Below are 72,089 nucleotides of genomic sequence, written 5' to 3'. Positions count from 1 at the left end.
TTATAATAATTATAATAACAGGCTGTATCAAAATAGTTGTTACCCATTATTTTGCAGTGCTTAAGGGATCTAGAATGAGCGTTTATGGCGTTTCGACAGTATTTTTTGTGGGACATGAGAGCACCTCAGACGTATCGAATTGCATTCTGAATACGAAGCATGTCTTTCTGATATCAAATAATTTTCATTTTTGAAATTTACGATATAATACAAATTTTATGACATATTATTAAAATTTGATACTTTTCAAATTTTGATATATAACAGTCCTCGAAATAAATTTTATAAATCTAATGATATATTCTTAAAGTGTATGTAGCTGGGAGGAAAAGCCGACGATCAATAGAAAATGTTGACCTTTTATATTGAAGATATGGATTTTTTTCCCAAAAAGACCTATTTTTTTTTGGTGTTTTGGGGGAAAAAATCCATATCTTCAATACGAAAGGTCAAAATTTTCAATTGATCGTCGGCTTTTCATCCCACCTACATACACTTTAAGTATAAATCATCAGATTTATAAAGTTTACTTCAAGTACTGTTAAATATCAAAAATATCAATTTTAATGATTTGCCATAAAATGTGTATTACATTGCGATTTTCAAAAAATCAAAATTATTTGATATCAGAAGACCATTCTTCGTATTCAGAATGCAATTCGATATGTCTGATGTGCCCTAATGTCCCACAATAAATACTGTCCAAACGTTCATATCCCAGCCCTTAAGGGCTGTGCAATAATTATCTGTTCCCCAGGTCAAAATCGTCTGAAGCAGATATCGGACTTGTACTATATTTAAAATGATTTAATCTGGAGTTATAGGTAATCTGAAATTTATCACGAACTTTGTTTATACTTGACCAGGAATTGGACCTTGTCTACACCCAGTATCAAGTCCATAGCAGTATTTATTCCCACTTGACTGACCACGAAAACACTACCAATTTAATATGGCTACGGCTCAGGAGAATTCGGATATTATCCGCGTCATGTTATGGTCCCTGCCACGATCAGTGTCAACGAGTTTTCTGAAATGTTTAACGAATGTTCCTAATTCTCAGGCGTGGTGTGAACCATATATGCAGGCATTTGCATTTTCGAATTATGGAAATCATCGCAGAGACGCAGTTGGTATTTTGCAAGATGCGTGGGGAGTTACAGAGGGTGATACGGCTACATTTGGGTCTGGAATTTCAGGTAAGCAGTGATTTATGGTATACGATCAGTGGCGGTAAATGGATTCCTTTCCGCCCGGTGGGCAAAGTGGGGGTACGAACAGTTGAAGGGGTGCAAGAATAAATGGCGTAAAAACTTTTGCCGATATCTTATTTAAACTAGGGCAAGTGGAGGGAAAGCCAAAGTTTGTATGTCTCCCCTTGGCGATTAATATGCTAGTTTGTGTTTCTCAAAGCAAAACAATTCAAATGGTTCTTTATGACACTGACGCTCAAGTAGAACCCTCAATGGTTCTTGAATATACAAGGTGATCTCAAAACCATGAAATAGTTTTGAGGTCACCGCGGCCATTATAATGTTAACCATGGCCCGAATAAAGCAGTCAATATTTGTTTTATATACCTCATTAATATAGATTTTTGTAATGCGAACACGCCATCGCGCGCGTAGAGTTTATTCGGGATGCACACAGATGATGTGAAATCAACTATGCCCGGGGAATAGTCTTTTTAAAAGACTATTGCCCGGGGAATATAGTTCAGTTTTTAGGTAATTCTTAAAAAGGAGGGCATAGCTAATTCAATGACTGCACTTTTAACCAATCAGATGACAGGAATCTATATATGAGGTACTTAATCTGAATTATGTCATATGATTTGGTGGATTTATATGTTCATAAATCCAATCACTCGCCCAGTCGACCATTCAACGTGTTTATTCGCTACAGTCTTTTGGTAAATATCAAATGATTGAGAATGATAACATGCTCCCTCAAACAATAAAAAAAATATGAGGAGCTAAACAGCGATCTTGCAAAGTATATGTATGTATTGCTATTTGACGTCCAAATGTTTCAAGATTTTCTGTCAGAGCAACCTCGGACTAGTATAAAGAATGACATAAAGTATGTATATCTACGTCATATTGAGGGGGGGGGGGGCTCAACGATAAGACTTAATGGCAAATTACCATCATTTAATGTAATCATTTTGTCCCATTACAGGAGGTTACTGGGCTGCCGAAAAGTCGTATTCTTGGATTAAAAATCAACTAGAAAACATACCATCAGAAAAGAAAAAAATAGTGTTCTGCAAAGATATCAGTTGGGGAATAGACGGGCTTTACGAATACATCCCGGACGGTTTTCGTCATTCGTTTCTGATTCGACATCCTTATAAAGTCTTCGAATCGTGGGACAGAATGATTAATCGTGCAATCGAAGATGAGTCGAAGCGCATGAAAATGTCTGAGCTACCTGAATTTATGCTGCCATCAGGGCTCTTCTACAAGGAACAGTATGATCTTTACCAACATGTAAAAGAGTATTATGAACCAAACCCGGTGATTATTGACACTGATGACTTACTAACTGATCCAGGTCATGTATTGAAGGCGTATTGCCAAACAGTAGGTATACCTTACACCGATGACTTACTTCAGTGGAAATCCGGTACAGAATGCATGGATCAACAGTGGATGGTGGCCAAAGAACAGATCATGACCCAAAATGTCGGCAATCCTCACGCGGAAACTTTTGCCAGTACGTGTTTTGGTAAACCTACTAAAATACCCGACCGAGATGAACTTTCAGATGAAGTTCGTCAATGCTCTGATGTATGCATGGAATATTATAAGGACATGTATGCAAACAGATTGCAGATCTAGAGAGGAATAAGAAAGAGGAGAAGACGACGACGAAGAAGAAGATCATTGGTGAAGCCCATAATCATTTCTTTTTCCTTTTTATAACTTTACAACTTTACAAATTTATAACTCCCAATTCTGCGAGGACTCACTTACATGATTGATTATTAGAACGACATCATATGGAGCATGTTGGTACCTATTTTGGTAACATTGGATAAAAGAGCATATATCAGTGTAGGAGGTTCATTTAGAAATCCAGATGTGTTGAAACACCGAGGGTTCTTCAATATTAAAGGTTTGATTAGCTATTTTAGGGTCCCTTTACAGCATCACTGTCACCCAAAGGCAGCATAGTGTTGCACGTGGTATGCGGCACGAATTGACTCAATTCAAGAACCTTTCTTCTGTCGTGTAATTGAATGGGATTACTGTTTTTAAATGCTTACAATATTACAAACCAAACAAGTATGTAAAAAATAATATTAGGGTTCGATAATGAACCCCACTAACTAAACTAAACCTTCAAATTAATTAACTACGGTACGAATTTAACTACTACTGGGTGAGTGTCGCCGTAACTGTTTTATATCCGCCGTGTTGGTTAGCATGGTTAGACTCCGATCACTCAGTGTGACCAAATGTCAACTTCAACATTGAAGTACTAGAGAATTCCAAAATTACGTAAAATGTCAACCTTTTGCGGCAATTTTTTTTAAATCCCCCTGAAACCCACTTTGCCCCCATCCCCCCGAAATAAATCCCGAAAAAATTGCCGAAAAACAGCTTTTGCCCCCCCCCCCATGGTCGGTGCCTTAGGCTAAAATGAAATATAACTTCTCAAACATGTCAAAGGTTCTTACCTTTTTAAATCACATAAGAATTGAAGGGAAGTAGAGGCGGCAAAAAAGGGAATGCAACTGGGTGAAGAAAAGCGAGTGCGTAAATTTTATCAACCCGCGCCAGTCGGGGGGAGGGGTCTTATGCGATATCGTCTTTTTTGGGGCGAGAAGCGTACGCGCTACTCGCTCTTTCGTCTGAGTCTTGACCTACCTTTACTCACAATGTTGCAGAAAATATTCGTGCTGTATATATACACCATAAACTACAAAGGCGATAGTGTACATTAGAATTTGTAATTATCACCTAATTCTGATATTTAAAGAGTGCAATAAAGCCATCTTCGGCAGCAATGTGTATAATTGTTGCAAAACTACAATGAACTAGAATTCAAAATCCAAAAGATGCAATAGATATGTTCATTTTGTTTACCATGATTGCCAGTTTTTGATTGGTATGATTATGAGCGAAATGTTGAGCTATTGGAAGGCCAGTCATTTTCAATCTAATAGAGCGCAAGTGTTTTGTAAAGCGATCAGCCATTCTCCTCTTAGTACATAAAATAGCATACACAATATTGGTTGAAATACATGTGAATGAATTACGAATCTGAAGGCGATGATTGTTAGGTGAGCACATCTTACAACGTGGTCTTTTGCAAGATGTGGGAATCAAAGTCCTAAAGAGTCGAGTGTACAAGGTGATCACGGATGTTAGTATCACGACGATAAGCGCACAGTGGAGGCTCTGTAAAAATGGCTCTGGTGGACTAATCGGCTTGAAGGATGGTGAAGTTAATCTTGATAACCTTGGTGATCTTGGTACTTGGTGGTAAGTCACCACAAGTGGGACGTGATCACAAGCTGATGGGGTGGAAGGTTGCAGAGCTGAGTCTTGCGACATGTTGGCTGTGCGACGGGTAGCAGCATCAGTAACTATAGGAGGGTATCCACATTGATGAAAAAAGCTTGTCATCTGGGTTGCTGTCTCGTGGAAATCAACGTCATCACTACAGATACGTCGTAATGTCGTAATGAGAGTAAGGAATGTTGTTTTTACACGGGGGATGAGAAGAGTCATAAGTAAGGTAAGTATGGACGTAAGTCGGTTTGAAGAAAACACTTGTCGGGAGGTGATCGTCGGAGATGGATAGCATAATGTACAAGACAGGAAAATGACTAGCATATATTGTTGAGGTGAGTTTAATAGAAGGATGAAAGTCGCCGAAAAAGTCGATAAAGTGTTGCAGTTCTTCTACGGGACATGATGTTGCCCCCAACACAATCATCAAAAATTTTTTTTAAACAACTCGGGTTTCCTGATAGTGTATGAGTTGAAGATCTGCTCCTCCTAGCCCATAAACAGGCACGCGACACTTGAACCAAATTCGGTGCCCAAACCAACACCAGATATCTGACGAAAGAACTGCCCGTGGAATTCAAATGAGGTAGTATTGAGCACCAGTTCAGCACGTCTGACAAGACTGGAAGTGGACAGTTCTTCATTTGCTCGCCCTATTGCTTTTTAAAGAATTTTTTTTTTTATTTACGTCGACATTGGATTCACACGTGCTTATAAAATCTTCATAAACATATCCAAATTTGTATGCGTTGCTAAAGCAAAATTATATAATTCTAAAACAGTCGGGGTGCCACAAAGTACCTCACTGTAAGTATGCTGTTTTTCAATTTGTAAATGCTAACCATCTATTTTGAACGAACTATCAGCCTTGTAGTTTTGTTAGCCTCATACGTCACGTGTTGCGTTTCCTATACCGCCTGCGCCGGTCCGCGATAGTCCTTCAAGGAGGACCACGCTCCATTTAGTACGATAGTCCACGCCGTCAGGCGTGGGTCCTTCTAGATTAGACATATCCTGACCTGGAAAGTCGAGGGAAATGTCAAACTGATTAACCACGCCTACTGACAGCTACTAATGATATTCAGCCAATCCGATTGACTAAATATCATCAATAGCTGTCAGTAGGTGTGGCTTGCCTACCTGCTACCAGAACACTAGCTTCCAGCTTGGAATTGACACCAGTATTGGGTAACAAAATTGATTATTTACCCTCTTCAGTTGCATGTGTTAATCCTGTTATAATACTCGGTTTTCTTCTTACCCTCAGTTCACTGACCTGTAGGTTGCACACAATCAGTTCCTTTTGTCATCACTACATTTAATATTGTCGATCCTGGCTAACCTCGATTCGTTACTATTTTTGTATAGAGGTTGTGCTTGAAATTATTGATTGCAGTGCAGTCCATTCAATCAAATGTTGTCATAAACCTACTTGATCGTAGTGCATTTGTTATGTGTGTGAGACGAACTGTCTCGGCAGATTGCAATCATGCTTTTGTTGAATGGATTTGAGTATACCGCCATATCAATTTACGGTATGATACGTCATAATGCGCAACCTCTATCTACCAAAAAACGTTTCAAAACGTAAAAAGGGGCCACAGTTTAAAAAATCTTTCCTGTGTGGCTTTTCACCCTTTTTAAAACTTGGTCCCATTTATGAAAGTTTCTAAAGACCCATACAAAGTCATCTTTAGGCTACTTGTTTCTTTTCTTAGTTGTCAGTGTTCATTTTGTAGAGTAAATGAATTAATGTTCGTCCGTAAAGACGTTATAATGTATTTTGATTTAAGCAAAAGTAGCAAATACTCACTTTGTTAAATTTTTCATCGTCTTGTGCGATTCTGCGCCTATGTACAGATGTAGGGCCTATATATAGCAGGTTGACAGACAGTCAATTTGCTAAGTATATATAATACTCTACTACTCTTTATGAACACGCAAGATAATAAAATATAAACCTTCAAATGTTTTTGATAATATATAACCTTCGTCATATTGTACCGCTTTCGAACAGTCTTAAACCTAATTGTTGCATGTAGAAATTAGGACTCGTTCTTCATGTTATTACTACTTTACTGAATGGGACCAAGTTTAAAAAGGGTGAAAAGCCACACAGGAAAGATTTTTAAACTGTGGCCCCCTTTTTACGTTTTGAAACGTTTTTGGTAGATATTAATTCTTTTTTGAGGTAAAAAATATTGCGCAGTAAGTGGTTCTTTGTAGCCATGCGAGGCGAACTAGTTGGATATCCATATTTCGCGGTTAATGGTTCTTTGTAGCCCTGCAGGGCAAACTATTTCGCGATGAGTGATTTTTTAAGCTTCGAGGGCAAACTAGTTGGATATCCATATTTCGCGGTTTGTGGTTCTTTAAGCCCTGCAGGGCAAACTAGTTCGATATCCTCATTTCGCGGTTAGTTGTTTTAACGACCCGTAACCACCCCAATCAGCTGCATGGGGTAAAAGAATTATTACAAAAATTAATAGCTGAACCCAATAGTTCAGACAGGGACTGGAAACGAAATATTGATGACTAAATATAGAGTGTATTCAATAAACCCAAGCGGAACGAGATCTGGAAAGTAACCGCTATCCGAACCATAAACACATGCATGATCAGACAACGAGTGTTCAATTTCCTCATAGTTTCCCACGTTGTACACACGTCAGTCGAATTTGGCGGTTTTGGTTTGTTAGCCCTCAAGTTATAACATCGTTCACTTTGTGTTGAACATTGTATGTGGGCCTCACTGTAATAACATAAAGATCAGTCTGATCAGTGTGATATCATTTCAAGAGCTAAGAGGTCACTTCACATGATTAAGCTAAACAGCCTAATTTCGAGAAAAAGAGCTTTAAAGTTTGAACACTTGACGTTTTTCTTTTTAAATTAAATAAATTATTAAACTTAGAAAATATATAAATCTCGTTATTTGGTGCAGAAAAAGTTAAGAGTCCCACGTAACATCGCATGGTAAAAGTGAAAAGTAATTGAACAAAAATGGTGTTGTTCAACGATGTTTTAATATAAAATTATACACTGACGTTTCGTACAAAAATACTTTATCAAAGTGAGCAAAAACAACCATGACAGTCCCATCACGCGCCACTACAACAATATTCCCCATATTCCGTCTGATTACAGTCACTGGCCTTCTCCAAAGCTCAGGTTCAGATCACTAGCGTTGGTTGAAGGAACAACATACTATATACCATTACGGCAACCTTGCTGGCCCTGATAGCATCGGACTTAATGTACAATTTTCTGCATTCAAACTTTAATTTCCTTTTGGTCACGCCCTGCCCATTTGGTAGATCTTCATTCTCTCCATTATAGCAGTTTTTTGTATTAATTTCCTGTGTTTTCTAATTTTCTTTTTTTCCTTTCTTTTTTTCTCTCTTTCTTTCTTTTCTCCTTCTTTCTTTCTTTCTCTCTTTCTTTCCTCCTTTCTTTCGTTTTTCTTTCATAGGCCTACTTTCATTATTCCTTTCCTTTTTAGTTCTTTTTCTTTTCTTTATTTCTTTCTTCTCTTTTCCTTCCTTTCTTTTTCCTTTCTTTCATTCTTTCTTCCTTTATTTCTCTCCTTCTTTCTTTCTTTCTTCCTCTCTTTCTTTCTTTCTTTCTTTCTTTCTTTTTTCTTTCTTTCTTTCTTTCTTATTTTTTTGTTTCTTTCATAGGCCTACTTTCATTCTTTCCTTTCCTTTTCTTTTTCCTTTCTTTGTTTCTTTCTTCTCATTTCTTTTTCCTTCCTTTCTTTCTTTCCTCATTTCTTTCTTTCTTTCTTACTACATCTTCTCTGCTATGGGCCTATGGCCCTAGATTGCCGAGAAGGCATTGATGCAAACACCATGCATGTGAAATGTTCCAAAGGTTAATGAACGAGAATGAAAAGAACAGATTAACTTTATCATGTTTGTCTCCCTATGCATGAGTGCGTATATCTATGGCCTTTACAATATTTCCTTATGTTCTTGTTAGGTATGGGGTATTATTTTAAAAAAAATAGTTATATTAAATGAAATCCTGGCACAAATAAATCGTCTTCATTCAATTGTGCTCTCTATATAAAGCAAGTAGAAATAGCTTGTACACTTTCAACATGGGAACACGTTTTGACGTATCTATAATTAGTAAAAAGATGTAGCTCAGCGGCCAGCCAACAAAAAGTAATTGTCTATAGTAGGCCCTATACGAGAAACAAGATTTTCTCTCTGAATTGGCCGTATTTTTACGTGTAAGAAGATCAATCGCATTATCGTGTTCACTCAAAAATTTAGAAAATAAATGGGCACTTCTGGGTTGGGTATCTATAGATTCTATAGAATTTAAGTATGATATATTTTCGATGGAATATATATTTTCACTTGAAAAGTTAGTAGTTTTCAGAATTGCAATTTCTGAATATTATATAAAAAGCACTAATAAGACTATAAATGTAAGAGTATGGGATCATTTTGCATGTTAATAAATGCGAAACGCCGGCGGTAGACACCTGCAATATCAGGGATTGCCGCGATTCTTGCAGTAGCTTTTATGAATAGAATACAATAGTGGATACAATAGCGGATACAATAGCGGAACAATAGAGCTCTCTTACGGGCAAATAAACCTCGTCGTGTTTTGCTAAATTTCACTTCTTCTTTTTCATGAACTAACCGTTATTTTTTTAAACTTGTGGCAAAACTTTGACCGAAGTTTTTAATTAATTGGGATAGTTGGCCTATTCGTGTTTAAGCATGTTTAATTTATTTACTTTAATTCCTTTTCTTGAAAAAAAAAGAAGTTCAGCAAATTCTTTCTTTCTTTCTTTCTTTCCTTCTTTCTTTCTTTCCTTCTCTCTTTCTTTCTTTCATTATTTAATACGGGCCTATAATTACATTTATTTCATGTATCATCATTTATGTTTTATTATTAATGTGTATTCATTAATTATTCGTTTATATATTTATTTCTATTCATTAGTATTTGTTTTATTATTCATTTATTTATTTTATTTTCGTTGATTGATTTATATATTGCCATTGATCAGGCTTGTGTTTTTTATTCATTTTAGTCGAATTATTTGTTGATTTACTACCATTTATTTATATAAATAAAATATTTATTTATTATTTATTTATATTAAATTTATATTATTTTATTAAATCATCAATTAATTTTTCAATTGATCAATTGATCATCTCCAATCTTATTTTTGTCACGTTTTTGACTTTTTCCTTTTTTTGAAAATAAGTTAAAGCCGTGTTCGAAGGTGCATGCAGCTCTACAACTACAAAAGGTCAAGGGACCCAGGGACCCAAATGTATTTAAGCCTGCGGAATGAAATAGCATAATTCATTCACAAATAGGCCTATACATGTAGGTAATCTACAAGAATAATTGGCATCATATTGGCAAGGCAAAACTACCTAGAGATGAAATCAAAATTCACCTGACGGTTGACCGTATAGAACAATAGAAACCCGCCGGTCGAGTTTTTATTTCGTCCCCTAAAGGATCCAATGACCCATATACTAGTATATGGACTGGTACCAACCTTACCCCCCCCTAGATGTGACGGTTGCCAATTTTGGCCCAGATATACAAAGTCAAGAACTCAAGTGTCAAAACAACGGCCCAGCCTTTCTGTAGGGTCTAACTATATCAGTTTCAGGACTCTACGTAGCTACACTGATATCACCAAGCATTTTCATGGTACTAGCTCCAAAGGTCAAATATTATGGACCAAACAGCTCTTTGGTCCCCAAATGTTAAAATGTATTTGGGGCCAAACTGTTTGCATTGTATTCACAAGTTGATTCTCTGTCTAAAGGAGTTATAGTAGATAAATAAAGGACCAAATCAAAGGTCGACGAGACTGGCCCCTCCGTCCGTAAATGTGAAATGTTGAGAATTCCATACCAAAGATCAACTTTGACCGATATTTGACCCCAAAATATATGGTTTTATAAACGTAGACTTTTGGACCCCCTCCCCTGCTAAACGGAAAAATCGATTATATTACGTCATCGAACTTTTGGTTTGTTCCCTAAATAATATAGCTTATTTCGAGAAATTATGATTTCTTTCATTTTTGGTTGCTTACTTTTTTGTTTAGAGATTTTTAGATCCAAGACTAACCATATCAGAACCAGAGTATTAATGATTATTGATGCTTAATCAGTCACTAATGAATGAATATCATGCATATGAATTATAAACGAATGCAATTTGTAATTGAATTATATAATGAATGATTGGTTGATTGACTGATTAATTTGAGATTGATGAAGTTATGAGCGGTCAATAACTATTTGGCTGACTGATTGAGATTGCCAGATATCTAACACTATGGACCACAATGGCCTCATCCTAATGACATAGTTCAATAACCTCAATTAAATACTCAATAGTGCAAATTTGACCTCAAGTTTCAGAGTATGAGTTTTGTATCCAAATTTTCAAAGGTTATTCAATGACTATACAAATGTATTGGGGTTAAAGAATTGTGCCCTTATTAATTATAGATGAGCATGTTGTGGATACCAGTGTGGTGACATCCCACTATCTCTAAGGTCCGCTATCTCTAAGGTTCGCTATCTCTAAGGTTAGCTATCACTAACGTGTAAAGTCTATGGAGATCAGAATCCCGCTATCTCTAGAGAAAAGGGTTCGCTATACCTAAAAAAAGGTCCGCTACTTCTAAGGTTCGATATCACTAATTTAGAATAAGGTTCGCTAGTTCTAAGGTTCGATATCACTAATTATAAATAAGGTTCGCTATCACTAATTTAAAATAAGGTTCGCTATCACTAATTTTGAATAAGGTCCGCTATCACTAATTTATTGAAGGTTCGCTATCTCTAAGGTTCGTTATCACTAATTCCAATAAGAGTCCGCTATACCTAAGGTTCGCTATCACTAATTTTGTTTCAGGTTCGCTATCCCTAATTAATTAAGGTTCGCTATCTCTAAGGTTCGTTATCACTAAATTCGATTAAGGTTCGCTATACCTAAGGTTCGTTATCACTAATCTTAAATAAGGTCCACTATCTCTAATTTTAAATATGGTCCGCTATCTCTAATTTCAAATAAGGTCCGCTATCTCTAATTTTAAATAAGGACCGCTATAGCGAACCTTATTTGAAATTAGAGATAGCGAACCTTATTTAAAATTAGAGATAGCGAACCTTATTTAAAATTAGAGATAGCGAACCGTATTTGAAATTAGTGATAGCGAACCTTAGAGATAGCGAACCTTAGAGATGGCGAACCTTAGAGATAGCGGACCTTATTTAAAATTAGAGATAGCGAACCTTAGGGATACCGGGATTGTTAAAATTAGAGATAGCGGACCTTACTTTAAATTAGTGATAGAAGCCCTTTGAGATAGCGAACCTTCAATAAATTAGTGATAGCGGACCTTATTTAAAATTAGAGATAGCGAACCTTATTTAAAATTAGTGATATCGAACCTTAGAAATACCGAACCTTTTTCAAAATTAGTGATATCGAACCTTAGGTATAGCGAACCTTTTTCGTAATTAGTGATAACGAACCTTAGAGATAGCGAACCTTAGAGATAGCGAACCTTAGAGATAGCGAACCGTAACCCCTAGTGTAAGACCATGAAGAGACAATTGAGAGACTGATTATTATTTGAGTGGTTGCTTGACTCGATTACTTGATTGATTGATATTTTAACACCAAGATACGGTACATTAATTGCGAGACTACAATGTAATTTGATAATAATTGATCGATTGATCGAACGAATGATTATTGATTGATGCTTGATGAGTAGTTCAATGATTGACTGACTATCAATTCATCGATATATCAATCTAATAAGTTATTGTGATTCTATTATATTATATTATTATATTGATTGATTGGATGACCATATCAATTAATTGATTAAGGGTAGACGAAGTGTTGTTGGTCGAAGCAATAAAAAAAATCGATTTTCATTCTCTAGATCAATAAATTATTGATAAATAACACCTTGATATTTTGGAAAAGTTCATTCTACAAATTATATAATTTGAAAACTTGCTTAATTTATTGTTATTAATGAGTTATGTACATTTTACAAAAGTGTTGTTGTTTCAGCCCTCTTTACAACGTAACTCAAGAACCACAGGACCTACAAAATTATTTCTGTGATATTTGAATTCTTCTACACGCTCGCAAGGAAATGAGCAATGCAATTTTTGCCAAAGCTCATTACCATTCGCAAGATGTTGTGAACTACCAAATCGCAACACTTTAAAATAGTGTATTACCTTAATCAATCAATTCATAATGATTCTGATTGTTTTCTTGATTGTTTGTTGAATACTTATTGGACGGATCGTTGGTTGAATGAATCAAAGAATCCCTTGAACTTGAAGAACAGTTTGCATCCATTTTTCGAAAATCGGAGTAACTTTTAATTTTTCACCCCTAGCGTGCAAATTGACCTTGGACCTGTCGAACCTCAAAACTCAATATGTCCTACGTTCGTAAATAATGTTACACTTTTGTGATCCTTAGATCCAGACAAATAACATGTTTTTAGTGAATTTGGAGCATGTTTAATTTCTACCCCCTATATGACATGAGCATGTAGGGTGTTTGAGGGTCTTTTTTGAGAGTCACGGAGTTCCAATATATATAGCTTGGTAGACAAAAGTTTTGAATTCAGCATACCCGAATTAAACAAAATAATTTGGTTGCCAGCTTTTACGCGAACTTGCCGCTTGATGCTTAAATAAGCACATTTCCAAAATAGAGCCAGACTAATGTAACAACACTGATTTTACAAAATAAATCAATATGATATCACGATTATAGGTCTGTCACACTACGACGGACTGGATCAACGTACATCACCGAATACAAAAATATTTTATTCGGTGGAAAAATCACCAGTTCGGCAGAAGATTCGGTGGGATTTTGGGTCCGATTCCCGTTCGTCTCGCTATGCGTTGTGGCCGCTAATAATCCTGCAGGCGTCTTATATCCGATCGTTCAACGTCCGACAAATGACCGGATTTGGGGGTCCGATTCCCGTTCGTTTCTCTATGCGTTGTGGCCGCTAATAATCCTGCAGGCGTCTTATATTCGATCGTTCAACGTCCGACAAATGACCGGATTTGGGGGTCAACGTCCGACAAATGTGCGGATTTGGGGGTCCGATTCCCGTTCGTCTCTCTATGCGTTGTGGCCGCTAATAATCCTGCAGGCGTTTTATATTCAATCGTTCAACGTCCGACAAATGACCGGCGAATCCGTGGCATGTGGCACCAACAGGGACGTCCACCCTATCAGAAAAGTGGGGAGGAGAGGGTGTTTGAGAGGGTTTTGACCCCTTAGAGGCAGTGACGTAGCAAGCACTTTTTCAGAGGGTGAACAAAGTGGGGAAAGACAACTTTTAAGGGGGAAAACTTTGACGAAAATGGTCAAATATTGGCTAATAAGTACAAAAGGGCTACAAATCTTATATATCAGGGCAACCAGCGTCCGGGGGCAATAGAGATGAGAAACCTTTGGACAATGAAGGCCCAATTGAAGCCACTTGTCATTTTTGGATCAATTTTAGCACTATTATTGGGTACTATATTAGTTTGAAACAGCCGCAAATTGGTGAAACGAAAGCCTAATTGAAGCCATTGAAAAGTTTTCACCATTATTGTATAATATAAACAATTGTTTTAAAAATAACACGTGGATGTCCATAGCAGAAGCAAAAAGGAAGACTTGTTTATTTTTCAAACTGAAGGTCCAATTGAAGCCATTTGCATGGGGACTGTAGGGCCTATTTACATTATTAGGCCTAGGCCTATTGTGTAAAAATTTAGAAAATTGTTTTGGTGCATCATTTTTACACTATTATTGCTTTAAACAAAAACCAAAGAAGGCCCGAACTGAATTTGCAAAATTTAAAATGTTACACTGATCCACTGACACTTAGATATAAGACTTCAGACTCATAATTTCAGGTAAAGCATGCATGGATTGATATGTTAAAGTCAGTAATAGACCTAAGTCCGTCTTAAATACTGACTTTGGTGACAAAATGTCACGGGCCCTACATATCGACGGGCCGGCAGTAATTTTCACAGGCTTTGAGGCCAAGGAACCACATTTAAGCACTGCCTATAATAATCACAGGCCTATACTTAGGCTTACTATATACTATCCTGGGCCTACTCAATAACGTACAATTTACCTTTTCCATGTTTTCTCTTCTTTTTTCTTTCTTGTCAATCACTAAAACTGGTAGGAATTTGATATTGCGTCCTCTACCCTTCAGAAAGTGCCCCCCTCTCAATACTACTTACATGCATAGGCCTACTAAATTACGTGCAATTTAACTTTTCTCTTCTCTTCTCTCTTCAATTTTTCTCACTTTCTTTTCTTTTTCTCTCCTTTCCCCTTTTTCTACTTGCCAGTCACTAAAGTACTGGGGAAATATGATATTGCGTCACACACCCTTCAGAAAGTCCCCCCCATGATCGATGCACATGTTCGCCATAGGCCTACATCCGGCACAAGCGCCTGCGAAACCTTGCAAACACCTGCGGTATATAAACGAAAGAATAACGAACAAACCCAGGGTATATATACAGAACAGTACGAACACACATCGGACAGCTTCCGAACATGTGTATTCGGCACACTCCGTTTCAAGTTTTGTGCATGCACAAAACTTGAAACGTATTAATCGACGGACTAAACAAACATCACCTAACACGAAACGCATTTGGCGGATAATAGCAGGACATATGAAGAACATAAAACGAACATTGACGAACACTAACGGATTTGCTAAAATACCATCCGTTTCTTATACGGAAGACCTATCCGGTGTAGTGTGACACTAACACGGTCTGGGTCAACGTACATCACCGAATGCAAAAATATGCTATCCGGTGGTGAAGGCCTCACAGGAACGTATTTGCAACGAACACGGGCCGAGTGCAACGAACAAAGAACGAACATGAACGAAAGGAGAGCGAACAAACTCCGGCAATGTGCAGCACCATACGAACACATATCGGATAAATACCGAACATGTGTATTCGGTACACTCCGTTTCAAGTTTTGTGCATGCACAAAACTTGCCGACGGACTTAACGAACATCACCTAACACGAAACGCATTTGGCGGATGGTAGCAGGACATAAAAAGAACATAAAACGATCATTGACGAACAACAACGGATTTACTAAAATACCATCCGTTTCTTGTACGGAAGACCTATTCGGTGTAGTGTGACAGAAGCATTAGGCCTACACTGGTCGAAACCCAGCTACTTCAAAAGTGTGAAGTGTTTTGATTCATGCAATCTCATAATCAATCGATTGAGATGACTAGCGTACTCGTCCCAGTTACATAACAGATGCGGTTAAATAATGGGCGGGGTTACCAACCATATTTGGAGTTATTACGTTGTCATTAACTGGGTTGGTTCAGGTCACTGCTTATGGTAATTCGAGTGCGCTGCTGGGGGTAGAGCACGAATCTCTAAGGACCAACGCCTGACGGCGTTGAGTATAGTTCTAAATATTGCGTTGGTCCTGTATGGACTAGTCCGCGATGGAGATGTGCAGCTCCACCAATAAAATACTGTGTATCAGCAATTTTTATCAACCGACGGCGGAATAATCATATTATGTTTGCATCACAGCAATAACTTTATATAACAAAATCAACTGATGGCGCTATGTTGTATTGTAGCAATTAGGTGCACCAGTTTACATTTCTGGAGAATTAACAAAAAGTTCGTTTCTCTCTTGTTTTCCTCTTTTAACAAGTCGGTCCGGGCTTATACAATCAAGACCCAAGCGTGTGTTAGTTCATACCGGGTGAGAAAAACATTTACCATTAACATAAAACATACATTTTTACAACACAAAATTATTGTCTATTTGTTTGCACATTTTTGTTCAGCGTTTTAAGGGCTCGCTAAGGTACCCCTCCACCGTTGGATTCAAGAGGGTGTTTGACCTTTGTAACAGGGATTGTGCTGGTATGTCCTTCTATTATATGTTTTAAAAAGAGAAAAAGTGAAATATTTTGAACGCCTGGTAGCCTGGGAGATTATTGGATGGACTTTGAACATGTAAACCGGAACAGTATGACAGAAAATTGTCGAGCGTAAACAATAATATTTATTTGCAATGCTTTTCTGAACATTGATATACATGCTACAGCTGAATGCTGAGAGTATAATGTAATGTTTAAACCAGTCAGTCCGTGGCGGTCCGATCAGGACCCAAGCTTCTGTTAGTTCATACAGGGTGCAACATGATGCAGTCATGTCTACAGTAGAACTCATCTCGACCTTTGCAGGATTAAACCCCATTAAAAGCTATTAAACCAAGATAACACTCATTGAAGCAGCTCAACTGATTAAATCAGATCTTCTCTGGTTGTGAACAAGTGTCTGTTTTCAATGTGCGACATCGCAATAAAGCTGGTATTTATAGCTTCAGTTGGGTAACCGATTATAAAGGAAACGAAAGGAAACAATGGTATGTGTACTTTTGTTCACGAAATGAGACAAAGACCTGCTTTTTGTTAACCAGCATTCTTCAAAATGAGCAACATAATGATTGTTGACTTAACACGGTTTGGAAATAATTTCTTCATATTTTTGGTGTTATCTGTCGTTTACATATCCTTCCTAAAACACAAAAGTGCGACCCTCTCCAAACATCTAAATTAGCTAAAAATTTAGGACATGTTACAAAACTTTATTTTCTAGAACCTATTTAGAATAATTTAAATGTAGCTTTTACCGGTTTTTTGTGGCATCCTTCAGAAGTGAGCGGTCCGATACCAATATTTTCGGTCAAATCTCCATTCAATTAACACGGGGAGTTGGCTAGCTATGCCTTGCCCTCACTCATATTTTACAAAAGTGCGACCATTTCTGAACATCTAACCTAGCTGTAATTTTAGGTCATGTTAGAGAAATATATTTGCTAGAAGTTTTGGAGAATAAATAAAATATTGGCTGGTTATTTTTCACACAGTGATGTTAACTAGGCAAGTGTCCATTCTCCCAACATACATCATTTGTAGAGGTCACGCGTGAATGGTGAGAGCACTGTGTATTGTGTATAGGAAAACGGACAGTAACTGCAGTATGAAAACCTTTATCTTATTATGCATTTTTAAAAAAAATGTGTCTTTTATGTTAAAACATAAAAGACACATTTTTTTACAACAAAAATGTATTGCAAAGTGTACATGGTAGCTATACATGTGTGGATTTGTTTGCACATGAAAGTTCAGCGTTTTTAGGACTTTTGCTACGGTACCTCTCCGTCGTTTGAATCCAGAGGGTGTATGACCTTGCAAAAATGTTTTGTGAGAAAAACAGGGATTACGCGTGTATGTTCGTCTACGTTTTAACATATAAAAAGTGTTTGGAATGATGGGACACGTGGAGATTATTGATGGACTTTAAATGTGTAAACGGGAACAGTTTCTCAAAAAATAGTCGAACGTAAATAATAATATTTGCATTGACTGATATATACTACCTTTGTTTTATGACTGCAGTGGTTGGCGAGAGTATCATAATGCAGTACTTTATGTACCAGCAATAATCCTTGCTACATTAATATGAACAGTTCCAAAAAAGTAAGCCCCTTAAGATTTAGTTTAGTTTTAATCCAAAAACTGCTAGATCAATTCTCTTGTTTTATTGGAACAGAGACTGTTTAGTTATGCATCAAGCAATGCGTTGTCAAGTGAGCGGGGTTTTGTTGATCATCTGCACTAAGAAATACGGCCATTTATGAAATTTTCGGCCAAAGAAGTTTTGTTTAATTTCATTTTCATTTTTCTACATATGCTTTTTATACTTCACTTTGTGTTTGGCAACTATTTCCCTTCACACACAAACACTTGGTAGGGTTCAGTGAATAAATTGAAATGAATGATGCAGCGGTCCTCCTTCATGTGGCATGGCTTCCAAGCCTCGTATTTCTCTGCCATGTCTGCTGTTGGTCAAATTGGTTTCTCTCATGCTGCAGGACTTGTTGAAAAGTCCTTGAAGGTGGAGTTTTCCATACTTGTCCGTCCGCTTGTAGTAACTTTTGGTCCATCGGTTAAGTTAATTAATGAACACAAGATTTATCATTGCAGTTATTGTTGTTTCTTCCTGTTAAATTAAATTGAATTAAAATGAAAAACGTATGAAATGTACGCGTGTCAATTTACACAATGTTAATTATGCATAAATACAAAAAGCCAATTTTGAAAAGTGTAACTTTTGTTTATGCATGAAATTTCATAAATGGCTACTCACTGAATCATAAGACATGTTTCAAATGTGTGAAAAAATAAATCATGAATATCTTAACTTAAGTTATGTTGATATAAAGCAAAAAATATAGGCCTATAGGAACATTTCTTTTGTGATTAATTTGCTTTAAGTGAAAGAGGTCTGACGCAAAAGTTATGCATAAAAAAACCTAAAATTCTTTGGCTGTATTTCTCAGTGAAGATGATAAAAGGTAACAACAAAAACCGCTCACTTGATGCATAACTAATCATTCTATGTTACAAACTTTAAAACAAGAGAATAATGATCACGTAGTTTTTGAATTATACCAAATTCCTTGCGTGACGTGAAATGACGACATCTCGGGTCTAACCGGAAGGAATTATGGGATTCCGAAAAGGTCAATTGGCAAACCTTATGAGTTGGCTTTGTTTCATGTTTTGTAATGTAAATGTTTAGTACTTAAGTTTGTTCCTATTTTAATGTATATCTTTATGCAGAGTTGATGGGGAAATTTTTAATACTCATCAGTGGGGTGAAATGTTTTTTTCGTCTCCCCACTGTGGGTATTTGTTTCTTCACAAAACTCCCATCCGCCTGGAAATCAAAAGGTACGCCCCTTAGCAGCCATACATTCCAAGCAGATGGATCAATAACAACATCAATCGCTTTGAGAAAGCCGGCAGGTTTCTGGCAAAACTGTCAGCAGAAAAACGCAAGTTTTTCCTTTGGTCTTGACAAAGAATTTCTATTAGGGGTTCGTTTACAGCCTGTATATACAAAATAATTATTTACCTGGTGCGGACAATGTGTCCTTACAATAAATAGCCTACATCCCACAATCAGTGAATCACATGTTTACTTACAACTCTTCATCATATAGTACATGTATCAATTATTGTGTTATCATATTAGTTAGTACTTCAGAAAGTATATAATATAGGGCTATTATTACCTATTAAAAGTTCAATAGTTCAGATAGTAGCTTCTGTATTATCCACCCGGGCAAAGATCGTCACTGTAACAATCCGTACTGGATTCGCCTAGTATACGATTTGCAATGTATGCAAAAGGCTGCTGCTGAACAACGTGACGTTTTGGGTTCTACCCTGGACATAATAACATTACACAAGGGTCATTGAACAGGTTCTGGGAGTAACATTGTAATAAGGTATGTTATATTTGCCGACATTACTGAGTATTTATATTGCTTTTAATGCGACAGTTGCTGTGTTTATCTGAAAGAAAAACCGAACTATTTGATGGTACATATCTCCTTTGCATTCGTCTGCATAAATACCGTCAGGGATTCAAACGTTAAACTATAAATAGAGTTGTGGTACCGTAATTAATTAACGCAAAACTACTACTTTAGTTTTAAGTTTATCTCTAATTTATACCGAATTTTATTTGTGATAACAGAATAATTTCTTATCAATTCAATATTTATCTACTATGGCAATTGAACAAAATGCAAATACTTTTTATATTTGTTTAGTAATGGTCAAGCGGTCAAACGGTCACAGGTACAGTATTGGCGTTGAAATATACTATACACCCAATGACAGACTTTTTCTGTTCTGAACGTTTTTTTCTTCATGTATCGAGCGCTCTAATCTTAACTGAATGTGGTGTCAGTGATCCTGTGTATAAAATGAATAGCCAGTTTTGATTACCGAGTACTCCAACCATTAGGACACTTCTGTACCCTACAAATCCACAGTTATGGATATTCTGACATTCATAATTGTCACATTGACAATTCGCCGTAGATGAAGTGATATATAAGAGCGTAACATAATTAGCCCTAACGTGACTAAACGCGACAAGAGCAAGACATTGCGAGCGCAAGTATTCCACGTGATGCGATTGCGTCATCATTCGAAAGCACATATGATGACGGATGGCTTGGCCGGCCAAGGCAATCCCCCGTGGCAAGGTATGGCCGTGAGCGTGTCTAGCACCCGAGGAGTCGGGGGTTCAAAACCGCACCCGAGAAAATGAAAATTCTCTTCACCGTCTTCTTTCCTTCCCCTACGTCAAAAGGCCTCAGCGGAGTTAGGGTTATTAACCATAATGATATAGGTAAATGTATTGACCTGAACTAGACGAACCAAGATTATCAACAAACACGGATAAACACCTGGATCGCAATAGAAATATCACATTATGCTGGGTCCATGTATGTTTCGAAATGCGGATCAAATCATGTGTGGTAGATGCCGACGAACATCAATATTGAAACAAATTTGATTCGAAGTCGGTTTAGTGTTGACGCAAACTTTCAAATCCAACCATTAGTCCCATCATTGAAATTGCTACGTTGATTCAACGCGGTTCAACGCTGATATATTAACCCCGTGGCCACTGGGTATGATGAAACAAGACCCCGAATGGCGTCTTATATCAACGTTTTATACAAAACTCTACATCTTAATTATTGAAGTATATCATAAAAAAAAGCAAAAATCAGAAACAGAAAAGCGCAGTCATTTATATTGCGCTACACACAGACACAACGCCTACACGTTCGTCCACAAGCCTCAGTACACTTTATAGGTTGTCGCTGACCACTACAGCTCCGTTAAACCAGTAAACAACAACTCGGTGACTTTGTAGTTTAGAGGTGCACACCGTTGACATTCCACAATTTACATTCGCAGCCAGGATCAGCTCCTCGAGTTTCGTACGGGTTACGAGAAAATTAGTAGTAAGTCCCTTGTCCATGAGAATTTCAAGCTTACTCATTTTTCCCCACGAGAGCGTACTAAACCACCGCCAGGGTTCGCACACACAACCTCTCGCATCATAAGTCGGACGCCTTTTCGATTGAGCTAACTTGACTGCTATAGAAATAGAAAACTAGATTATCGAATGTAAGACGATAAGTTTAATTCGTACTTAACTTTAAAATATTTCCAGATTTCATCATGGCCGATCCGGAAGTTCGGAATAGAGGCCAGATGAATAATACAAACGAGCCAAGAGGGGTGGATGAAGCTGGAATTTATGAGGAAGAAGTTCGTCTTAAACGACAGGTTAGGCGTAATAATTTATTATTTATATTCTTGACAAAGTTCAAACAATATGTGAGCGGAAAGAAAAAGTGGAATCGTTTAATAAATTAACTAAAATACGGGACATGGTATTTAGATAACTTAGGCATTCACATTACTCACACACAGGGAGTGGAGTATGGATTTTAAAAAGGGGTCAACTGAATGGGCGATGCGATTTGAAACACCTGTGTGGGAGATTAAGGTCGTGTCTTCTATGGGTGTGTAAGGGCAGACATCATTGGGGCAGATTAGGGTTCTAACCGGCATATCCTAATGTTTGCTTGTTTAACCATGCGATCCGGGCGGACACACTTGGGTCCTGATGGAGCTAGGCTCAAGAAAAATACTGATTACTCGAACCAAGCTAAAAGCTTATTATAAACATGCTGAGCTGTATGAAGAGAAAAGAAAGAAACATAGTTGAAAAAAGACAAGAAAAGAAAGTCCATCCCCGAGAAATCAAGGGTACAATTTTACTTTTCCCTTGCGACGGGAAATAAGGAATTATCAGGCCGAAGCATTACATTTTCTTTTGTTCTTTATTACCCATAGCTTGGTCTGTTTAGTGGCACAGCATTAGTAGTCGGTAGTATGATAGGTTCCGGCATCTTCATATCTCCTGCTGGCATTCTATCACAGACACAAAGTGTTGGCATGAGCTTGGTTATATGGGTCATTTGTGGCCTTGTCGCTACAGCTGGTAAGTGATATCCAAACTTTTGGTTTGTTTTCCCATTAAAGAGGAAGCCCCGCCAGCAGTGCTTCTGGGGTGATCCAAACCTCCCTGGTTATCATATTAATTAGTGACAAGGTTATCTCTGAATTTGACAGGTGCTAATTGGTGTTTTAATGTTATTGCATTAATTAGCACCTGTCAAATTCAGAGATAAACCTTGTCACTGATTAATTTGATAACCAGGCAGGTGGGTTTTTTTACCCCAGAAGAACTGCTCTGGCGGAGCGTCCTCTTTAAATAATATTAAAGTGTGCCAAGGTTTCAATGGGTAGACCGTCGCAATGAAAACCTTACATTAGACGCGTCTCCCACTGTCCTGAACATGGACATTATCTGCTGAGTTAACAAAGGTGAAACGTATGCCATGTTGTAACATTTCCATAATATTAGATATTTGTATTTCTTTTCCAAAAAAATTAGTGTTTACTCTTACATATTTATTTTTGTTAATTTTAACAGATTAAGCAAACCAAAAAAAAAAGCGTTATTTTACACCAGAGCATATGATGCCAATGCGTGCCTCACTGATTGCACATTGTGTATCCTAATTGGCAAAAGTACCTCTCTCATCCATAATTGACCGTACGAAAGTTCATTGTGGTATTGATGCCTGTTATACATTGGTACTTCGCAATGTACATGATGCTGAAGAGGTTCTTTTTATGCGCGATCGGTGACATTATTTCATGCTTCGGGTTTAATTGGGATGAATCGGTTTGAAAAGGTCTATTCAAGGGATGTGTTTCATGAGCGCCCTATACGCACACAGCATCATGCCATGATCGCCCACACGCACACGCACTGTAAACGTATTTACAAGAAACACGATCACAACACGTTTATTTCCCAGATACGGATTCGAGTGCCTTCTCGACACCTTCATGATGCACATCCTATGAGATCGCATTGAAACGTAATACAGTGTACTTCGGTTATATTTATAAATGCGCTTTTATAATTATACACGTGACCACTTCCGCGCTGCCATAACAGCTTGTAGTCAGTAAGTCTCGAAGTGACCTTCTACATAGCGGGTGAATGCAAAGGCGGAACAACATGAGACTACTGTCTATTTCGTCAAATACTTTCAGAATGTTGTTTTTGATAACCTATTACAAATTCGGAATCCTCCCATATGTAATAATTTTGCTATTCAATTAAAACTTAAATTTAATGACATTTATCGACAGAGTTCCTATCATTTTCTGTATAGTGATCAATGCATGAGGATTAGGTCACGCTTGCTGGTCTTGGTATGTCGTGCCCATGAGTCACGTGCGTATGTATAAAAGCGCATTTATAAATATAACCGAAGTACACTGTTTTATTATGTGGATCAGTCCCGCTCTCATGTGGAATCACCTATTAACATTACTTATCGCTCGTATGGCTTTCAGGATGACATTGTTCTGTTAATTTCTAGTATTATTTCGTGTATCATATTTCGCATTATTTTACAAGTATAATAAATAAATAAATATTACTATTATAAAGTGAATCATTTGGACACTACATATTACACATAATTTGCCATTTTGGAAGGACGCCAAATTTGCTTGTTTATATAAGCTACTGATTATGTTGTGTATATAAGCTCGGCAAATAAATTCATTGCATGTCGTTCAATAGTATTGTTATTACTGATAGTTATGATATATTAATGTCATGACAACGTTTTACTAAATAACATTATACTATTTATATAGGTGAGAAATATATAATTCCCCTACACGTCTCATTGTGACACTAACATATTTTTGGTGTGTGTGTGTTGGGGGGGGGGGGGGTATTAGTGTCAAGCAATGCAATTTAAGTAAGATTTTTCCTGGCCAGGTGATACTTCTCACAATTGTTAAATTGACCCTTATTCATATTTTCACAACTATGGTTAACAAACGAGATATCTTTTTTTCTCAATAGGAGCACTGTGTTACGCAGAACTTGGTACCATGATACCCAAATCAGGAGCCGAGTACTGGTACTTCAAGGATACAATTGGCGGCTGGGCTGCTTTCATATATTCTTGGGCAGCCAATCTTGTGTTGAAGCCCTCTATCGTTGCCATTATCATCTTGGCATGCGCAGACTATGCTGTGGCGCCGTTGTATGAAGGAACGGAATGTGGTGCTCCTACTATAGTAGTCAAGTTAATAGCAGCATTGTTTATGTGTAAGTATACGTCATCACTCATACCTTTATAGTTACAGGTTTACGCTTGGTTTGCACAATATAAACCCACTGACTCTGTGTTGTGATCATTTTGGTTCCGAACACAGATAGCGTGCACCAGTTGACTTGGCAATGATCCATTTTGACGTCACATTGCGACGGCGAATAATAAATATCAAGAATAGTATACAGCAACAAAATTCTGATTAAATCACCATGCATTTACTGCCTCATTTCAAATATATAGTTTTAGTTTTGGTTTTGGTTTTGGTCACGTGGTTTCCTATTGTCCTGCCTAACCACTTGAATCATAAGATATCGAACTCATTGTTTCTACCTTTTGTTTAAAACCGAACATTTGTGTCAGTCAGTTTCGGTTTTGGTTTCAGTTTCTTATAAGTGGTGTGGATCGTAAAATTATTTGATTTGGAGTTACCTACTCTAAGTATACAAAAGAAATTGCAGTGCAATATTCACGAGCAGAGAAGTCGAACAAAGCAGTCTCCATTTGAAAGCATTGATTTAGTTTGAAAGCATTGACTTGAGACTACGAATTAGCCTAAGCTGATTTCACTGTGAAAATATATAGACCATCAAAATATTTCCACATACATTACAATAGGCACTTGACAGATTATGACTTCAGTGATATAAACACTATTATTCACAACCCTATTTATGTGCATGTCGCATGACGGAAGATCAATATCACAGAAAGCTGGTTTAAACTAACTTTTATTCAATTTATTTATTGGAGAATAGAGAGAGAGAGATAGAAGAGATCGCCAGGGAAAGAGGGTAGGGGGGTGTGTGTGGGAGGGGGGAGGGGGTAAGGGTAAGGGAGAAAGAGAAACAGAGGGGAGGGAGCATTGGAAGTGGGAAGGGAAGGAGGGGGAGAGGGGGGCTCAAGAGTGGAGTGGAATAATAGGGAAGAGTCGATATCGAGTGTGGGGAGGGGAGGAGGAGGATATAGTGGCGGAGGGAACATAGGTAAGAGGTATGGGTTGTGCTTTCCGGGGAATAATCTAATTCATAATCAAATCATCTACATCATCATGCATCGTTTATATTTCAGACAAATAAACAAAACACCCCCACCCCTCAATATATGTACATGATTTCTACATGTAGGTCTAGGCCTCGTATCCATCATTTATGTCTCAACGATGTCTATGCATAACTTATCAAACGAATCTCGGAACAAGGGTACAATTTTATGGTGTCATGGAAGTGTGCCATCTACGGCAGAGAGCATCAAAAGTCGCCGGCGTTGATAGATTATCGATAATGAAAATGTTAGCACAATAGGCTATTATATAGGTATGGTTATAGGCCATTATACTTTTGATTATATATACCCTCTTGTGTCCTCCCAGCACAATAGTGTTATGATTGCATACCAATTCATCTCCACATTTTAATCCCTTGATTTTTGGTTTCTGAACAATAGAGAAACCAAAACTATATATTTGAAATGAGGGACTGTATATTTTGTCTCCTATGTACTCTGCGTTACCTTTTAGAATGGCCTCTCTTTTTTACATAATAAATCATTGTGACCGAACGCTATACACCTATCCGACTTCGCCAATTCGCCATTACTGCGGTGTCCCCGATGTAAAACTGCGGTGTCCCGAGATCGGGGTTCCATCCATTATTTATTGTGTGCTATAAAGAATTGTACCCGGAAATTGTACACAAAATCTCCCGCTCTGGTACAGCTGTGTTGCCGTCAATAGAGGGCCAAATACAGTAAATGCTTCTCGCATTGGTGTATAAATTGATCCATTTAGGGACCGTTCACAAACACTTGTTAGGGGGCCTGATGCAAAAAAGTTTTTCGCCCCCCCCCCTTTTGACATAAAAAGTATGGGTCAACCTCATAGAAAAGCATGTAAACTCAATTTCCCCAAAACCTTTCAGGGCCCCCGTTTTGCATCAGGCCCCCTAACAAGTGTTTGTGAATGGTTCCTATTCGTCATATGCCATTTTTACATATTTTTACATTAATTTCCAAAAACGTTAGGGGGAATTTTAAGTTGTGGCTCATAATAGAATCAATAATATTATATATGTTTTCCTCTATAGTGCTTGTCATAGCTGTGAATTGCATTAGTGTCAGACTTACGACATTTGTCATCAATTTCTTCACAATGGCTAAACTTGTGGCTCTGGCCATCATCATTGTTGTCGGCTTCATAGAATTGGCCAAAGGTAGATTCGTTTGTATGTATTATTGTTTGTTGGTTGTTGGGGTGTGTATGTGATTGTTTAGATTGTTTGTTTGTTTGTTTGTTTGTTTCTCCCAGCAAGGATACACTCAACGAAAATAATCGTAGCAATGATTTAAAAACAGACCATCGGTCCGGTGGCGCGAACTGTTCTAACGTTTTTCATAAAATAACATTTTCATGAAACATTAGTCAAGCGATAAACAATGAAGATATAATAATAACTTAAATTGAAGTATGTCACTAAAATGTGTCGGGGCGATTAGGAATACACCCAATGTAAAAATTTACCAAAAAGTAATTCCCCCCTTAATTAATGGCCATTATTCCTATACGGTTGATATGCGCAGAAATAAATTCTGCTTCGACTGCATATCCCAAATTTAGCATACGGGCAACCATTTAGGAATAATGGCAATTATTTAAATGGGGGTAATTACATTTTGGTAGATGTTTATTATAGGAATGCACTCAAATGTATTAGAAATATATCCTAATACATTAAGAATACGCTCAACTTTTTTTAGGAATACAAGTATTAGGAATACACTTTAATGTATTAGAAATAAACCAAAATGTATTAGGAATACACCAAAATGTATTAGGAATACACCCAAATGTATTAGGAATACACTCAAATGTATCAAGGATATATCCTAATGTATTAGGAATACACTAAATATATATTAGAAATACACCCAAATGTATTAGAAACACACCAAAATGTATTAAAAACACACCCAATTATTAGAAACACACCCAAATGTATTAGAAACACACCCAAATGTATTAGGAATACACCCAAATGTATTAAGCATACACCCAAATGTATTAGCCCAGATGCATTAGGAATACACTCAAATGTAATAGGAATACACACAATGTCCTCTTTCATATTCGTAGGAAACAATGAATACTTAGATCCAAGCACATCGTTCAAGGGATCCTCACCAAATCCATTAGCATACGCTTTAGCATTTTATGACGGATTGTGGGCATATGACGGATGGTAAGCTGTTCTAAATTTATAATTGAAGACCGAATTAAAAAGACTAGTTTGCGACTGACGTCCTGTCAATCAGACCAAAAATACCGTACTGCACAGGTCAGCAACCAATCACATTGCGCCGTTGCCCTGACGTCAGACGCAAACTAGTCTTTTTAATTCGGTTTCCAATATTAAATGACATTATGAAGTTCTGGCAAACTGATATTTATTTACCATAACCCTTTCGTCGGAAACTACGATAACATAACACTACAAAAACACTTTACAATGTTGTCAAAATGTTATTGTAAAATACATTTTGGCAAACAGTTGTGCAAAATATGTTGTCAACAATTGATTAACATTATATTAGAATGTTTTGCAGCAAGCTTTCCAAAACGTGTGTTAGAGTTTTTAACACGTTTTCTACTGGCGAAATTTAACGTTTTTGTAATACAGTTTATGTTTACTGGGCTTGCAATGTTATAGCAGGGAAATAGATTAAATTGGTCAACTTAAGGGTAGTCTTAACCCTGGAATTATGGAAAATATTTCGGCCAAAACACCCGTTTTGGTGGATTTTCTCCAAAATTAGCATTTTTGCCCAAAAAAGTCGTTGCCATTCTAAATATGTTTACTTTTATATACGTTAGACCAAAAGTTTCCGTAATTCCAGGGTTTAGACCACCCACCCATCCTTAGCTTTTTCAGAAAAGCAAATCGCACGAATGCTGAAGGTGCACGTCGCTTTTGCACACTGAGCAAGCGTGCACATTGCATTTTGCATAAGTGATCGAGTATAAAGTCAGGTTTAGAGATTTTTAAGATGACTCAATCACTTGTGTTTGCGTCTCAATGGTTTCGGCAGCTTTTTCTGTTTTGATTAAGGAAACGCCACCTAAGCGGACAAAGTAAAGGTATACATGGTAATGGATCCGATATGTGGACAAAATGGTTGAAGAACGTAAGGCACAACATCTTATTTGGTTCCATAGCACTATCAGTGCCCCAATAATCCCAATATAGGTTCCGATGGCTCTTTTGATCGTACCCTAAACATTTGGATAGTGCTTTCGTTTTCTTTCTTTAAAAAAAATCGATAACATTATGCAAATGGACAAAATACAATTTATTACAGTGTCAAGGTATAAAAAAAAGTACCTAACCGGACGCCGATCGTGCTATAGGACCAGCTAAGATGTGGTGCCTAAATGATCTTAAACCTTAATCATCGTCATCGTCATCGTTATTGATTTTTGGATGATTTCGCACAACTTCCATTAATATCTCATTCTAGGAACCAACTTAATTTTGTGACAGAAGAATTGGTTAACCCAAACAGGTGCGTATTGTAAAAAAACAATGAGTGGTCATTTTATATACAGACTGTAAAAAGAATTAAGGAATCAGTTATTTTCACCCCTGTATATCCTAAACATACACAGATATGTCACAATTAAAAACGCATCCTATTCGCTACTTGCACGGTACCGCCATTGTGCACCATATGCGGCGGACAGCCCCGCACTGGCAGCATACATGAAAGGAAGAATTATGTAACCTTACACAGAACGTTATGACTAGTTCAATTCCCATTCATGTATGCTGCCAGTTCGAGGCTCTCCCGCACATAGTGCATAATGGCGGAACCTGCAAGTAGCGAATAGAGCTGTATCTTTTAGCTCGGATTTAATACCTCATTTATTAAATTGGTTATGCGCCAATGTATGCTCTGTTGATTTGTACGTAAAGCGTTTTTGAACAAGATAACTATAGCGTCGTGCTTTCCAGTGTAACTTTATATTCCTTCCTTGGATTTTAGATCATCGGTTCTTTAATTCTGGACCAATTTGAACAAATATGGTCTTAAATCAGAGCTAAAGTGTACAGGTATTGGCTGTTGGTTTTCGTTTTGACATTGTCTTTGTTTAGGATATACAGGGGTGACCATAACTGGTACCTTAATTCTTTTGTGGTCTATATACCAAAGACGGTGTAAATTTAATTACTTTTTAGGGTTTTTTTTTATATAAAATATGATATTAAAAAAAATATTGTGCTCTCTCTGTTATATTAATAAAACACTTATGAATCATACAGCATCATACACAATATCCAACAATGGTTCAAGAAGGTTTGCTTTCTCGTAACAGTATTTTTGTCAAGGAACTATACATTTTGTCACAAAATAGATAAAATTAATATAGCCATTGTCATGTGACATGGCAAGCAACAGTTTTCGCATTCTTTGATATCATTTTGACCACACACACTTTTGCAAAAAGTTTCCAAAGGGATTCTAAAGCGAACCTCACACTTCAATCCTCAAAAGCTTCCTAAAATATTCACAAACCCTTGAGAGAACCGTTACAAGTTCAACAGCCACATTAGAGAACAACAAATGTTCCTCATAGTGACTAAAGATCCTTGTATGTTTTCTTCTAAGAACCATCAAGAGTTCTCGTGAGAGAACAAGCGAAGAGTGCATGTCATGTTTTTCATTTGCTTACAGAAATTTGCCACTAGCCATCTCTATTGGAATCCCGGGTACAACTGTTGTTTATTTACTCACCAATATGGCATACTTCACAGTCTTATCACCAGAAGAGTTGCTTCAATCCAATGCTGTGGCTGTGGTAAGGAAATACGAAACCAAATGGGTTTATTTCTATACACCTCTTATGGAAGACATGCCTTTAATTTTCCACGCAAAAAGTATGAATTTCAAATGGGCATACCTGAATGGGTGAATCCACTTGAAATATAAGCCCCCTGTGTCGATGATTAAGGTAATTTCTTCCATAGGGGTGTTTGGATTTCAACTGGAATACTTGGCGAGAGCCTGATATCTTTCTCCTACTGTCATTGTGTCATGGAATTCCAAAAACATACATCCACTCTGGTGAATTTATTGTCATTGTATGAATTTCATATTCACGTGAACTCCATTCTACCGTAGAAACTCCTCCGGTCACATGACCACTCGGTGGGTGATCAAGTGGCAGCAGTCAAGTGACAACCCACACTCATCAGGGATGGCGGATATGACCTGCCCGCCATCTATGGCGATCTACTATCACTTGACTCATGTGACTAAGCGGGATTAAGTTAGACGCCGCGATGCTGTTGCAAGCTACGTCGCTGTTCAATCCAGACTCTTTCAAAATGTAGCGTTTTAAGCTTAAGCTTTTCGTAACATGTTCCATGTTCGTTGAAGCAAATCCAAACGAGTCCACAGTATTCGCCGTAGAAATGACGTAATCGGATTAAGTACCATAGCAATAGAGGAATACAATTTTGAATATATCGCCCTGCACTACAACATTCATGCGGTACCTATGCATTGAACCATATTTGTCAAAGAAAGTCTGATCCCTCGCACCTGTAAGATTTGTATCTTTGAAAAGAGCGGTATTGTATTCAATCTACACCAGGCACAAAAAGAAACTCGTCAGTTATATTCATCCTTGCTGTTCAATAACTTGATAATTTTGGATTATTCTGAAATATACATTTAATTGGACTTTTCTTTCTCATTTGACACCCTGTTCGTGAACATTGAGCAAGAATTGACCAAGATATGCGCCTCCAAACTCTCAAACCCTAAAATGAAAAGTTGCAATTTTAACGTTTACCCACATTTTTAGTATATTAATTAAGTATTATACCGAGACGTAATACTTTTGATTGAGCTCCATCACGAACCCCACACTTCATTGGCCCCCTCTCAATATGAATTACAACGACCAATTGGAACTGAGCCATGGTATATTTGTGTTTCTGTTGATTTCAGACATTTGGCAATCGTACTCTAGGTCCAATGGCATGGATTATACCACTTGCTGTAGTGTTTTCAACTTTTGGGGCTGCCGTAGGAGCTTTATTTACTTCTGTTAGGTACGCAAATAAACCCTATGGGCCGAATTATTGGACTATTGTGATTGGTAACAAAGAGGGGTATATCATGTATTCGTCGGTGTTTTGACATACTGTCGTGTGATGAAAAATGCAGTTGTGAGAAAATCGCACTTACACGTTTTTCCTATTTTTGAAGACCCACTGGGAGCACCAAAGTAAAATTTGTTTATTATTATCAAAGAATGTAATCAATAATATATCTGTCTTTGTTCTCAACATAATACGAACTTTTTTCATTCACTAATTAGAAGTAACTAATCTGCAAACTCATACAACAGTATGCCAGAACATGTACAATTTGACAACCTATGTATTAATAATGGTACGTCATGTGATACGACAGTATGTCAAAACAATAGGAAACTGCAGTTACACAGTGGCCTATGGCGACGTATCGTGATACGACTGTATCTAACCAAAGATATGATTAGAATAGTTAAAACCCGGGGGCACTCCAACTTTGAAGGTGAAGCATATGTAGGGCTTTTCAGCGTCGCTGTCACCCAAAGACCCCCATATTGGTTTACCAACACATGCTCTGTCACCCGAAGACCCCTTATTTCTCCATTTGATCTGTCACCCAAAGACCCCTATTTTTCAATTTGAACAGCAGCAACTGATTTTGTTACTTATTTTGTTAAAACAAAGAAATTTGAAGCCATTTAGGTTCGAGATTTCTGTGGCACTGTTTCGGCTCTCATCCAAAGGTATCATTTAAAAAAAGGTCATGTCCTCACCCAATGACCGCATATTTGCTTTCACCGAATGCCCCTTACTGTGAAAGTGTCAGCCCTACACCTATATCCCCTTAGTATTGAAGTGCCCCCCGGGGGGGGGGGGGGCAAGAAGAGCTTTCTAGAAGATATAGAAGAGATCTAAGCCTCTATTTTGATTCGTTACTCAGACGATTATACCACGTAATTGACCAATCTGTGGCATTTTACAGTCAGTGCTTTTCTGTGTAAAATTTTGGTTGCGTAGACCACCAATCATATAGATGAATCCAATTTCATGCATTCCTGCTCCTCAATGGCAGCCATTAGCCGCGACGGGTACCCAACTATCCCACCTAAAATGTGGGATGATGCGGTCTTGAAGGGTATTATAAACTGCATTCTATCACCCGTGTTACACGTAGACAAAAGAATGATGACAGTTTACAACACAAAAGAATCTAACATCGAATTTTAAGCGGGTTTAATCCACCCAATTGGGTACTCACAACACCTGTTTGGTGCATGCGGGTACCCAAATATGGTCGACCAAATCCTGACCATGACTTGGCTCGTTGGATTCGTCTATACGAGTACAAAGCTTTAGAATACTAAGGTATCTTCTTCCTTTATAAGCCATCATGAATTATTCATTTCAGGCTGCCATACGTTGCTGCTCGTGAAGGTCACATGGTAAACATACTGTCCATGGTGCACGTCAGACAATATACACCACTGCCAGCAGCTATTTTTACAGTAAGTTTTATGTCATACGAGACATATACAATTCTGGCCGGGAATTCTGGTCTGAAAAAATGAACAATGAAATCTTAGCGCGAGATACATCGGAGAGATATACGAGTATAGATACATACTCCGTGGCAAACTCCCTTAAGGGTAGTCTTAACCCTGGAATTATGGAAACTTTAGGGCTTCATAAATGCTAAATTGTTGGTATAAAGTATATAAAAGTATACATATTTTATAGAATAGCAAAGACTTTATGCGCGTACATAAACCACCTTGTCCATTTTTATGTTAAAATATTGTGAATACGATTATAGTTTTGAAGCTATAGGCGTATTTGTAGCCGTTGAGTTACTTCTTGTGAAGTATTTAGTAAACACTTTAAAAACATTTAGGCAGAGGCAACGTACTGGCCATTAATGCTTTACGTCCACGGCTGGCTGGACATAGGCTTCAACATAAAAAGTCAAAGTTTCGAGCTATTTTTCCAAAATACCAATAGCTATCTCAAGAACACTCCAACCAATACTGGGCTAGTTTGTACTCTTTTTAATGCATTTTTCATGCAGTCGATATTAAATCATGTCTTGTTTGTTTCCTTTCCCCGTTTGTTATTGCACAGGGTATTGTTTCCTTGATTATGATCATCCCTGGAAGCATCGACGCCCTGATTAATTACTTCAGTTTTGCGGCTTGGTTATTCTATGGTGGCGCTGTTGCCTGTGTCATCATTCTCCGGTTCACGCATCCTGAATGGGAGCGGCCGATTAAGGTAGATTTTCGATATAATGATTTTCCCATAACAATACATTGTGATTCATCTCCGTTGGTCTATCTAGTATCAAATTGGCTAAGTTTATATTCTTTCAATTCAGTTTGCTCGCTTTCTTAAGGGATCTGGAATGAGCGTTTCGACAGTATTTTTTGTGGGACATGAGAGCACATCAGACATATCTAATTGCATTCTGAATACGAAGAATGTCTTTCTGATCATGCTGATATCAAGTAATTTTATTTCATCCCACCTACATACACTTGAAGTATAAATCATCAGATTCATAAAGTTTACTTCGAGTACTGTTAAAAATCAAAATATCAATTTTAATCATTTGCCATAAAATGTGTATTACATTGCGAATTTCAAAAATCAAAATTATTTGATATCAGAAGGACATTCTTCGTATTCAGAATGCAATTCGATATGTCTGATGTGCTCTAATGTCCCACAATAAATACTGTCCAAACGTTCATACCCCACCCCTTAAAAGAATTTCTGAAAGACTTACACGAGTTACATCGCAATTTTACGATGAAGACAGAATAAGATCATTTATCACAGTTAGAGGAAAGAGTTTTGCTATCGTTATCATTATCATTAATAACCTTTTCTTATTCTTTTTTTAATCGTTTAAAAAACCAAAATTGACGGAAGCTGTGGATGGCAATTGCTGTAGATCGAGTACACCATCCAATTTAATGATGTTAAACAAGCAAATTGAAGTATCCAGATAACACTACACATTAATTTATTTGAGTCAAAACCAAGTATAATGTAGCTATTGCTTATAATTTTCCTCATTCCTGTATTTCGTAGGTTCCAATAATAATACCAATCCTGTTTGTATTAGCTGCGGCATACTTCGTTGTAGCACCAATCATAGATTCTCCTGCATTAGAATTCCTATATGCTTTCATATTCATCATTGCCGGATTTGTACCATTCTTCTTGTTTGTTGTGAAAAAATATGAACTCCCTTTCATGGGTAAGTGCTGTTCCCTACGCTACATATCCCTTAAAGCTTTAGCTTCAAGAGGAATTCTTTCCTTATCACTAAGACTACCAGCTTACCAATTTGTCATGGCTATAATAATCCAGTTGGGGAATCGGTTACATGATCCAGAGGCGCCTCCCACCAATTCTTAATTTTGTCGGCAAAAGTGACTGTTGTTGGCAAAACCATAGACAAATCATAAGAGTCAAATAAAAATTAAATGTGTGGTTGTTAACAGCTTGGGCTGTTGTTGCTGTTTTACAATATTGTTAATGTTTAAGTACTTACTAATGGAAAAAAATCGATGAAAATGTTGATCCTCAACACCCCCCAAATTGTACACGCAAGCCGAAGTCTCTTATTTATTTTTTTGTCGTTTGGCAGTCTATAATATCGAATTGATAAATTCGAATTAAACAATTCATTGATTTTAACACTGGTAGCACCCATTTCTGCTTGAAGACAGGATGTCTGGAAAGGTGACCTACACACTGTGGGTGGTCTTCCAGTACTTTTGAATGAGACACCAAAATGTTGGATTATTTCCAAGTTTGTGAAAGCATAACAAGACTTTCCGTCGATAGATTTTTAAAATATTTTTTAAATTAAGTCTTTCACATCATATTAAAAGGGCAGAGACCCAAGCTGTATACAGTGTATAATGAACTTTCTAGGTACGTTTTGAGTAACTTTCATGAAAATGATTAAAAAAGTGCCTATTCATTTGTGTGTGTATGGTCCATAACCTGTTACTTGGCACCTTTCTTATGGCGCTGCCCATGGCGACCTGATTTTACTTTGTTTTGTTGGGGGTTCACCACTCTTCTCGCACTCTTCTCGCACTCTTCTCGCTAGGCCACCAGAATAGTCCTGAAAATAAAATATCGTGTTTTCATAACAATGACAGAAATATGAATTTCAAAAAGTTTCGACAAGTACTTTTAACAGCAATGTCTTCTTTCTAATTTCCCCCCTTCAGATGCAATGACAACACAACTGCAGTTATTTTTCGAAGTGGCACCATCAGGCTACAATGTAGATGACGAATGATACTGATAAACAATGTGTTAGAAATAAGCAAATGAATATTTTCAAGGGTGATTTGATTCCAGAAAAATACAGCACTAATTTATTAGGATTAAATAATATTATCCTGTTTTGCCAAATGAAACATAGCTTTATCCCAATTCTTTAACTGGCAATAAAGTCAAATTTCAATATTTGGTTAATTTGTAAATATTTTGGCCAAAAACATGCGTTTTTGGGTGTTTTTCGTATGCTGTGACAATTAAAGGCTTAATGTACGATTTCCTTCAAATTTTAAATTTGTCATTATATACTCAAAATGCTGAAATAATACTAGTAATAATTATCGGGAATGGTTTCTGTTAATTTTGAGCTGAAATAACGAGGTAAAGTGAAAGAAACACTGCTTGTTATTTTGGCCGTTTAACACGCAGTTCTATGGGAGGACATAAAGTCATAATTCTTTGAATTATGACTTTATGTCGAACTTTCCTCTGTTTACCTACACACACAAGAAATTTGGCTGATTCCATTTAGGTGCAAGTTGTGACATGTGTAAACATTACAAATATGCCAAAAAATCAGGTTTGAAAAAAATTAACCAAATTCATATTATAAGATCGTACATTATGACTTTAAGCCCAAAGACTTGTACTAGGCCTAAGACTAATATCAGGTTACGCATTCTAATTTTTGGATACCTTCAGATATCTTTTATGGCCAATTATCAAAATTAACACAAAATATTCTATTTATGGCATGGACAAAGAATATAGAGCACGTAGTGCGATGGACTTGAGATTCCGTTCACCGACGTGAGGACAGTGACAAAAAGTCCTTATATAAATACGCGATTTACGTAGCCTATATCGCTAGCTATCGTTGGTGGCAGCAGCATTTTTCTGTAATTATATATTCATATATTCATTATGTATCAAGATGGCGGTCGAGTCCCGGTTCTCTGTCTCTAATTCTGTGGTGGCAGCAACATTTTTCTTCAGTCACGTGATAATGGCACCGGCGGATAATACACGGGGGAAGCCGACGGTGTCCACAATTGTATTGCGCTGGTATATGAGTTGCAACGGCCTGTTTATGGGCAATCACATAGCCTATATTCCAAATTTGGAACGCTTAGACTTGTACCAAGTCTTTGTACCAAGTCGGTAACTACAAATGTAAAAAACATGCAAAATTTCACGTTTTTTGCCCACTTTCCCTCAAATTTCAAAACAATTAAAGTCTGCTTTATTGCCAGTTATGGCAAAATGTGGATAATATTTTTTAATCCAAAAAATTAGTGCTCTATTTTTTCTGGGATTTGGAGTAGTCCTGAAAATGTATTGGTCTCTCCACACAAAAGAGCGAGTGGAATCAAACTAAGGAGACTAGCAGGTCGTCCCAGAGACGGCTTTTGCGCATAACATAATACAGAGTATCCTATTAGGCAAGTAAAACACTGGTCTCCTACAAAGCCTTCTGCACGATTGGGCCACATGCAGTCTGGACCCGAGACTAGGAGGATTCAGGGAAGCACTCAGACGGCATTTACTGGGATTGGCCTGCAACGTGGAAAATCTGGACCAATGGGCAGCATCATGCAGTTATTTTTAACTACATGTATGTACACAACAAAGGGGTACTCACAATAGTAGCGCTGTGTTGAAATATATGAGATGAACTAGTTAGCGTCATATATGAGAGAAAGTATAAAAGCTATGATTTTAGTACTTTCTCTTTGTTTCAGTTACTTATTCTTTTCAAAATATATGAATTTTCAACCCGGTACAAGCTTTAATAACGGGGGACCATACATTTGTATGAGAAAGAAATATACCATCTATATATATCCAAACGCCCTGGCTTGGTCGCATATGCAAGAGGGGTGTTACGAAATCGTAATAGGTACAAATTTAGTACTTTCTGTCAATCAAGTATGGTTTATTCTCTACATGTCAATCTTTAAATCATTAGCACAGTCCTTATAATAACGGTGGACCACCTTGATGAGTAAATAACAGCAAACCAGTGAAAATATCCCAAAACCGAGTCAGTGGAGCTCCGCCCGTACATGTCAATAGCGTCATTATCGATTGGATTAGTCGACCGTAGCGGACAATTCGATCGCTCATTGGATGAATATTATCACGTGGTAATAAATTTGTGTTGAACAATCGATTACTATACTGGTACTTCACAATCCGACACGTGTAAAGGAGAGGAAATATTTTTTAGCAAGCCAATGGGGGAGTAAGCAATTTTTTGTCAATAGGGGGTGCAATGTGTTTTTGGCATACCGAGAGGGGAGGGAAAGCCTTTTTGCAGGCCATTTTGAAATTTTGCCCACTCCAGGTGACATATAAAAATACAGCACCAATTTTTTTTTGTGATTCAAAAAATATAAAATTCTGCCAAATTTTATTTTAAATTTATTATTTATTTATTATCTTTTTAATGAAATCTGAAATTTTTTAATGGTATCTTTTTAATGAAACCCTGTAGAAAGGCTAAGGAAAGTATGGAAACGTTCAAATATGCTGGTAACTTTCCTGCTCGCTACGCTCATATTTTATGATTATACATTTAGACCATTTATATTGAAAATTGGGTTCTCAAACATCTGCCACGTGTAAAGGGAGAGGGCAAGGTTTTTAGGCAAGCCGATGGAGGAGCAAGCAATTTTTGGCATTCCGATGGAGGAGCAATCAATTTTTGGCATGCCGATAGGGCGGCAATATGTTTTTCTTTTTACCGAGAGGGGAGGGGTCAAGCATTTTTTGCAGGCCATTTTGAAATTTCGCCACCCCGGGTGACAGATAATTATTACACAGCCCCTTTCCAGAAAAATACAGCATTATTTTTTTTAATTATTAATAAATGCTATAAAATTCTGCCAAATGAAACATAGCTCAATCATAATCATTCATTTAGTACTGACTGGAGATAAAAGAATAAGTTCACTATTTTACTAATTTCTCGAAGAAAGAGCCAAAAACATGCATTTTCGGCATGATTTCTGACAATCAAGACAAGTCTAAGCATTCAACATCTTGAGTATTTGCCGAAATTTTGCACTTTTTTGTGTTACTTTTAATTAAATGATTGGTTATAAGAATGAAACATGTCTTTTCCAAAAATTAGAATGCATAAATTGAAATTAGACTTCATACAAGTCTTTAGGCTTAATTGCCACAGCATGAATGCACGTTTTTGGCCCTTAATTTATAAATTTAGGCAAATAGTGAAATTGTCAGTTAGAACTAAATTAATAATTAGGATTGAGCTGTGTTTCATTTGGCAGAAGTTGATAATATTTTTTTTGATCTCAAAAAATTAGTGCTGTATTTTTCTGGAATGAGAAGTAGTTCTAAACTAGCACTATCAAGTTGACAATTTGTCTTTCTAGTGTACAAACTTGGGACACCTGATTTAGGCCAACTTAAATTGTTAAATACATTTCAAGTAATATGCAAAAGTGTTGTATTTGAAGAGTCAGCAAACACAAAACATTTTCGACATAATTCGCAAAAGGTTATAAAAGGTTGTCAGAAAACGTTTAAATGTCGGGTTATATAAATGGTATATTAAGGGTATAAAACGTTTTCATAACATTAAAAAACATTTTTTGATAATCTACTGCCCAGCAAACATAAAATGTTTCACAGAAAACTTTTCAATTTCGGGTTATATTAAGGGTATAAAAACGTTTTAATAACATCCAAAAACATTTTTGAAAACTTGATACAAAACATTCTAAAGAGAATGTTATTTTGGGATTGAAAAAAATATTTTGTGGAAAATGTTTGCCCAAAATATTTGCAATAACGTTTTAAAAACGTTTTCATGACCTTTATATAAACCGACATTTTAATGTTATTAAAACGTTTTGAAGAAAAACAACAGTTAAAGAACATTTCTGTGTGTGCTGGGTGCAAATATTTTAACATAATGTAATTTAATTGTTGACAAAATATTTGGCAAAAATGTTTGCAAAAATAGTTTACAATAATATTTTGAACACATTTTGAAAATATTGTTGTAGTGTGTTTTCATACCAAAAGGTTTTAAAACGTTTTCATGACCTTTATATAACCCGACATTTAAATGTTATTAAAAGGTTTTGAAAAAAAAAAACATTTTAATAACATTTTTGTGTTTGCTGGGCGCAAATATTTTAAAATATTGTTATTTAAGTGTTGACAAAATATATGGCAAAAATGTTTGCAAAAATAGTTTACAATAAACATTTTGAAAACATTAAAAATATATTGTTGTAGTGTGTTTCCATACAAAACGTTTTAAAACATTTTCATGACCTTTATATAACCCGACATTTTAATGTTATTAAAACGTTTTTACCTAAACCAGAAGCCAAAATATAACTTACTTAAGGGGTACTACACCCTGCCCAATTTTGTGCCTATTTTGCATTTTTCTCAAAAATTATAGCGCATTGGTGACAAGTAAGATATGTAAATTATAGGGGCAAGGACTACAACTACTGCACTGGAAATTTTATTTCAGCACAGACAACAGTTGTGGCGTTACAGGCAAAAATGAGGGAAAACCAATATTTGATCAATAAATCAATAACTACTTGCCTTGATTTGCTGAATTTTCTGTGCAGTAGTTGTAGTCCTTGCCCCTATGATATACATATCTTACTTGTCACCAACGCGCTATAATTTTGAGAAGAATGCAAAAATAGGCAACAAAATTGGCCAGTGGTGTAGTACCCCCTTAAAACGTATTTAAAACGTTTTTGTGTTTGCTGGGTTATTTCCAAACCGTGTTAAATCCACAAACACATGTGTCTGATTTACCTGTGCGATATTGCTATGGGTTGTGATGCTATGGGTATTATAATTTCAGTTGGACGCACCATTACAAAGCAAACAGTGGATGGACGCACAGTAACAATACTGTGTGAGGCCATTGATTCCCAAATGAGAATAATAGTCTGCATGTTAACAAGCATTGTTGTGGTATATAATGGCTTGTTGATGGTACAACTCACTGCTAATGTCAAACTTGTCAAAGTATAAATTGTGATTGTATCACACAAGTGAATGAGAAACTTGTGGTTGTGGACTTAACACGGTTGGGAAATAAGCTCTTCATTTGTTGAAGTTATTTGTATATATTTCTTGCACTTTATTTCTTATTACATGAAGCTTACGATATGATTTAGTAGTTCTATGAAAGTAAAGTACCGTATACTATATAATATTGCAAAGAAATTAAAGCACATATAACAAAAACGAAGGGGAACTTTTGTCTCAAACTAAAACAGGAAGATGCCTCACAAAAAAGTCAGATTAAAAAAAGAGAAAAAGAAATATACACTGTTAAAACGGTTGGGTACAACCCCTGGGTACCATGAACAACACTTTTGTTATTTGTTAGGTAAAATATCCCTCTTTTGTTTTTACACATACACTCTGTAATTGTATATTTGTATTTTCTATAGAGTTACCTCGCTGTTATTTTGATTGTCAAATATATTGGTACATATTTTGATTAAGATAAAACCAAATAAAACATCGAGTTGAATTGAATTGAATAAATTTTCATGCGGACATTTGCAAAGAGCAATTTCATTTGTACAAATTATGAAAAAGTAAAATATTATTATAACCTATTTTTTCTATTAATTAATGGGCTAAAACCAATTGTATTGCGAAAATGAAAAACCCGCATTTGTTGTCGTTAATTAAAAATATGTCAATATCCCGGTATACTAAATGATTGCAATTGAACAAATAAATACTTAATTGTATTATGATTGGATTTCATTTACACTGGTATGTCTATAATTGAAGACCGATTTAAAAAGACTAGTTTGCGTCTGACGTCAGGGCAAGGGCGCGACGTGATTGGTTGCTGACCTGCGCAGTACGGTATTTTTGGTCTGATTGACAGAACGTCATACGCAAACTAGTCTATTTAATTAGGTCTTCAATTATATATTTGAGGGTTTTACAGAGTGAACCACTTCTAGTTTCTATTAAACCCGTGTGAGGATCACATCAGTTGTATCTCTTCTCGCAGCAAGAGTGAAATTTCTCCTGGTCAGAAAAGATCTGAACTGTTTTAATATGAAGTTTATCTTGTTTACTGCCTGCTTAGTAGTCACGGTAACGGTTTGTAAGTACTGTTTCATTTATTTTACACTACTAAGTATTTTACACTGTAATTAAACTTATCTTAGCTCAAAAGTTTTGGGTGAATAATGACACGATACATGCAAAACAAGGTACTCCTTATTGTAGCAAGGACAATGTTCTTCGGGTTATATAAAGGGTATAAAACGTTTTAATAACGTTCAAGAACATTATTGAAAGCTTGCTGCAAAACATTCTAACAAAATGATTTTTAAATATTGATAAAATTTTTTGCACAAATGTTTGGCCAAATATATTTTATACAAAATCATTTTAAAACTTTCATTGTAGTGTTTTTTAAATCAAACGTTTTTATAAAACCGTGTTCATGACCCGGCATTTAAATCTTAATAAAATGTTATGACTTAAACCAAAACACGCTTGTAACCTGATTATCATGATTATAACGTTCTAAAAGCAATTTTGAGTTTGCTGGGGTGGCGTTAATTCTTCTTGAGGAATGGGTTGCAGTAGGCATGAATTTCCAACAAATGGCAGAAAACAAAAAAATGTGTCTCATTTTGGAAGAAAACTATAAGACTGACTTTTACACTTTATATATCTTTCATTAAGCTCAAAGTTACCAAGATAATCCGACAAAACCACCACCATCGCAAGCAAGTCATCATGATAATGGTGACTCCGCACATATTCCTAAACGATGCTCAGAATTTAAGGACATGGTAATAGAGGACCAGTACCGAAGAGAAATGGGAAGGTAAGTAGAAGGACAATGTCTGTTGTATAATTAATTAATAACCATGTTCAATCATGATCGTACTTTTTTTAAAATTAATTGTCAAGATCATAGCTGTATATACTTCTTGGTTTTCAAATTCTGTATCAAAAATCTCTGAACTTGAATAGATTTGGGGGTGCATTTTAGAAAGGCATAACTATCATGATTGTACCGTATTATTGTTGGGCGGCAAATACTACACTGAGTTTCAGAGAAGAACGGCAGTCCCTTGCTTGACGCGAGCGCCCTGTTAATGAGCGACATACGCGGAGCTTTGTGTTCACTTCAAAAGCGCCTATCTGCGCCGAACAACGATTTGACGCACTAACGGCCAATCAGATCATCAGTCTGTTGCTATGATTGTCAGACGATTGATTCAGCCAATCAGAACCCCACTTCCGTGTTTACGCTCTGCACGCTCTCAAAATGTAAACAAGTTCCGTTCTTCTTAGACAAAAACATTAGGGAGGTAAATAATGGTAGTAAATACCACCCAGAAAAGATCGGGAAATGCTAATAAAGTGCATTTCAAACGATTAATAATAGGCTAATAACCCCCCCTCCCCCTTTTTTTTTAACCAGCGACATAACTATTTTTAACGCCTAATTTGTTTTCATCTTTTATTGTTGCAATATTATACCACAGAAAGCGAGTATTTGCAAAGTACTGTTCACCGTCTGCTCAGACAGTTGTAGATAATTACTGCCAGTGTGGTGTTGTACCAAGATCCATTGATGAGAAAGGTAAATAGTATAGGGTTTTAAACTTTCATTTAGGTTGGTTTCATACTTTCTGTTTTAGGATATCAGTAAGATATACATCAAATGACAAATAGTTTAAGTCAAATCGAACAGGTTGATATGAAAATCACTAGCTTTAGAAAAATTATAGAATTAAAATAATTTTCATAGGATTTATTAATCTATTGATTTGTTTGTCTAAGAAAATGTTATACGGGAAAAAATATTGTGAACAATTTTGTCATTTATTTTCTGGAAAAACAAAATGCAGTCAAAACAAAACAGAAACACACTTGCTTCAATTTTGCGCAAAATTTGTTTGTTGATTTTGCCCCCAACCCCCCGAAAAAATGCTAGCGTCGCCACTACTAATATTTCGTCCATCTCATCGGAGGACTTTCCTCTTTCCTGGGTAACTGACTTCCAGTAGTGTGTAATCTCTTGTCATGAGCAAATCATGTCGTCATTATTGGGATGACTCCAAGATACTTGGCAGGGAGCATGTCAGAAAGTCTAGGGAACATTGTGGCAGTATCTGATGAGTACGGTCACCAACATATTCATGACCCTCTTCCGAAAATAATGACCGCCCCTAGCATATCGGCCTCTGCCTTCTTCCTATCACGGTTTGTTCCAAAGATTGTCCTACGCGTTTTCTATTACTGTATGGAAGTCGACCCATTGGGTTATTCCAATTGAAATCCATACACCCTCTTTAGAAGACACAACCTTAATCTTCCATATGGTATGTATGGATTTCAAGTGGGATAGCCCATTCTACAGAATGCGGCTACCAAAGTACTTCTAAACCTTTCTTTTCAGTTTTCGTTGATGACCAGTCTGCCAGATCCTTCCTTTCCACCCGAACGGAAACCAAGAATGTTCACGAGGAATGCTGCAATGAAGCATGTAACCTGGAAGAAGTCCGCGAATTGTCTAAGCTGCAGGCCGGCTGTTGAGTGCATTATTAGTTACTGTCTATATCTAAACACAACAACAACGTCCTGCTTTTTTAAAAAAGGATACAGAAGACCGCAGATGTGACGGAAAACTTTATTTTCACTAGGACTATAAATATTAAACACTTACAAAGACTAGTATATGAAAGCATCAAATTTACTTTGATCAGCTCGTTATCGACGGGCCATATAACATGGCGGATTAATATCAAAATATATTATTTTGAGAATGTTCTTGTGGCATCTCGCCAGAAGCATCACGAATTATTAATTCAAGTCCTATACTCTGTCTACTTTCTTTAAGACACAAAATATAGACCAAAACAGGTCAACTATAAACAGAACTCTTAACGTTGGTCTATTTTTTGGCGTAGTGGTAAAAGCCTAACATTTCCCGCCTATTAAAAGCTGGAAATTTGTAAGAAAAAAAGACAATTATTTGAAAAGGGTATTTTTTAACCCTAAACTTTCGATCGATTTTGCTCATTTCACTGTGTATAATTAATTAGAGGTCGTTTTAATTGTCCAAGAATGAATAAATAATTTATGCAGATTAAAATTAACAAAAAGTTAAAAGTAATGCGCTGCTATTATACTTGTAATGCAGATGTACCAAGTCACAGTTAGATAGTCTAGTAAATTAACCTTGAATACTGTGCAAATGTAATAAAGATATTTGGATTCGGTTTCAGTTTTCCGCTTCGTTAATTCCGGCCTGATTGGAGTTAGCTGATCCAAAACGTCATCAACAGCAGGAAGGGCAAATTATAAGAAAGTTCTGTGCAATATTCAAAATTCTCGAAAATTCTCAAACATAAAAATATCATACTAAATTGGTTTGATATTACTGTAGACATCGTTTGCCACAGTTTTCAGGTCGAAAATTTACTAAGATATAAACAATATATATAATATTTTAACATTTTAATGTAATATTGGCCAATTCGATTAAAAATATGACGCGCCTCCAGCGGTTGCTAGGGAGAGGCCAACATTATATGCAGTGCATCATGGGAAAAAGTCGACACCCAAAGCTGACGTAATACCGATACAACACAGGAACATTACCGTATGTCATTGTGTGTTTAAATGTCAATGTAATGATGTTACACGAAATCTATTGATCACACGGAATCCGCCGTTGAACGTTTTCAACATTATTATAATTAATACACTCGCGTGAAAATTCAATGGTTACTATTTTTTTCATAGAACGAGGATGTCGACCCTGGAGGTCAAAAATTTCCCAGGAAAAATTGGCCTGGCAAGAGATACCAGTGGCGGCGCATCGATCGTATTGTGAATTGGGGGAGTTTAATACCACTGACAACAGGATAATATGATATAATGTGCTTAATTTTTAGTCTTGTCTGAAATTTGAAAGTGTGTAAGTTACTTCTAAGAAGAGAACTACTAAGAAGAGAAAACGAGTCTTTTGTGGAAAAGTTAATAATACGTTATGTGTCACTGACTTCGCTAATTATTAATTGAACGATTTTATGGGATAATTTATAATATATATTTAATAGTTGCAAGGCGTCCACGCTTTATTGAATATCGGGGTCATCGGTTCCATTCTACCTGCATATTGCTCTTTCCTATTAGTGTCACGCAGTAACTATGACCAGCAAGTTTTAAAACTATTTTTTGCAATTATTCTTTTGTTCTTCAGGACATCGAGTATCTATAAATTCTGCAATTACGCTTCGCAGTGTAAGAGATTATCCGTAGTGTAAGAAATTTCTGTCGATCATTCATGTAATTATTTCATGTAAGCTAATCCTAACCCCTATTCGTCGTAATTCTTATAAAATATTATGTCCCTGCGTGATGCTCGGCTTTATCAAGTGTATATAGCGCCCGTAACACGATCGGCGAGCTTATACACACATTGTAAGCGCTAGAATAAAATAGCATTTTTTTTTTCGATTTACCTCATTTGTTTGGCTCGAAATTAAAAGGGGACAATGTGATCAGTGAAAACTAATTTAAATAGGAATGTATTCTTTATGCAAATCACAGGTTATTGCTTTAAAGTTGTGAAAGCTGTGATGTAGTGTCTTACGATATTTAGCTATAATTTGTTTGCTTTATAGAACCACCAGAAATATAATGGCTTATTAGTGTAGTCACCAGAGGGGGTTCCCATGCACCGAGTGCTTTTTTTTCTAACTTACATTTTTGTAATCCTGAAGGTGTCTAGTAAATGAATTTTGATGTTCCCAAAATTAAATATTGTCCCATGGGGTTCATTTGGCGGCCATCTTGGATTCCGACAAAATTCAATGAAATTGACATAACTTTTGAACTAGACATCATAGGAAGACAAATGACCCCATTTTCGGGATAATGTGGACATGAGCAATCAATTAAAAGGGTTATTTTTATGATTTAAACATGTTGGATACATTAAAATGCAAAATATTATGTCCCATGCCGTTCATTTGGCGGCCATCTTGGATTCTGACAAAATTCAATGAAATTGACATAACTTTTGAACTAGACATCATAGGAAGACAAATGACCCCATTTTTCGGGATAATGTGGACATGAGCAATCAATTAAAAGGGTTATTTTCATGATTTAAACATGTTGGATACATTAAAATGCAAAATATTACTAAAAATAGTATCTTCAAGGCATACTCGTCTGTATAATACGAGCTCTTTTTGGTACATTGAGAAGGATATTTTGCTGTTATTGATTTATTTACTATTTTCTCTTCTAGGTGCATGACTTAACTTATTATTAGCTAGAACTGGTGTTAGTGAACTAAAAATCGTAGCATAGTAATAGTGAAGTGGTGGATAATCATGCCAAAACGCAAGGGTGATAAAGGTACCGAGTCAGACTCACTGCAGAAACGTCCACCTGTAAATTGTATTTTACATGTGAGTGGTATTGAGCATCTAGATTATACGCCGCTCAGTAAAGTAAGGGGCTCCGCCACTGACAAGCTGGCTCAGCTACATGACATTTGCGACAAAAGACACATTGAACCTCTTGACTCACCCTATCGCATGGATGATGTCTGTAATCACATTCCGGAGAGTCTTGCTGGTGCAGATTTATATAGAAACAATTGGATATCATCGAGGCTGCTACCAAAACTTTACTGAAAATCAATATCGTTTGAAATGTAGTGCAGGAACTAATGAATCTTCAACATAACAATCCTCTCGTAACCGTAAATTACAATTATCAACTGTCATGCGACTGTTCCCTCCAGAATGTATCTTTTTAGAGTTTAGTTTTTTTAGAAATTAAAGTGTCTGGAAAGACTGAGAGACGCATCAAATTCCCAGTATTCAAGGACAAATACGGAGCATTTAAGGAGCCTACTTGGAAACAGATTGAGCCTCGGGCACTAGAACTATGACTACATCGTCTACATAGCATGGTGCTAGGTGAGGACCTCTTTGCAAGAGAGGCGAATGAGAAGCTGAAGGTCCTACTTGAGAACCACGTTATCCATGACTCGATCACCTATGCTAAATTTCAAAGGGTATATCACCAACAACCTGGTCTACAGCGGCAGCATCTCTGTCGCAGACGCGGTGACTGGAAACTACCAAAGCACATACTGCTCTGCACTATCATCCGGCACCTCTACAGAAGCAAACAACTCGCCACTATTCTCAGTAAGCTGGATATAACTGTGACACTGAGACATAACTTCGCCTTGGAACTTGAGACAGTGCTGGCCAAGGATCTTGATGAGGTTTCCACATCCCTTACTCCGCATATCATTACCGGCGAGGGAAAGGATGTGTTTCATCTCGAATGGGACAATCTAAACAAAACAATGACAAATATTTGTGGGCCAAACGTGGTGAACAGCACTGGTGGGATAATGATACAAGATGTGAAACCCGGGTTTGATACCATTACTAACCAGGATCGGACTCTCCCTCTCTACGAGCGTAGATATACCCGAGACCATGGCTTCTGTTCATATCTGTAGTCAAGTCGGGCCCAAATTTCCTGAGGGAACCGTGTTCACTCCGCCCATGAAATAGCGAAATGTACTCAACATGCATCTCAAAGAATATCGTGTCTGGTCATTTACACGGGAGGCAGTAGGGAGAAGCAGCCTGTCCCAGGGTTTGGTGGCTTCCTCTCAGCTACCGGTGTGAAACCCCAAAGAAAGTCAACTATCGACTATTTCACCCATATCCATCACCCCTTCACCATCCAAGTGGGTCAGGAGTATGTCCTTGTCTTCATATGTGACATACTTCACAAGCATGGTAAAAGTGGAGGGGTCCTGTAAAGCGAGGTCGAGGGTCTCACGAGGAGTACATGTCTGTACCAGATTCAGCAAGGTCTTGGGGTTAGTGACCTCAACGTTCTCCTCCTCAATGAATCGCTCAATTAACAAGCGCTTCACCGACTGTTTAGAGGCAGAACAGTGCTTTTGCATATGTCTTCCCTGTCAATACACTACGTAGGCAGCCACTGGTAATGATATCAGCCACCAAACCCTGGGACAGGTTGCTTCTCTCAATAGCTTCCACAGATGTGAACAGGGAGCGCGTAGAGAGGGAGAGTTCGATCCTGGTTAGTGGTATCAAACCCGGGTTTCACATCTTGTATAATTATCACAACAGTGCTGTTCACAACATTCTAGCTATTGATATTCGTCATTGTTTTGTTTAGATTGTCCCATACAAGATGAAACACGTCGTTTCCCTTGCTGGTAATGATCTGCGGAGTATTATGTGGAAACCTTATCAAGAGCCTTGGCCATCACTGTCTCTAGTTCCTAAGGCGAAGTTGCATGTCTCACAGTGACCCAGCTTACTGAAGATATAGTGGTGAGTTCTTTGCTTCCATAGAGGTGCCCGATACTAGTGCAGCATGTGCTTTGGTAGTTTGGTAGAAGAAACATGGCCACATCCTTATACTTATCTTTGAACCCCAGCTTATATGAATAAGTCACCGCGTCTGCGACAGAGATGATGGCGCCGTAGACCAGGTTGTAGGTGATATAGCCTTTGTCACCCGGATAAAACTTGGCAAAGGTGATCGAGTCATGAATATCATGGTTCTCAAGTCGGACCTTCAGCTTGTCACTTCTGTACTCTGGATTGGGGAAGCCACTTCTTTCAAACTCTTGTATGATTGTACAGAAGACTCAGCGATGTAAGTAACATAACCTCCTTCTGCCCAGTAATTCGGTCTTGAATGAAATCAAGGACAACAGTGAATGCCAGCAGATGTGCAGCAGCTTTACGATCCTGCTATGTTTCAATTGTCGCTTTCGCTTCATCACGCAGGTAAGTTGTGTACTTCGTGTTGAAAGAATCGCGACAGGAATAGTGGAAATTCGCCTCTCTTGCAAACAGGTCCTCACCTTGCACCATGCTATGTAGACGAAGTAGTCCTAGTTCTAGTGCCCGAGGCTCAATCTGTTTCCAATTAGGCTCCTTAAATGCTCCGTCTTTGTCCTTGAATGCTGGGAATTTGATGCATCTCTCAGTCTTTCCAGACACTTCATTTCCAGTCTTTCATTTCTAGTCAAAAGATACATTCTGGAGGGAACAGTCGCATGACAGTTGATAATTGTAATTTACGGTTACGAGAGGATTGTGATGTTGACGATTCATTAGTTCCTGCACTACATGTCAAACGATATTGATTTTCAGTAAAGTTTTGGTAGCAGCCTCGATGATATCCAATTGTTTCTATATAAATCTGCACCAGCAAGACTCTCCGGAATGTGATTACCGACATCATCCATGTGATAGGGTGAATCATGAGGTTCAATGTGTCTTTTGTCGCAAATGTCATGTAGCTGAGCCAGCTTGTCAGTGGCGGAGCCCCTTACTTTACTGAGCGGCGTATAATCTAGATGCTCAATACCACTCACATGTAAAATACAATTTACAGGTGGACGTTTCTGCAGTGAGTCTGACTCGGTACCTTTATCACCCTTGCGTTTTGGCATGATTATCCACCACTTCACTATTACTATGCTACGATTTTTAGTTCACTAACACCAGTTCTAGCTAATAATAAGTTAAGTCATGCACCTAGAAGAGAAAATAGTAAATAAATCAATAACATCAAAATATCCTTCTCAATGTACCAAAAGAGCTCCTATTATATACAGACGAGTATGCCTTGAAGATACTATTTGTAGTAATATTTTGCATTTTAATGTATCCAACATGAAAATAACCCTTTTATTGATTGCTCATGTCCACATTATCCCGAAAAATGGGGTCATTTGTCTTCCTATGATGTCTAGTTCAAAAGTTATGTCAATTTCATTGAATTTTGTCGGAATCCAAGATGGCCGCCAAATGAACGCCATGGGACATAATAATTATTTTGCATTTTAATGTATCCAACATGTTTAAATCGTGAAAATAAACCTTTTAATTGATTGCTCATGTCCACATTATCCCGAAAATGGGGTCATTTGTCTTCCTATGATGTCTAGTTCAAAAGTTATGTCAATTTCATTGAATTTTGTCGGAATCCAAGATGGCCGCCAAATGAACGCCATGGGACATAATAATTATTTTGCATTTTAATGTATCCAACATGTTTAAATCGTGAAAATAAACCTTTTAATTGATTGCTCATGTCCACATTATCCCGAAAATGGGGTCATTTGTCTTCCTATGATGTCTAGTTCAAAAGTTATGTCAATTTAATTGAATTTTGTCGGAATCCAAGATGGCCGCCAAATGAACGCCATGGGACATAATACTTTGCATTTTAATGTATCCAACATGTTTAAATCATGAAAATAAACCTTTTAATTGATTGCTCATGTCCACATTATCCCGAAAAATTGGGTCATTTGTCTTCCTATGATGTCTAGTTCAAAAGTTATGTCAATTTAATTGAATTTTGTCGGAATCCAAGATGGCCGCCAAATGAACCCCATGGGACAATATTTAATTTTGGGAACATCAAAATTCATTTACTAGACACCTTCAGGATTACAAAAATGTAAGTTAGAAAAAAAAGCACTCGGTGCATGGGAACCCCCTCTGGTGACTACACTATATTCTTGTATGGTAGGTATAGGGATATAACGTATCTTAATCTTATATACATTTGAGCACAAGTAGTTCTGTAATGGCAGTAATGTTGTTTTAAAAACGTTGTTAATGTAGCAAATCCAATATTTTTAAAATAAAATTAAAAGCAACAACTTATTTGCTGCTGATGTTGATGTTCAAAATGGGAGTAAATTTCAAAAATGGAGCAGAGCTGGGGCCTTTTGAAATTTTCTGATTTCTTTCTGTTTGTAACGTTTTAATATTAGGCGAACAAATGAGTTCATGAAAATCAGTTTGAATTTGATTCAACAAATAAATAATAATAATAATAATAATAATAATAATAATAATAATAATAATAATAATAATAATAATAATAATAATAATAATAACTTGAACAATTTGAAAGATTACAATGATGAAAACAAAAGCATTATTGTGATCAAACAAATTAAACAGAAATACAATAAGATGAAATAACCCTAGAATTACGAGAGGGTTCAACCCACGAGGGGGGTTCAAAACGCACGCGTTTACGCCCAAATGACCTAAGCCAATTGTACATCCTTTGGGCTTATTTTAGTTTTAAAATTTTTATTTACACCAGCACCTTACCCGGGAGTATGACCGGCCATCACAGATGACCATAGAGAAGAGGGAGGTGGTGAGGCCCAATGATGTTCATTTCGCTCTTGTGAAATTATTCCAGGAGCTACTGACTGACTTAATACTTGTTAGTTAGGTGACAATAGTTATTTCCTTTTATATTTAGTGTGATAAAATGGCTGCATGGTGCGCATCTACAACCTTGCTTTGTTCTCCCTACCTAACCCCTCTTTCTCCTGCATGCCCTTGCCTTTAGCCTGCATGCTACTTACCCTTTGCTTGCTTTGCTATTCTTACTATATACAATAAGGTTGAAGGCACAGGAGGCATTATTGTAGATCCATCCTTTTGGCTTATCTTAGTGATAACATTTTTACACCAGCACTCGGCCGGGTAGGACCGGCCATCACAGATGACCATAGAGGAGAGGGAGGTGGTGAGGCCCAATGACCATTATTTGGAAAATTAGAAAAAGATTCTATTCTATTTTTTTCTTTCAGAATAACGTTTTTAAGGGCGTACTACACCCCTGTGTTAAATTTGTGACTATTTTTGCATTTTTCTCAAAAAATAATAACACACTGGTAACAAAAGTTATGTATATTATTGGGGCAAGGAATCCAGTTACTACACTGAAATGTCAGTGACTCAAGACAAGCGGTTCAGTATATATGATAGGAAATGAGGTACATCCTTGCGGTACCTTATTTCTTATCATAAATAACGAACCGCTTGTATTGGATCGCTGAAATTCCAGTGTAGTAACTGGATTCCTTGCCCCTATAATATACATAACTTTTGTTACCACTGTGTTATTAGATTTTGAGAAACATGCAAAAATAGACACAAATTTATCGAGGGGTGTAGTACCCCCTTAAACAGCGTACTTCAATTATATTTATAAATGCGCTTTTATAAATACGCACGTGACCTACTCCGTGCTGCCATAACAGCTTGTAGGCAGTAACTCTTAAAGTCTCTACATAGCGGGTGGTCTTCCAATACATTTGAATGCACAGGTGGAACAGTATGAGACTACTGTGCAGTAATATTGTCTATTTTGTTCAACTTTGTGGTTATATTGTAAACGTTTCCGTCGTTGAATATTTTTTTCCGTCGTCAAATACTTTCAAAATGTTGCTTTTGATAACATAATTACAAATGAGGAATCCCCCTATGTGTTATTATTTTGCTATTCAATTAATACTTTAATTTGATGATATTTATCTAGAGTTCCTATCCTTTTCTGTATAGTGGTCAATGCATGAGGGTTTAGTCACGCCTGCTGGTCTTGGTATGTCGTGCCCATGAGTCACGTGATTTATAAAAAAGCGCATTTATAAATGTAACCGAAGTACACTGTTAAAGAGTCTATTTTCAGTTTTAGAACATGTATGAAGTGATTAAAAAAAATGAAATATCCATACACCTATTTAAGTTTTTTATTTAACTAATTGTACATGTTTTTGGCTGTAAATTAAACCATATGGAGGCTACGGGTTTATACCTCAAATACACAATTAAATTGCGCTGTACGTCAAGCGATGCAGTGTCCATTCAGTGTCCTTCATCAAATCCAGCTATGGTTTAAATAGTTTGGAAATTAAAAGTGGCGGATGAAGAATACAGCGGCTAAAGAGCGGATGAGAATGATTATATTATTCCGACGGTAACAGGATGGTGTTGAACACGTCATTATAAACTTCACTGAACGACGTGTTTTGGTTGCAGTTTAATGAACACTTTGAAGCTGTTTAAAGCCATAATCTTATAATATGATATTATTGGTTAATTTTTTTCAAACCTGATTTTTTGGTATATTAATGTTTACAAATGTTTACAACTTGCACCTAAATGGAATCAGTCAAATTTGTTGTGTTCGTAGGTCAACAGAGCAAAGTTCGACATAAAGTCATAATTCATCAAATTATGAATTTATGTCCTCCTATAGAACCACATCTTAAACGGCCAAAATAACCAGTAGGGTTTCTTTCATTTTACCTTATTATTACAGCTCAAAATGGACAGAATCCCTTCTCAATAATTATAGGTTAATAATTAACTACGCATTAGTTATTCGGAGGGCATTGTGAAAAATCTAAACATTTTGCCTTTGGAACCGAGGGATATTCCGAGGTCCAAAGCAAAATGTTTAGATTTTTCACAATGCCCGACAAATAACTGATGCAAAGTTATTAACCGAATTCATAACCGTCATTTTTAACTCACCACTCAACCAAATCTTAAGATTTTATTCTCTGAAATTTGTTGAAATAAACAAGTTCTATCAAAACGTATATTTTGCCCTTAAAAAAGTCGAACAGGCTAAAACGGACTTACCAATTTCAGCACTGCGCAATCACGCTATGTGCAAATATGGTAGTTGCGTGCGCGTGAAGTGTTCCGGCGCAACAGATGCGCACACGCGGAAGTCATTGCACCGCGTAAGCATACGCGGAGGTCATTGATGGATATCAATAACCTCCGCGCCGGTACACCGCGGTGTGCGTAAATCATCTAACGACCAATTTGATTGGGACGCACATATGGCGTGATACGCGAAGGTTATGAATTATAGGTTAATAACTGCGCATTAGTTATTTGGAGGGCATTGTGAAAAATCTAAACATTTTGCCTTTGGAACCGAGGGATATTCCGAGGTCCAAAGCAAAATGTTTAGATTTTTCACAATGCCCGACAAATAACTGATGCAAAGTTATTAACCGAATTCACAACCGTCACTTTTAACTTATCACTCAACCAAATCTCAAGATTCCGAAATTTGTTGAAATAAACAATTTTTATCAAAACTTATATTTCGCCCTTCAAAAAGTCGAACAAGCTAAAACGGACTTACCAATTACAGCACTGCGCAATCACGCCATGTGCAAATATGGTAGTTGCGTGCGAGTGTAGAGTTCCGGCGCAACAGATGCGCACTACGCGGAAGTAATTGTACCGCGTAAGCATACGCGGAGGTCATTGATGGATATTCATAACCTCATTAATAAACGCGATGCGTGCGATCCAATCATATTTTATTATTTGTGAAAACGCGAACGCAAATCGAGGTCACTGACCGCAAAATGCGTAATTGTTCCAATGTCGCACACAATTGACTTCTGCGTGCGCCGTATTGTGCGTCCAACGAACTGCGCGCGCGCTGGCTGCCGTATTTGGATTGCGCGCTACCATATTTGCACAGATTCTGATACGCACTTTTGTTATTGGTCGTTTTGTTTTAGCCTGATCGATTTTAGGAAAGGGAAGATGTAAAAATTGTTTTTTTTAACAAACTTTTGAGGAAAATTTTGTGTTATTATGTAAAGTTAAAAGTTAAAAGATCACAGTGACGGTTATGAATGAGGTTAATAACTTTGCATCGGTTATATGTCGGGCATTGTGAAAAATACCTCCAAATAACCGATGCGCAGTTATTAACCTCTAATCAATAACCTCCGCGCCGGTGTGCGTATATCATCTAACGAGCAATTTAATTGTGACGCACATATGGCGTAATACGCGGAGGTTATGAATTATTACTAGTATTATTTCAGCATTTTGAGTATAGAATAACATATGTTGAAAATTTGAAAGAAATTGTACATTTCGGCTTTAAGTTACTTGTTTGGTTATAGGTCTTGGTTAAAAATACCACCAGACCTTCCGCCTTTATTTTTCTTACTGTACAATATCGAAGGAAAATATCCATGATGATTATACGAAAGGAAAATACAATATAATAACCCCATTAAACAATTGCGATATATATTTTTCATTAGCTATTTCCCAGCAAACATAAAACGTTTTCGACATCATTTGCAAAAGATTAGAAAAGGTTGCCAGAAAATGTTTAAATGTCGGGTTATATAAAGGACTTATAAGGGGTATAAAACGTTTTCATAACATTAAAAAACATTTGTTGATAATCTACTGCAAATGTTCTAATATAATGTTATTTAAGTGTTGACAAAATATTTGGCAAAAAATGTTTGCAAAAGATATTTCACAATTATAACATTTTGAAAACATTTTTAAAATATTGTTGTAGTGTGTTTTCATACAAAACGGTTTAAAACGTTTCCATGACCTTTATATAACCCGACATTTAATGTCATTAAAACGTTTCTGTCTAAACCAAAACCCACTGTATAACATAAGATTGATAAAGGGTTTTTTTCAGATCCAATAAAATGATACAACTCACTCAGAAATATTTCAATTCCTATCAGGAATCTTGTTCACTCTGGTACTGGTGTTTCTAGATGTTTTTAGCACCGGCAACACTTCTGTCTGGTTTTGATGACGTCACCAAACTTTCTTGTTGCCGAGTATTTATGAATTTCTGAAGCGGATGCTTTTCGTTGTGACCGGGTGAAGCTTTTGGCGCTTACTTTTCGCTTTCTGACTTGTGTTCTGTTAATCTTGTCTCAAACAAGCGGCCTGTTTCCACGATGTAAGTTTTGGGGCAGTTCTGACAGGGTATCTCGTAGATCACTTCTGCTGATTGTAATGGGTCGCGCTTGTCTTTCGGGTGAACTAACACGTTACGTATCGTGCGGTGGGGTTTCATACTGGTGGAAAAGCCATGTTTTTTAAAAACTCTGGAAACCCTCTCGGAGAGTCCCTCCACATATGGGACGACCACAAGACCTTTACTCCTCTCCTTGCTGTCTTTGGGGGGCTTTTTCTTGGGTTTCGGATGCTCTTTGTCCGCTTTAACTTTGTTAATGGACCACTCAGGGTAACCGCATCTAGCGAGGGCTTGTTTTATGTGCGACTCCTCATTCTTCCGGTCTTCCGTCTCAGTCACAATGGTGTCCTTTCTATCAAGCAGAGTTCTTACAACGCCTAGCTTCCGATGTAGTGGGTGGTGAGAATTGAATTGCAAGTAATTGATCGGTATGAGTTGGTTTGCGATAAATACAACGAAAAGCATCCGCTTCAGAAATTCACAAATCTGCCATTGCCGAACTTGTTGCCAACCAAAACCACGTAATTGGGTGGGAGGAGGCTCAGGTTATTGATCAAGAATCCGACAAAACTACACGCTGGCTAAAGGAAGCAATCTGGATCAGGAGTAGAGGAAAAGACACTATGAATAAAGACGAGGGGGCCTACCGACTGGACAAAATTTATGACCAGGTCATAAATACTCGGCAACAAGAAAGTTTGGTGACGTCATCAAAACCAGACAGAAGTGTTGCCGGTGCTAAAAACATCTAGAAACACCAGTACCAGAGTGAACAAGATTCTTGATAGGAATTGAAATATTTCTGAGTGAGTTGTATCATTTTATTGGATCTGAAAAAGAACCTTTATCAATCTTATGAACTATGAACGATCGTGATGAATCTGTTTCAAGAACCACTGTATAACATTTTTGTGTTTGCTGGGTTGCAATACTTAAGTAGTGCACCACGCGTATTGTAATTTATCTATAACAACTAGATATTTTTTCATAATGGGTTATTCCAGTTGAATAAAAAATATTAAAATACATTACATTAATCTCCCTCACAAGGGGAACATGCAGATATATGAAGATATATATTTTCTTTAGCTATTTGCAATAATTATGTTGTACACCACGCGTATTGTAATTTATCTAAAACAACTGGATATTTTTCATAATGGGTTATTCCAGTTGAATAAAAAATATTAAAATACATTACCTTAATCTCCCACAAGGGGAACATGCAGAATATCAAATAGAATCAGCTATTTAGGTAACCCTTAAGGTTAGCCGAGAGTTTTTCATGCGCTTGATTTCAGAGGGGCGTAAGTTCATAACAGAAACAGCCATGCAGAAAATGAACAAGCGTACCGGGACGTAGGCCTACTTACAATAGAATATCGATCCACGGTCAAGACATGAAAAGGCTATGAAACTCGTGCCCGGAGCTCGGATGCCAGGGTGGCACAAGCCGTTTTCGGCAATTTTCACAAGGATTTTATAAATTTTAAAATTGATTGGGGGCACTTCGTCAAGCTACGCCCTGGAAAATGTGTTGATTTTGAATTTATAGCCTTGATATCTTTGATGAAATCAATGCTGCTTTTCCCCTGATTACAATGTAAGGGTAGGCAACAACAACAATATCAAAAAGCAATTATTTGTAAATCGAATTTGGGATGAAAATCAACAAGACAGACTTAGCAGGCCTACAAATTTCTGAATTATATAAAGTGAAAAACAATCAATCACGATTCACTGCACTCAGCGAATCAATCAAATAAAACTAAAAAGAAAGGAGCAAGAAAGAATAAAGAAATAGTGAAAAAGAGAAAAGAAGAGAAAGAAAGAGTCTTCCGTCTCAGTCACAATGGTGTCCTTTCTATCAAGCAGAGTTCTTACAACGCCTAGCTTCCGATGTAGTGGGTGGTGAGAATTGAATTGCAAGTATTGATCGGTATGAGTTGGTTTGCGATAAATACAACGAAAAGCATCCGCTTCAGAAATTCACAAATCTGCCATTGCCGAACATGTTGCCAACCAAAACCACGTAATTGGGTGGGAGGAGGCTCAGGTTATTGATCAAGAATCCGACAAAACTACACGCTGGCTAAAGGAAGCAATCTGGATCAGGAGTAGAGGAAAAGACACTATGAATAAAGACGAGGGGGCCTACCGACTGGACAAAATTTATGACCAGGTCATAAATACTCGGCAACAAGAAAGTTTGGTGACGTCTTCAAAACCAGACAGAAGTGTTGCCGGTGCTAAAAACATCTAGAAACACCAGTACCAGAGTGAACAAGATTCTTGATAGGAATTGAAATATTTCTGAGTGAGTTGTATCATTTTATTGGATCTGAAAAAGAACCTTTATCAATCTTATGAACTATGAACGATCCTGATGAATCTGTTTCAAGAACCACTGTATAACATTTTTGTGTTTGCTGGGTTGCAATACTTAAGTAGTGCACCACGCGTATTGTAATTTATCTATAACAACTAGATATTTTTTCATAATGGGTTATTCCAGTTGAATAAAAAATATTAAAATACATTACATTAATCTCCCTCACAAGGGGAACATGCAGATATATGAAGATATATATTTTCTTTAGCTATTTGCAATAATTATGTTGTACACCACGCGTATTGTAATTTATCTAAAACAACTGGATATTTTTCATAATGGGTTATTCCAGTTGAATAAAAAATATTAAAATACATTACCTTAATCTCCCACACAAGGGGAACATGCAGAATATCAAATAGAATCAGCTATTTAGGTAACCCTTAAGGTTAGCTGAGAGTTTTTCATGCGCTTGATTTCAGAGGGGCGTAAGTTCATAACAGAAACAGCCATGCAGAAAATGAACAAGCGTACCGGGACGTAGGCCTACTTACAATAGAATATCGATCCACGGTCAAGACATGAAAAGGCTATGAAACTCGTGCCCGGAGCTCGGATGCCAGGGGGGGGGGGGGTGGCACAAGCCGTTTTCGGCAATTTTCACAAGGATTTTATCAATTTTAAAATTGATCGGGGGCACTTCGTCAAGCTACGCCCTGGAAAATGTGTTGATTTTGAATTTATAGCCTTGATATCTTTGATGAAATCAATGCTGCTTTTCCCCTGATTACAATGTAAGGGTAGGCAACAACAACAATATCAAAAAGCAATTATTTGTAAATCGAATTTGGGATGAAAATCAACAAGACAGACTTAGCAGGCCTACAAATTTCTGAATTATATAAAGTGAAAAACAATCAATCACGATTCACTGCACTCAGCGAATCAAACAAATAAAACAAAAAAGAAAGGAGCAAGAAAGAATAAAGAAAAACAGAAAAAGAGAAAGAAAGAGAGAGAAAGAAAATGAACGAAAAAGAAAGAAAGAAAGAAAGAAATGAAAAAAAAGAAATGAAAAAGAAAGGGAGAAAGAAAAGAGGAAAGAAAGGAAGTAAAAATGAGAAAAGAGAGAAAAAAAGAAGAAAATTCAACCACACGGAGACTCGAACCCACAAAAATATTTCATATTATATTCCCAGTCCAACGCTCTATCCACTTGGCCATAGATCAGCTTAAGCAATTGACTGTTCTCAAAGCGGATGATATACTAGTAACTATAATTGGATGCAATTACAATGATTACAATCGCGTCCGCATTATGGCTCTTAGAATAAACACGCATGCCGGCGCTGAAATTTTGAACGAACTGATGGAGGAAAACCTCGTTTTTTGCAAAACTAGCTTCAATTTGGAGTGAAAATCAAATGGAATAGCAATTGGCAGAATGTTGAGAAATAATGTAGGTATTCAGATGTCTAAATTAACGTCTCGTAATCAAGATATCGATAATTTCACAAACCAGCTTTTTCTCAAGCAAATTCTCCAAAATTTTCCCCAAAACGGGCTTTTAAAATTTAATCGGTACTGTATTTGGTTCTTCCCCATGGCAACATTATTTCTTTGATCGATTTGTAATACAATACGAAAAAGAAGAAAACAATCGCTCGGTGTGGATTTATACGGAGCGCACATTTGAAAAAAAAACCTCATGGAACGTGTTTTTGATCTTGTGAACATGGTGGGTAAAAATGCTTTAAACGAAGGATTTTCAAATTTATTCTAATAATTTGTATATAACACACACAAAAATGTTAAGCTACATCCAATGCACCAACATTTCACTCGCTGCGATATTTGATTACTGAGAAAACTCTGTTTTAGAGAACAACTTTATACGTCTTTTATACGTTTTTTATACGTCTCTTTGTGTAACCTTAATTCACACTCCATGTGTGAAAGATTAAAATCATGAGTGGGGTGTGTTGATTTCAACTGAAATTGCCCAATACAACAGCGATACAACAATGATTACTTGGTTTTTAACAAGCATAAAAATAAACTACCGATTGTAACATTTGTTGAGATACATGCAACAGAATAAAAAATTTAGCTGTTCTACAGTGTTTCCAAAGATGTTTGCCAATGTTTTCTAGTCAAGTTTCTGGTCTACACATTTTAATAATTCCAGTAATTTTGTTCTTGTAGTACTCCCGAATACACCTCTGTGTAGCTGAGTAAAAGATTGGATCCAAAATGGGGTTTAGTTGTACGATCATTACAACAATATAAATAACATTTGGGTCATTGCAATTAGAACAGGAATGTGATATTATTATATAGATTGAATACGGTAACAAACTAATACACATCGCCAATACTAGTGCTGCCAGCGTAACAGCTGGCTTAATGTACCGATTCCTTGCTCCTTGCTTCTGTTGCTGTACTTGAGTACCAGTTGAACATGCGGGTCCCGCAGGGTTCAATTCTAGGTCCCTCTGCCTAACAAACGATATAGTGGACGTGTTTCTGATCTTTCTACTCTTCGTGATACGTAAAGTAAGAAGAATAAAAAACAAGCTGCTGAGAAGGCCTACAAGCATTAGAGGCAGCACAGTCCAACCGATGGCGATATAAAGTCCAAACACTTTCATACGACGAGGTGGAAAAAGACAATAGTCATCAAAATTGATATTTCTCGCCACTTCATTGTTTATTTTAGCGTATTTCCAAAGTCCCATTTCTATAAATGCATTTGTTAAGGCTAAAGCTGACAAGATGCATACCATAAGTTTAACACGATAATGTGTCTGAATTTTTGTGTAAGTGTTATAATTCAAAGACACGAGGATGACTCTGTCGACGCTAATAGCAATCAACAGTAGATTCCCCAAGTTAAAGCTGCTCTCTAAAGCCACCGTGAGTAAACAACCAATCTCTCCATACGGATGTCCTACGTTAAGTACACCAGGTATACCATAGTAAATCAACATGTACACTCCATATATAAGATTTGTGATGGACAGAGCGAAGATAAATAAATTGCTCGGATTATTTATCCGTAAGCTCCTGATCTTAACAAACGCGATGACAGTCAAAACATTTCCAAAAATTGATGTAATTGAGAAGATGAAAGTACATACGCCATATAGAAGAACAACGTTAAAACTACCCATGGTATAGCTAGTAATTGTTCACCTCCTTTGTTCACGGTTTACCGTCGATGAGCTGTCGAACGCTAATGAATGCCAAACAAACGTTGTATGGTTAGATGAATTACACAAATTAAAGTTTTGCGCAAACGCTAGGGACGAATAACGGATCGTATAATAGGAATACGAAAATGTATGTCTTCCTATCCTTCTGTATAATAAGTCAAATCAATTAAGGGACGAAATCAAAACCCGACCGGCGGTTGACCGCCGGTTCCGTCCGGTTGCTACTGTTCTAAACAATGGTAACTGGACTGAACCGAGGGAAACCGGTGGTCAACTGCCGGTCGAGTTTTGATTTCATTCCTAAATATACAGCCTGTCTCAAAAAAAATTGTGCAAGTGAAAAGCGCCCTCTCTGGCAATTAGAAAATATCGTTGTGACATAATGCTTACATCAACGTCAAGGGCATAGTCTTAGCTCTCAAATGCCGTTTGTTCTGTTCAATTTGCTTCTTTTAATCTCGAGATATGTTTAGTTAAAGACGAAAGGGTAAAATCACAATTGTGCCACTTTTACTAGGGAAGAGGGCTTTACATGTAACAGTGATAGCATCAAGTTATCAAGAGTTCCTTCGTGAAATCAAAAGAATGCATCAATTACACAATACAAACTTTTTTACTGTTTTTACTGTTTTATCATGATGCAGGAATGATGACTCCCTTTTTCCACTTAAAAGAGATTAAAAGATCAATAAATATTACACATTCTGCTGTAAAAATTAAATACATGTGCATGTCAATGATTTTATCATGGTAAATGCTGTTCTCTGAGTCACTTAAGACATGTTAAAAGACAAACAAATATTGTGCACTTCATGTTATAGGTTAATGAACGCGTATTACTTGTTGGGAGAGATATTAGACAAAATAATGCACGCGTGCTGCTGTTGATGCGTCTAATGCATGCGCCCCGAAAGGATGAGTGCATCATTGATTTACATGTACAGCTATGTTCCCCAGTAAAAGTGGCACAATTGTGATTTTACCCTTTCGTTGTTAAATAAACATATCTCAAAATTAGAACAAGCAAATTGAACAGAACAAACGGCATTTGAGAGCTAAGACTATGCCCGTAGCATTATGTCAAAACGGTATTCTCTAATTGCCATAGAGGGCGCTTTTCACTTGCACAATTTTTTTTGAGACAGGGTGTATTTTGTTATTATGTGCGCTCAATTTACTGATGTAATTGTTTTATGGATTAATTAAACCTTGTTACTCGTTGTTTTACTGTATTAATTTAGGCTATTATAACTGTCTTGTGGCCATGGTTATACGTGACGCTCGTAATATTGTTGTTGAATGGTTTATGGAATGACGTGGGCTGTAGTGGTCGGCGACAACCTGTAAAGTGTGCTGAGGTTTGTGGATCAACGTCTAGGCGTTGTGCCTGTGCGTAGCGCATTATAAATCACTGCGCTTTTTTTAAAAATATGAAATAAATTGCAATGGACTTGTGACTTGTGTTATTATTATCATTTACAATAATTTACATTACTTCCGGTATCAGGGTGCTGCCATGAGAACTTCATGGACATAACATGGGAAACAGATTGATTTTTAATTTTGTGTAGATTTTAGAGTTCATTTGGAGTTTTACTTGTACTCTTAAAGTGGGTGAGCAGGACCACTGATATGGTTATGTGTAAATTTTATCATTCCGGTTCTCTTGACAACAATAACTTGACTTGACTTATAATTATGCGCAGGCCGGTGTGGCCCTTTGCGCTCTGCCGAGTAAGCCTCCTCCATTCAGTTCTGTCTGTTGCTTGTGTCTTTGCTTCATGTGGGGTCATTCCCAAGTCCCTCTGAATTTGGTCCTTCCATCTGGTTGGTGGACGACCTGGTGGTCTTTTCTTGCTGAAGTTATTAATGTAAGCTTGGTGGTGAAGCCGATGTAGAGGTGGACGACCTGGTGGTCTTTTCTTGCTGAAGTTATTAATGTAAGCTTGGTGGTGAAGCCGATGTAGAGGTATCCTGAAGATGTGCCCAGCCCATTTCAAACGTCTCCTGCAGATAACATCATTGATGGAGCTAGTGATGTTGAGACTCTGTCTGATGGAATTGTTGCGGATTTTGTCAAGTAGGGAAACTCCAAGCATTGCAATAAGGTATCGCATTTCATAGACATCCAGTCTGTGTCGATCGGATTCACGTAGCGCCCAGGATTCTGACCCATAGGTGGCAATAGGGAGGATGGGGGTTTGGTAGATAGCTAATAGCTAATTAGTCTATTTTGACCCAAACGTTAACCTTTTGCCCGATATCAGCATTCAATAAAATGTGTTGTTTACTATACCCTCTTAATTGTTTGTTGTGGTAATTTTCTAAGAATCTAGAGTCTTTGCGTTTACAAAGTAATGGGGTGGAGATTCGTTGTTTTAATTTAATAGATGGCGAGCACACTTCAAACAAGTGAAATATATGCAATTATAATAATTAAAATGATTTATAGATATGGTTTCAGACCTCACTGACCATGAGCAATGATAGTGGAACGAGTACAATGGAACCCGACGCTATAATCATTTTGCTTCACTAACTCGATTTAATTTACACCCATCCAGGAGGATATCAAATTCTTTATCATTTATTACACTACTAGTCTGTGCACGTGTATCGAGATACATTAAATTTATTTTCTTTGCATTTAATGACAATTTATTTGCTTTGAACCAATTTGAAACCTCTTGAATTTCCGTGTTTATACACGTTTACATAATACAGACGCATCTTTGTGAGAATAAAAAACTGTGGTATCATCGGCAAACAAAATCGTATTAATCTGTAATGTGTTGCTGATGTCATTCAAATACAGAATGAATAAAAGAGGGTCCAGTATTGATCCTTGTGGAACAGCGCAAGAAGCGATTTCATGAGGAGATTTGCAGGAGTTATATAGAACATTATTGTTTTCTATTAGAAAGATAATTTCGCGGGATACTCCCCTAAAACCATAGTAGCTTATAGTGAAACAATTTATGCAATAAAATAGCATGATCACTAGTGTCAAATGCTTTTGATAAATCCATAAAGATACCTACGGTCTTCATGCCTTCATCACTGGCCTTAGTAACATCATTAAAAAAAATCTAAAACCGCCATATACTGTATGTTGAATAATTTGTTCTGAAACCATATTGTTTTTCATACAAAATATTATATTTTTGTAAGAAGTCATATGACCTGTTTGTATATTATACGTTCGAGAATTTTTGACAGACAAGTTTTTGCAACCAAAGATAAATTTCAAATTTCGGAATATCAAAAGTCATAATCCGAATAACGTGTCCAAACAAACCGACTCCCAATAACGTGTTTGGACACGCTACAAGCAATGACATTAAGACTGCTATATCTAACGATCTAACGACTTCTTTCATTGTTGTACAACATTACCAATTCAGTATGTTATTGTTTATTCTTACAATTTTTCAATACTTTTTTATAAAACTTTATAATTAAAGTTTGATTTTGCTTTTAAATTTTTAGCTGTTTATTTTTCATGCCATTAGCGCAAGTTGCCCCATTGTTTGGTAATCCCATGAAAGTTATTCAGCGAAATACGTAGCTGTTTATTTTCCATGCCATTAGCGCAAGTTGTCCCATTGTTTGGTAATCCCTGGAAAGTTATTCCAGCAATAAATCTAAACGAACAAAATCTCTCTTAATATGAATAATCTTGTCCTTTTCAAACACTTTCTCTTTGTCTTCACTGTTAGTTTTTGTAACTTTGTAAAATCCATATTTATGGATGTTTGATGCGTATGTACCTACACATAACAGATGTTTTGTGTCAATTTAAAGCCGCCTCTTTGGCCTTCAGGTTTTTAATTTAATATTGTCAATTTTATCATAGATCATGGTTTCATGCAATTTGTTGTTATTTTTATGCAATTATGGCTATAATAAAAGTCGAAGTTGAAGTTCAAATACACTTAGTCTTGAACTCATCTGTAGAGGTTATTCCAAGGTAGCGGCAACTACCTTTTTCTATAATCTTACCTTAATTGTACCAATTTCGTCAAACATTTGACCGAAGAATTAGAAAATGGCCCAAACGCTTATCGTTCGTAAGTACAATCCTATGCAATACTTCGTAATATAACATTAATTTCTAAAAAAATGCTAATACTAAAGTATTACAAATGCTAATGTGGAGCGCAATTAGCAGCTATTAGCCTAATGCAGTTGTCAACACTGGTCGCATCAGGACCGAAGCGTGTCTCCATACGAAACAACCATTTAAACAAACAAACAAACAAACTAAGAAGAGACACTGATTCGGGACACTGATAAGATATGATGGACAGGACTTTAATAGGAAAACCATCTGATTTATAAAAAAAAAAAAGCCGAAGAAAAAGGGTGAAGTTATAAGGCGTGGGGTATGGGCGAACTTGAAGTACATGTATCAGGAGAGCGGAAGCAACGAGTTACCCCAAATCACAGCGGCAGGCAGTGACTGGGCCGCCGAGTGCGAAATATATTTATTTTGGAAGGTTCGTGTTTGTTTTAAATTTTGGGGCGTTTTTCCAACATTTTTGGTGATATTTAAAAAAAAGCGACATGCCAAAGACAACTCTTTGGGCACATTGTTTGTTAATGTTATTGCAGTTCTTTTCCACATACCTACGTTACTATTCGCTTGGGAGATTTACTAATATTATATTAAATAAATAAAATAATATTATATTATATATACGTTTTCAATGCATTTTAAACGTATCATGAAATTAACGCAAATATCTAGTCACGCTGCTTTTAGAATTTTTACCTGATCGTCGGTTTTTGCATGCAACAGAATGCAGATTGGCTCACGATAGATGTCGTATTCCTCTATGTGGGTCACTTGATGATAAAATTACTTTGAATTCCTTGTAACAACACACAAATCGTCGGCTGGAAACCGGGTCTGGAACTGATTTTGGAACAGCTTTAGACTTCAGCGCCGTATCAAATCTCATAAAAACCGCACGACGGGCAGTATGATTTTATGTTTCCCGCACGAAAGTTTGCGTCTACGTCTATTACTAGTACTATACTTCTTTGGAAACGTTGACCTGATGCCCTGCTATGACCTTGATATGTTCGCTTGATTGGGTACGTTATAGCATCCATTTCAATGAGTTGTTTAGCATCTGGTCAGTAGATAATCCTACAGGGATTTTGTAGTTTAACTATGGTGTGAAAGACTCGTTATTGATCATGTTGATTAGGCTCGGACATATTAAAAGCACATATTCCTTTCGTGTATAGCAGAAAATTATAATAGAATGTTTCGAATGTTGTATTAAACTAAAATACTTACTGCATTCTGCATTATGTATTTACTTATTTATTTATTCCTATGCCTATTTACAGTGTTGGAGGACTCGGGACTCGGACTCGGACTCGAGTCCGGACTCGAGTCCTTTTTTCAAGGACTCGGACTCGGACTTGGACTCGGGAGCTAAGGACTCGGACTCGGACTCCTAGTTTACAGGCCCCTATGGTACGTCTATTAATTTTGAATAGCATCCTACATTAGATAAATAGGCCTATCAGTATTGATTTATTCTATTCAGCAATATCAAGGATTACTATCAAACTCCTCATAGCTAATTGTCAGTTGGCTATTGTCAGTGGTAAAGCACTGAGTTTTACAACACGGATGTTCCGGGTTCGATTCCCAGCTCTGCCTATTTTTTCAAGGCTGAGAAAAAAATGAAATTTCTGAACTGCAAACCTATTTGGTGCGCGATCTGAGCTGGTCCTTTTCTGGTGGCTGTGTCTGTTACAGGCACACTCCCTCTGGAATCCAAACCAGGTTCACGCCCATTACACATCCCTTAATATGAGTGTACCAATTGATAGCCCCTTGATAGCATCATCTCCAGCTTTACCTGATCAGGGAAGTGAGACAGATGGAAATTGGTCAATCCAACATCTATTGAATTTTTTACGTAACATTCTATAGAAGGTATGTACCAAGTTATTGGGCTAACAATGTAGTCAGCGTGCCTTTGAAGTGGATCAGATATGCCGCTTCTATTGCCAGTTTGTTTATTTACAGGGTTTATTATAATCGACAAAAATTGTGTTTTTCTCGATTAATTTTCAAATATGTCACTTTATTCGAGAAAAAGTGACAGTGACATTAAATTTATTGTCCATAATTACGAAAATCAACCCAAAATAATCGTATTCGGCCACATGTTTACAGATTTGTTTGATCATTTCATAGCGAGCGTGTAGAAGAATTCAAATATCACAGATATACTTTTGTAGGTCCTGTGGTTCTTGAGTTATGGTGTAAAGAGGGCTGAAACAACAACATTTGTTTGTGAACGGTCCCTAACTTCTTTAGCGGCCCGCCATCATTGAGGATGCCAGAATAATCCCATCATTCATTGCGATGAAAACTTTAAAGGGTGCGTGGTGGTAACATAATTACTTTAATAAAAAAAAAAAGACAAAGGCAAATCTACACCAACACTCCGGCGCCTAATTATGGCACATCGCGATAATTACCAACACATGGTGCATCCACAAAACACGAATTATGCCTTTAACTCCATATTATGCCTTTAAGATGTTTTACTTTGTGCAAAACAATTTATAAACATATCCATGCAATATATGTTACTGAGTGCCCTTTGAGTTCATTAGAGTCAACAGCAACAAAAATGTGTCTTTAAAAAAGACAAGTTCACGGATCAGGTGTAGAGTACATGTACTTTGAGCTACTTTGGTCTAACATTTAATATTCATATCTAACCTACTCTGCACTTATTCGACAATAAATAAGTGATATGAGGCTTAATAATGATACCTGACTCTTGACTCTGGAAAACAATATTAAAAAAACAACCCATTTTGCATTTAGTTTTTTAAGCCCCCTCGGGAGCCACCTAGAGGATCTCATTTTGCATCTAGGTTTTTATTGCGTTGCAAAGTAGCAAAACTTTCTTTATATTGGCCCAATTTGTGCCTGGAAAAGGCTATCCCCTCTTACAACCTATCGACAGGTCCGACTTCTATAATGAGGTGTCACCGGGTTTGCAAGAGATAATAATACCAAATCTAAACATCTGATGAAATTCACCACATCACGACCAAGCTCACATTGGGCGCCCATTCCTTTTTTAAGGGAATTTTTATGTCAGGGTCATGGTCCTGCTTTTACACATGGGTTATTACAAGAGTCAATAAACATTCAATTAACTATAGATAATGGACTTAGTTTTGTGCAATGTAGTTATATTAAACTTTTTCTGAAGTAAATTACCTGCTGCATAGTTTTCTAATTACAGATGATATGTTTACTTTGTGATTAGGCCTGCTAGTTTTGATTAACCAATCAGTTATGTGTATTGTCAGCATGTGATGGCTATAAGCCAATTGTAAACATGTTTATAAAAAAAGGCTAAAAATGTCCTCCACCTCAGACTCTGCCGGGTTTAATATTTTTTTAAGGGCTTAATAGTAAGTTGTCATGTGTGGAAGATTAGATAAAGGCATATAAACTAGGGTATGAGATATTAGGAATTATTTCCTAGTCTCTTAACCACAGAGTTAATGGCCTATATAGCTATTAGAGACACAGGATATGTAAGGGATAAACTGTGCATATGAGATGTGGGTGCAAGTGGCATCATTTCACTGCCGTGAAAAAAAGTTCAATGTCGCATTATGCAACAAATTGCACTTTAAGAGTAGCAATTAAGCTCTGTGTGATAAACACCATAAAGGGTGCATCTAACAGTTCAACAAAGTTTGGATTTTAGGTGTTGTTGACTGAATCTGAAATATTTTTTTAAATTTATTTCTGATGAAACACACTGCTAAACTTTAAACATCGACGACAAGAAATTTTGAATGGGTTTACAGCGTAATTTTGGCTGCTTGATAAAAACATAACCCATCTCATAACAATTTAACTTGAAATTTGCATCACAACAAGAGTTTTTTAATGGTTTACAGCATAATTTTGGCTGCTTAAGGGATGGGGTATGAACGTTTGGACAGTATTTATTGTGGGACATTAGAGCACATCAGACATATCGAATTGCATTCTGAATACGATGAATGTCCTTCTGATATCAAATAATTTGATTTTTTGAAATTCGCAATGTAATACACATGTTATGGCAAATGATTTAAAATGGATATTTTTGATATTTAACAGTACTCGATGTAAACTTTATAAATCTGATGATTTATACTTAAAGTGTATGTAGGTGGGATGAAAAGCCGACGATCAATTGAAAATTTTGACCTTTCGTATTGCAGATATGGATTTTTTTTCCCAAAACACCCAAAAAATTAGGTCTTTTTGCATGTTTTGGGAAAAAAATCAATATCTTCAATATGAAAGGTCAACATTTTCAATTGATCGTCGGCTTTTCCTCCCAGCTACATACACTTTAAGGGTCAGGTCAGCTTACCGATTTAATGGCGGAAGCCCTTTGTCCCAAACAAAAGGTACCTTTCGATGAATAGCAATCCCATCATTCATTGCGATGAGAACTTTAAATGGGCGTGGCGGTAACATAATTACGTGCAAATACGTGCCTATAAGGAATGAAATGTCAGCAAACGCTAGGTTCGTGAAGTACGAATTTGTTACATTATGCAAACATTTGCGATTAAATGTAATATTTCATGAAAGTCGTCGCGAAAGGTAAAAAGTACATTATGCAAATTGTGCAATTCAAATTCGGGGTGCATGAATATTATTTATCTTTTCTTTTAATAAAATAGGTATGTTTCGACTATAAATACGTATTTATAAATACGCACGTGACCCATTGAGCACGACATACCAAGACCAAAAATCAATATCTTCAATATGAAAGGTCAACATTTTCAATTGATCGTCGGCTTTTCCTCCCAGCTACATACACTTTAAGAATATATCATTAGATTTATAAAATTTACTTCGAGGACTGTTAAATATCAAAATGTGAAAATATCAAATTTTAATAATTTGTCATAAAATTTGTATTATATCGTGAATTTCAAAAATTATTTGATATCAGAAAGACATTCTTCGTATTCAGAATGCAATTCGATATGACTGATGTGCTCCCATGTCCCACAAAAAATACTGTCGAAACGCTCAAAACGCTCATTCCAGATCCCTTAATCAAAACATAACTAGCCTATCTCAAAACAATTCTAAATATTCTAAGATTCACTGAGCACAAGTATAAATTTTCAGTTCAAACTACACAGTTTTAAATTGATTAAATTTGACGGAAACTGATGAAATGTCCAGAATAATATAAAGATCTGTTTTAAACAAATTTGGTGATAAGCACATCAGGTAGGTATCTGTCTGGACTGGACTCTGCTGTAGACGTCAAGGCGATATACTTGCTGTATAGATGCCATAATTGATGGTAATTCGGCCAACGGAATACATGAAGAGCGCCATCACCACTCAGTTACGACAAGTCTGCAACTGCACAACTACCCATTTTACCTAGGCCTATTATGTCCCTGAACTTCGGCGGCAAAAAAAACAACAAACAAACTTCGCCGCTTCCTACGCGAAATAAAAGCTCAACTTCCAGTCCCCCTCCCGAAATCAACTGGAGCGTCCCTAACATTATAATATTTAATTATCGGATAGGCCTACTGATCGATGTATGTAAATATTCAAACATGCCAAAATACTATCAGATGAAACATCAGATGTACTAAAGTGA

General features: G+C 36.8%; 2 protein-coding genes across 2 annotated transcripts; one reads left to right on the top strand and one right to left on the bottom strand.

Annotated features, from left to right (window-relative positions):
* The first annotated feature begins 21,719 nt into the window (after nucleotides 1–21,719).
* On the top strand, nucleotides 21,720–44,751 carry LOC140143854 (b(0,+)-type amino acid transporter 1-like). Its single transcript, XM_072165669.1, has 14 exons — nucleotides 21,720–21,827; nucleotides 22,401–22,548; nucleotides 24,505–24,753; nucleotides 26,842–26,967; nucleotides 27,888–27,993; nucleotides 29,270–29,314; nucleotides 30,485–30,608; nucleotides 31,766–31,869; nucleotides 33,263–33,359; nucleotides 33,973–34,122; nucleotides 34,945–35,113; nucleotides 42,886–43,030; nucleotides 43,698–43,795; nucleotides 44,615–44,751. The coding sequence occupies exons 1-14, from the start codon at nucleotides 21,720–21,722 to the stop codon at nucleotides 44,749–44,751; spliced, it is 1,806 nt and encodes a 601-aa protein (XP_072021770.1).
* Nucleotides 44,752–56,766: 12,015 nt separating this feature from the next.
* Nucleotides 56,767–57,315, bottom strand: LOC140143846 (uncharacterized). Its single transcript, XM_072165661.1, has one exon. The coding sequence runs from the start codon at nucleotides 57,313–57,315 to the stop codon at nucleotides 56,767–56,769; it is 549 nt and encodes a 182-aa protein (XP_072021762.1).
* Between the last annotated feature and the right edge of the window lie 14,774 nt (nucleotides 57,316–72,089).

Source organism: Amphiura filiformis, chromosome 2 (assembly GCF_039555335.1).
Source record: "Amphiura filiformis chromosome 2, Afil_fr2py, whole genome shotgun sequence".
Classification (NCBI taxonomy): Eukaryota; Metazoa; Echinodermata; class Ophiuroidea; order Amphilepidida; family Amphiuridae; genus Amphiura; species Amphiura filiformis.
This window is presented reverse-complemented; position numbering and strand designations above follow the sequence as displayed.

Bases quoted from the DNA above. Each gene is read 5' to 3' on its own strand.
- LOC140143846 (XM_072165661.1), bottom strand. From the start codon at position 57,315: ATGCTTTTCGTTGTATTTATCGCAAACCAACTCATACCGATCAATTAC.
- LOC140143854 (XM_072165669.1), top strand. From the start codon at position 21,720: ATGGCCGATCCGGAAGTTCGGAATAGAGGCCAGATGAATAATACAAAC. The intron at 33,360-33,972 runs GTAAGTTTTATG...GTTATTGCACAG, and splicing joins TGCCAGCAGCTATTTTTACA to GGTATTGTTTCCTTGATTAT. The intron at 43,796-44,614 runs GTAAATAGTATA...CTTTCTTTTCAG, and splicing joins AAGATCCATTGATGAGAAAG to TTTTCGTTGATGACCAGTCT.